The following is a 72,089-nucleotide window of genomic DNA, read 5'->3' on the forward strand; positions in this document are numbered from 1 at the left end:
CATGTCAGTATCACCATACATGGGTATTGATTTCCATGAGTTAAATATATGAAGGATGGGGTCCATGCGTTGAAGATCTAACGGATGGGTTCTGATTTCCATGCTAAAGGTATGCTAAAGTTATGCTAAAGGTATGCTAATACCCAGTGCCCATTTTTCTATATCTATAACAACCCTTACAAGAGCTAGTACGACGCGAAACATAAGTTGACGTTTTCTATATCTATAACAATACATGGATATCAGCAAAAATGTAGTAGGTTGCCTGTATGGCTAAATGGCTTCTTTGCTATTGCTGAGGAAGAGGGTTTAAGGAGAAGACGTATGGAAGATTTTTTTTCTCTTTTGTGGCTGCTTTGTTGAAAACGATAAGCTGTTAGATTAAAAAAGAGGCTTGAGCGGCAAACAAATAATTAATTTGGGCTTTCCCCCACTTTTTTTGGGTAAGCGGGAGTTAAATTGCTGATTTGTTTAATATATTTTGTTAAATAAATTAATTAATTTAAGAAAATAAAACAAAGGGCTTTGAAACTTGATCATATTTGAGGTTAGTATTTGTCAAATATACTGTTTCTTTAACAAATCTATATTATTTATACTTAAATAATTGAATTCCTTAAATTATTTGAGATTGATAAAGACATCTATATTTTTTAGTGTTGATCATATTATCTATACTCGGCTGTACGTTTCAACTCCATTATGTTACATATTCAATGATAAAACAAAAGGAAGGATCAAGCTAAAATTGATGGTCTTATAGTACGAAAGAGTCCATTTTAAACTTAATCAAGTTTAAATATGTTGATCAATCAGAAGAACATGTGATCAAGAGTATTTTAAAATCTAAAAAAACCATTGATGTGTTAAATATGATAATTCGAATCCCAATTCTATATGGTATTGCATTTTAGGCCAATGTAATCCAAATCCAATTTGTTTACGATCCAAATTCAAATTAGACCAATTGAATCCAAATTCATGAAATCAATAGTGTGAAACAGACAAATCTATATTATTTGTACTTAAATAATTGAATTCCTTTAATTGGCATGCCCATATTGTGCATTTGATACTTCGCATCGTCGGTTATCTCATGGGTCTAAAACATGTTATTTGGGTCATAGAAATTTTTTACCGTCTGACCACGTATGGCGTAATCAACGAAGCCAATTTGATAATACAAGGGAAATAAGACTTGCACCCAAGAGACCATCTGGTGATGATGTAATAAATGAACTTAGTGAATTAAGAGAAATAACACATGGCAATGATGGGAAAAAGCATACAATACTTGGGTTTGGAAAAGATTATAATTGGAAAAAACATTCGATATTTTTCCAATTGCCTTACTGGAGAAGAATTTTGGTGCGCCACAATTTAGATGTCATGCATATTGAGAAAAATGTATTTGAGAATGTGATTGGCACAATGATGAGCATTGATGGTAAAACAAAAGATTCTTTAAATGCTTGTCTTGATCTTCAAGAAATGGGTATAAGACACATGTATCATCCAGAAGAAGGGGATAATGGTAAGCTCTATTTTATCCCAGGCGATTATACATTATCAAATGATGATAACAAAGCTTTATGTCAATGGTTAATGGAGTTGAAAATTCCAGATGGTTACTCTGGAAATTTATCTCGATATGTGAATGCTTCAGAGCGTAATATTTATGGTATGAAAACTCATGATTGTCATGTGTTCTTAGAGAGATTACTTTCATTTGTGGCGCGAGATTTATTGCCCAAAGATGTAAGTGAGCATTTAATTGAATTATCGTACTTTTTCAAGGAATTGTGTGCTAAAGTTTTAAGAGAAGATGACTTGAATTTTCTTGATAATCAAATTGTCATAACTTTATGCAACTTGGAAAAAATATTCCCTCTTGCTTTTTTTGACATCATGATTCACCTAACTTGCCACTTGGCATGGGAGGCAAAGCTGGCCAGTCTAGTACAATTCAGGTGGATGTATCATGTGGAAAGGTAATGTCAATGTTTAGATATTAATTTTATTCACGATTTGTTTAACTACTGATGTATGATTCTCCAATTTCGGTATGTATGATTCTCTAAATTTGGTATACCGACCAAAGAGGGAGAGGGTTTATAGACCCAAACATGGTGGCACACACTCGCAATATTAAAAAGATAAATACTATTCATAAATAAATATTAAAAAAAAGTTGATAAAAGTATGTAAAACTCTATGAAAGTATATCACTTAATTGGTTCACAAAAAAAAAAAAAAAGTATATCACTTAACTTTATAAAGTATATAGAAGTCATTAAGAATCTGTCAACTCTATAAAAGTCACTTACTTACAAAAAGTCTTTAAAAGTTAGAATTAAATACACCCCTCTAAGTATATGTTTGACCAATATAAGTGCATAAATCTTGTTAGAGTTTAGTTACGAGAATAAGAGAGGAACATGATAGTTTGAGATTTATTGTTATGTTGGGTCTAATGATAATATTTATTTTTAGTTTAAATTTTTTTTGTCCTTAACGGTAATTACGTAAAATTGTAGAATATGTTATTAATGTTTGAATTAGTGTTGGTTAAAAAAATAGGATTGATGGGTCCAAAAAAAAATTAGAGGGATTGACTATTTATGCCAAATATAGGGACCTAAATGGACTTTAGAAACACACCCAAAATCCATTTACAACATTATAAAGAGACTTCAAACTTATTATAAATTATAAAACTGCCATCAATTTCTTAAAATAAGCCCAACTCCAAAATCGGGATTCGAACCCCTCCCTTTCTCAATCAACCACAGTGCCTTATCCAACTCGCTGCGGCTGAGTTTGTGTTTATATCTTCAGCTTGTAATATTTATAAGGTCTTTAAAAATGTCTACAAGCTAATATTATCTAAGATAAATTTCCATATTAAAAAAATTCCCTAAGAATAAATTTAAGCATATATTTAATGTTAGGGTTTTTCGCATCAATGGTCCATCAACTATACCCGTTTTTGCATTTGGGTCACTGAACTCAATTATTAGTTGTAAAGGTCACTCAACTATGTGTGTCGTTGCACCAGTAGTCCTTCCATCAAGTCTGCTAACGTGGTGTCAATTTCATAGGCAAATTCGTCTTTTGAAGTCTGGCATGTCAAACCTCCCATCTACAGCAACTTCTCTCCGAAAAATGTCAAATCTGGCGCCAAATAAATCCCCAATTCCCATTTATATTCGAAGAAAGCCACATAAAAACAGTAGATGTGCTGAAATTTTGGAAATTGGAAGGAAATCTGGGAAGCCACATAAAAACAGTAGATGCGTAAAAATGTCGCAGATTTCTTCTTCATCAACAAATCCGAGCCCTAGTGCGAGAAAGCTATGCAGGTGTGGTGGATATATCAAAACTTGGACTTCATGGACTGATTTAAATCCTGGGAGAAGATTTGAGGCTTGTGAGATGAATCGAGTAAGTTAATCTGTGAAATTTTATTTTGTTGCTTGATGGGTTTAGCTTTGATGTTATAAAATGTACTTTGCAGAGAAACAGAGGAAATGGGCATCATCGGGAGTGGCTGGACGCACCGACCTGTGCAAGAGGAAAAGAACTAATTCCTGGGTTGTTGAGAAGAATGAGAGCAATGAAAGAGGACCTAAAGTTAATAGAAGAACATAAGAAAGAAGTGGAAGATAAGCTAAAAATGGTGGAGAGAGAAAAGAAGGAATTGGAGTACGAAGTTGGAGAACTATGCAAGCAGAAAAGATTGGAAGAGAAAAGAACAGACCAACGACCAAGAGAGAATCAGATTTGGGAAGTTTTATTTCTGTCTTTGGTTCTTGGGTTTTTGGTGATTATGATGATGCTCTGTGTCTTGAGCAATTGGTTGACATTTCCGGGTGGAAACTATTAAAAGCTTATGATCAATTAGGTCAAAATGTAACCGATATGTAGTTCATTTTGCAATGAAATTTGAGTTCGAGTTTGGTGGACATATTGGTGGTAGTGTATTGAAATTTTGCAATGAAATTTGAGTTCATTTTGCAATGAAATGTGATGATGCTCTGTACCAGTTCCAAAATCTACCAAATCAAAAGTTATAACACTCAGTTCCAAAATGTACCAAATCAGCATATATAACATCTAGTTACAGCTTCCAAAATGTACCAAATCAGGTTCCAAGTGAAATTGAAGCATAATGTATCAAATATACCAAATGAGGTTCCAAGTTACAGTTTCCAAAATGTACCAAAATGTACCAGTTCAAGTTCCAAAATGTACCAAATACAAAACAATGACATCCATCCCAGAGACACATCTAACAAACCATTCATAAAACACATCTAACTACTTCAAAAAAGACATCCAACAGACATCCTCCTAGTTAGCCTTCAAAACATCCATGGTTTAAGCTTCATGGCAGGACACTTGAATCTCTTAGCAGGAGACTTCACTCTCTTGGCATGGAACTTGGGTGGTTGTGATGATGATGATGTAGCTCCAGTGTAAGAGAGTGGCTGTGATGATGATGGGAGTGGTTGTGATGATGAGAAATTGTTTGGCATTTCTGTTGTCCCATTTCCAACCTAAAATACAATGGAACCATATTAACTAACTAAAGTAAATTAACCAACCAAAGTAGCATGAAAGAGTTGTCACTTACATTTCCTCTTCCAGTTGGCATTTCTCCTCTCCCATTTCCTCCCCCTCTTCCTGTAGTAGTTCCTCTACCTCTCCCTCTGCCTCTAGTTGGGTTGGGCTGATTAGGGTGGCCTAAAAAATAAAAATAAACATGATATAAACTAAACAATAACAAAAAAAAGGGTCATATGAACTGGTTGGGCCTAAAAACCAAAAATGAATTAAACTAAAGAGATTTTAACCCAAATACCTGAGCTGCCCGTTGGACTATAGAAGAGGCAACTGATCCTTGGTTGGGCTGATTAGGAACGGCCTACAATAACAAAAACAAAAAACCAATTAAAGTTGTCAACAACAAAAGTAAATTAAACTACATAAAATATAACCAAAATACTTGTGATGTCCCTTGGTTGGCATGTCGTGTCTTATTATGTCCCTCCTGGCCACAAATTAAGCATCTTATCTTGACATAAATCCTTCTCAACCTAGTAGGTGGTGGATTGTAAAATGGAGGCAAAGGGTTTGGAGGAACTGGAGCAGGTACTTCAACATCAACTGGTCCTTTGTTTCTTGATTTCCTAGGTCTTCGAGGCTGCTTCTTATATGGAGGAGGTTTAATTGGAGGCCAATTAGTTCTCTGCCACTGGTCCATGGATGGTATTGGGTGTACCATAGGTTCATATGAACTCAGGTAGGCTTCTTTCTTATAGCAGTCATGTGCATAGTTAAACACATTTGCCTCCTTTTGAAAGATACAAGAAATAGCATGAGAACATGAGATCCCACATAAATCTCATCTTCTACAAGAGCAAGTCTTGGATTTTAGATCCACTACATACTCTCCCCCATACATATGGCTCACTTGGTATTTGCTCTCACCTGCTAATCTAGGAATGCATTGACTAGCTCCCAACTTGTTCTTCTCAATGATCTTGACAATCCTAGGCCCAACTGGATGTCTCCAAACCGTACCAACAATCCTTCTATTAGCCATCCTTAACATGATACAAACTTTAATCCTTTCTAGACATGTTAAGATAGACTTGTCTTTTGAATCTAAAATGCAAGAGTTAAAGGATTCACAGAGGTTGGTCAACAACAGATCACACTTAGAATGTGGCTCAAAATGAGATCTACTCCAATTTTTGGCTGGTTTTTTTTTAAGCCACTTCCATGCCTCTTCATCTTGCTTTTTCATCTTGTCCGTTTCTGCTTCATACTAGGGAATGGTAGTTGCTCTTACCGCAGCACATAGAATGTTTTTCAATGCAAGGCCAGCATGCTCTGTCCTGAAGTTGTTGTAGAGATGCCTAACACACATTTTGTGCTCAGTTGTTGGAAGCAATGTCTCAATTGCAGGTATTAGACCTTTTTGCTTATCACTCATAAACACCCAAGCTTTCCCATTCTCAATTTGTAAGTCTTCAATCAAAAGTTGAAGAAATCAAATCCAAGTACTTTTTGATTCCACCTCTACAACAACATAAGCAACTGGGTACAGTCCATTATTCCCATCAACACCAACGACTGTTAAAACTTGCCCTGTGTAAGGTCCCTTTAAATGGCAGCCATCTATACCAATCAGAGGTCTACATCCTGCCAAAAATCCTCGCTTACAAGCTTCCAAACACACATAAATTCTTTCAAACACAGGTTTATTACCCTTCATCTTATTCTTTATAATCACAGTGCTGCCCCTATTAGCCTTCTTTAATTCTTCTACATAGTCCCATAGCCTCGCATATTGCTTCACATAGCTGCCTTCAATGATCACCTTGGACAAGTTCTTTGCTCTATAAATCTAATGCTTTGAAACATTCATATGGTACTTTTCTAAAACCTCAGCCTTGAATGCCCTTACATCTCAGTCAGGATTTTTCCTAATCTTGTCAGCAAACCTTTTGGACAGCCACCTTGAATTAGTATATTTTAGTTTGTCCACTCTAGTACACTCATGCTCTAAGGACAAACTCTTTATGGCAAATGTCTGCTCATCTCTGTCTATCTTGGAAGCCCAGAGAATAAAATGGCATTTCGTGTGACCTGCACACTTTGCTTGAATCCTTTTATTATCATTCTTCACCAATTTAATATTCCTCCCTTGCACAATTGCATACTCCCTAATAGCTTCCTTGAGTTCATCCTTATTGGCAAATTGCATTCAAATTCTAAACTCTGGATTTCTCAAATCAGTTTCTTTCCTAAACTGTTTAAAATTTGTCTTCTTCCATTTCCTCTTGCTTGTCTTTTTTTGACCTTCTTCCTCATCACCAGAGCTATCATCATCCGAAGGAAGTCGATCATTATCTTGATCATCATCTAATATCTCCCCTATAGCTTCATTAAGAAGCATTTTATTCATCTCTTCAAAACATTGTGCATATTCATCATTTGGTGCATCGTTCCTTGGTTGTGCTCTTGATGCAGCCTCTTTATTACCATTTTCTTCTTCTTCACTTATTTCATAATCACTGTCAACAATAACATCCTCCTCTTCCTCCTCTTCCTCTTCATATTCATCTTCATTGCCAACATCTTCACTGTGCTGTTGTTGCCCTTTATCTTCACTTTCTAGCTCGTTGTTATGACTAGGATCATGGTAATACAACACCAATACTTGATATGATGAAATGATGAAATGCTCCCAACCAATCCTGGAATATAACTATCATTTACAGCCTCATTCACAACATGCTAACCACTTTTTGCAGGCCCCTTATAGTAAACTTTTAAGCTTGTAACCTTTTGTGTTATATCAACTTTGTATCCAAGATCTATCCCAATTTTCTTTAAATCCAATAATGACAGATAGTCATGAATACAGTTGTCAACATAGCATACTTTGTCTCCCTTATACACGCCATTCTCCAACGTACCAAAGTGGTGGAGTTCAAGAGTACACAACTCTTCTTTATCTACCGCATTACATAAAGGTATGCTTACAAACAATTTCAATGACAATGAGAAGAAAGTAAACAAGGAAGACAAAGTAAGTGTAGGCATATGCAAGTGTGAAATCACTTCCATGACAAACCGACAGAAATGAGACCACAGACAATAATAAAGACTCCAACTACATTTTTTCCCACCTTAAAGCCAAAACTTCATTGTCAACAACAGGACCACACATTTGCAAACATAATATATTGCAATATAAAATGCAGAAGGAATATTTAGGTTATAGTAACTTACCATACATGGGGGGGTTCTCCAGACAACCGAAAAATTATCTCCATTTGAAGAAGCCTCCACACACTATAGACCCGACACTTTTCTTTGTGATTTCCACGAAACTGAAATCCTATATATGTACTTTATCGCTTTTTTAACTCAAAATACTTTGCTACTTAGTCCATTAACGCATAATGCTGAGATAATGTTTCAAAATCCCCCAAAAATCCAAGTCCAATGCCTCTCGATTTGAAAATCCTAGACGCGATTTTCCCCTTTTGCATAGACTACCATTTCTGTGCAATTGTCGTTCTCTTCAAAGCCAAAAGATTAGTTTTAATTAACTGAAAAGTCAGATTTGCCCCTAACGAATCTATGAGATTCTCACATATGCTTGCCACGTCATCATTTGAAACAGAAAAAGCTAACGGACTTGACGGAAGGACTATTGGTGCAACGACACACATAGTTGAGTGACCTCTGCAACTAATAATTGAGTTCAGTGACCCAAATGCAAAAACGAGTATAGTTGAGGGACCATTGCTGTGAAAAACCCTTAATGTTATTTAGTATTTTATAATGGGGTAGTATTTTGTTGTTGTTATATATTATGGAGTTTTATTATTATTCACATCGAGTTTTAATATTGTTCATTATATGTGATACAAAGTTTGAATATTAATAGGAATTCTTTCTATGTGGTACTAACTCATACATTTTATCTTTGTTTTTTTGGTTAAGCTCATATATTTTATCATATGTATCAAGTGTAATATATTGAAGTAAATTATTAAAACTAAAAAATTATGGTGTGTTTAATTTTCTTTCACTAATTACTACATATTTTCTAAAGTCACAGTATTCGTCAGGTCGCTGCATAATCACTAATCACTCAAACCCACAATGCCATACATTTTCTTCCAATTCTTTGTGATAAAATAATAGACAATTGACTAAGTAAACATCCTCTAATGTTTCAATAAAATTTTTCAAGTTTTTCTCACAATTTCCGTGATTTTTATTCAATTTTTATCGATATCGATATTTTCTTGATATTTCCATTGATATATCCATATTTTTGGACCACCGATATTTCCGAAACTCCCGATATTTTAGACCTTAATATCAGTTGTGCTAAGAATAGGTATATAACGAAATATCTCAAAAAATTACCCTAAATATTAAACAAGATATTTATAACAGAAGGGCTTTCCCAACGAAAAAAATAAATAAAGCAGAAGCGTTTCTTTTTATTTATTTAATTTTAATTTTCGGGAGCCTTTTTCGGTCATTACCCGGCCACTTCCAAAGCACACAGATACAGAGGCGGGAAAATTAGCCGAGCCAGAAAAACCCCAATGAGCTTTTGAAAACCACCATAATTGCGGTAAGCAATCGCCACCGAATTCTGCAAAACAGAGAATGGAGAGAATACACGTGACCGTGCGAGCTCGGCCGCTCTCGGCTGAAGACGCCAAGACCAGCCCTTGGCGTATCTCAGGCAACTCCATCTTCATCCCCAACCACTCCTCCAAGTTCGAATTTGGTACCAGACCCTCTCTCTCTCGCTCTCGCCTCTACTGCTCTGCAGTTTTAACTCCCATGGGTTTAATGTTTTTATTTTCCAATTTTCTTATATTTTCTTCCTTCGTTGTTTATTTTTCGGGTTTGTAGATCGAATTTTTGGGGAAGATTGTAAGAACCTCGAGGTCTACCAATCTCAGACCAAAGATATAGTCGCGGCTGCAGTTCGCGGTTTCAATGGTACATTCAATTATACCCATTTTTGACTTCATTTGAATTTTCACTTTAATTTCTGATATATATACTATACATTGTTTTGCTTATTTGTAGGAACAGTTTTTGCTTATGGGCAAACTAACAGTGGGAAAACACACACAATCCGAGGGTCGGCTACTGAGCCGGGGGTGATTCCTCTTGCAGTGCGTGAGATGTTCAACATTATTCAAGAGGTACTCGTTTAGTAAGTGCGGGTTGGACTGTCAAATGTGTAAAATGGGTTAAATCAGTGGGCAACATTGTAAAATGGGTTTAGTAACTAATCTGAAAACTCTATTACCAAATTAGTGTTGCTAGTTCTAATGTTGAAAAGGTTTAGTGAAAAGTTGTACGATTACATTTACATGCTCTAGAAATCACGTTAGCCTTTCAGTTCTCAGCTACAGAAAATTGTTAGCCTGGACTCGTAAAAACAGTTGAAATGAGTAGGTGGCCTCTTATTTACGTAGCTTAGCTATTAGCATTTGTGAACTACTGAATTTTATACTGTAAACTCAGTGTATGCACATACTCAGGTTATTTCTTGCTTTTAGGATGTTGATCGGGAGTTTCTTTTACGAATGTCTTATATGGAGATCTATAATGAGGACATAAATGATTTATTGGCTCCTGAGCATCGAAAATTGCAGATTCATGAAAGTCTAGAGGTATTGAATTTACTATAAAGTTGAATTATTATGATAGTTTGTCAATAATTATATTGCTGCAAGTTCTGTTTCCCTTTATGCGCATGCAGCGAGGGATATATGTTGCTGGATTGCGTGAAGAAATTGTTGCCTCTCCAGAGCAAGTGCTTGATCTCATGGAGTTTGGGGAATGTAATTACCTTTTTACAGTATCATACACATTCTTCTTTTTCAAAATACTATTCAAGAGTTATTTAGCTCTCGCTCTCTCTCTCTCTCTCTCACACACACACACACACACACACACTTACTCACAACACACATACACACCAACTCCCGGCACGCAAATACACATGTAGAGACCATTTATAAAAACACCATCCACTCTCAATCCCTCCCTTCACCTAAAAGCAAGGTGCTATTATTGACCTAGGCATATTGACATTATTTTGACATTATCATCCTTTGAAATTTCAGCTCATCGGCATATTGGAGAGACAAATATGAATCTGTACAGTAGTAGGTCCCACACCATTTTCCGCATGGTACAATTTTACATCCTTACCGTTGTTGGTTGCCATTTAGGTTATACATCTCATATGGCTATTATTATGCTTTAAATAGATAATTGAAAGTCGAGATAGAACCGAAGATGAAGATATTGGTAGTTCTTGTGATGCGGTCCGTGTTTCAGTTTTGGTATGTTTTTATTAAAATTAATAGATATCTTTATTTTATTTTTCCTTCCCTCCTATTTTATTATTGATGAAACATGAGTTTTTGTTGTATTTGTAATTCTCACAAAAATTCTTTTGTTTTGCTCTGAATGTTTTCTTTTGGATCTAGAATTTAGTGGACCTAGCTGGTTCAGAACGTGCTGCAAAAACTGGTGCCGAAGGTGTCCGGCTCAAAGAGGGTTCCCATATAAATAAAAGCCTTATGACATTGGGAACTGTCATTAAAAAATTGAGTGAAGGTGCTGAAAGTCAAGGGTATGTTCTGCATTTGTTGAATGTCAAGTGTATTTCTATGCACATATCATGTATTGACCTTATTCAGTACTTGATGCAGGGGACATGTGCCATATCGAGATAGCAAACTTACGCGAATTTTGCAACCTGCTTTGGGTGGAAATGCAAATACAGCTATAATATGCAACATCACGCTAGCACAAGTAAGGTTTCCGATGGTCATTTTTTAATGATAAACAGAATTATTTATTTATTTTTTGAAAAGGAGAAATTTTATTTCATAAAAAAAAGGGTACAGAAAAGTGGACAAGTAATCCACCAATAACAGAAAGAAACAGGACAACTAGTACATAGATGTACAACTATGAGAAGAACCAATCCTTATCAAGACACTGCTGCCTTCCAATCAAGCAAAATATTTGAAAGGGATGTTTTCCTAAAAATTGGAGAAACAGAAGCACATACCGCTGCCCAGTACTTTGCCTAAATAATAACCTAAATACAAGGAGCAAAGTCTTGTTGGACAAGAGGTCCATCATCTTGATAATCTCAAAAAAAAAAAAACCAAACTATAACTCTGTCATCTGAAATAAACAAACCCTACTTATATCTACCCCAAAGCCAACTTGACTTTCCCCGACAGGTCTTGATGAGGAACACAAGTGGATAGGTTTGATGGTTGAATAAAATTGTTTACACCTTGACGATTTGATGATCGAATAAACTTGTCGGAACTTTTCAGCTCTCTAAGTTTGTGTGATGCAACCTAACCACTAAGGCCTCTAGGAGTGATTCCTAGAATCCTACTGGTGTGGTGCTAGTAGTTCCTATCCTTTTCCTATAATTGCTTATCGTTCCATAAATTTCCCTTTTGTTCTTTCTCACTACAATCTTACAGCCTTTGACCAAAAAACTACAATCTTACAGCCTTAAATGATTTAATTTTAAACAAGCTTCAATCTTGTCTATTAATTATCCCTCTTGTCCTGCATCAGGTCTTCACTTCATCCCAACTATAATTTCAAAAATTATTGTACGTCTCTCCAACCAAATTACCCAAAAAACCATTTCATAATATCCATGCTTCCCTTTCACCCCAAAAAGACTTCAACCGTTGAGACTTTCTGAGGGTGGCTGAGGAATAACCCAACTAACCCCAGCAGCCTGAACCCATCACCACCCCAGCCCTAAAGCATACGGGAAATGTAAGAATAAGTGAGTTCCAGACCCACTGTTTTTTGCACAAAAGAATGTTAAATGACAGGCATTACTTGGAGGGTTCTAGGTGTCAACTTTTCGAATAGTGTGCACATGTAACAGGATGCTTATGGGATAGGTTTATGTATGTAGGCGTAGGGGCGTCCTTTCTTTGGTCGTTTGGTTGTTAGCTTACATTGGATGGGGTCCTGAATATGGCAAAGAAGTTCTTTAATTATGTTCAGACCATATGATGCACATTTTATGGGAGGAAATGTTGGATTTCATATTTCAAATTTCACTGCTTCAAACAGTAGAAACATGATTAGAAAAAGAGGATATCATCTAGTACTTTCAGTTTAGGTTCAAATTTTCTTAGAAGGTTCCTAATCAACCACAAGAATACTCAACTCGAAAAATAGTAGTATATTGTGTATTGGTCAAAAGAGAGTGTTAATGATTGACACCCAACTTTTGTAAGGTACTGTTTGCTTCTGACTCTCTTGTTTTCTGTAACTTGTGCAGTTGAATATTCTTTAACTTTTGAATTATGATATTTTATTTTGTATGTTCTCTTATGGTTTCTCAGAACCTTTGGTTTGACAGATTCATGCAGACGAGACTAAAAGCAGTCTCCAATTTGCAAGTAGAGCATTACGTGTCACAAACTGTGCTCGTGTCAATGAGGTTTTTTTTTTAAATTTTTAAATTTTAATTGTTTTTTGGGTTAAATTTAAATCTTCCCTTTGAGATTCTGTCTAGTAGGCATTTTTGGCCATAAGGTTGGTTCTTTTATGCCTACCATATGTTTTTAACTACTGCATTTGAACCTATTTCTTTTCTTCATGGCAGATTTTAACAGATGCTGCTCTTCTAAAGCGTCAAAAGAAGGAAATTGAGGTGCTTCGAGCCAAATTGCAGGTTGGTTTTATTTTTATAGCCAGTGTTGTCATTCATTTATAATTATTATCAATTTTAGATTGTGTATGTGAAGTGTAAGCTTTTTATTATTCTGTGTTTCAGGAATCTCATTCAGAACATTGGGCAGAGGAAATCCTCAATCTGCGAAATACACTACTGCAGGTTTGACAATATACACTTTATGGTTTCCTGTAACTAGAAGAAGCAAGTGTATTATGGAATATGTATACTTGCTGTGCAGACTGAGTTAGAGAGGGAGCGCATAGCTTTGGAGTTGGAGGAGGAAAAGAAAGCCCAAGCTGAAAGAGAGAAGATGGTGCAACAGCAAGCTAAGAAAATTGAAAATTTGAGCTCGATGGTTTTGTATTCAAATAGGGATGAGACTCACGATCGCTTCAAGAAGGTTTGCAAGATGATAAATTAATTTTCATTACTTCTCTTCTTTGATTTTCAAATAAATCTTTTGTTTCTTATTTTTATTGTTTTGGAATTATGAGAATAACTACTACAAAGTTCAAGCTTCCATTATCTTTAGACAGAAAATATGTGCTTGGTCTTATTGTTTCCTTTCCAATCAGATAAGATTTAGTTTATATTGATACACAAAGAGGGGGATTAGGGATAGGTAATTTGGTATAAAAAACCTAAGCATTGTTGGGTAAGTTGGTGGGGATTTCTTTTGGAAAGGGAATCTTTTTGGTATGCTGTGACCAGAAGCCAGTACGGAATCCAGGGAAATGGATGAGATGCAAGACTGGCTGTGAGCGGGTCAAGTCTTAACCACGGAAAGAAAATTTTCGCCAGGTTATGGTAGTTTCGTAGAGTGCTGTAAATTGGTGCTGACCTGCTAAAGAAGAGAAGACCAGATGTGTGTATATCTCCAAATTGGTGTGGTATGTGCAGAGGGCAACGGAAAGTGAACCATTTATTGCTTCATTGCTCAGTTGCTTTAAATTGTGGTTTAACCTGTTTAGGGAAGCTGCTATGGTTTGGGTTATTCCAGGAGAGTGCTCATATATGTTGAGTGAGGCATAAAAATTTTGGTGGTGGGAAAAAGTGAAGGTTTTACGGAGCTGTAGAGTTCTGGTTGTCCTTTAGGTCATTTGGATGAAATAGAATAGAAGCATTGAGGACTACAGAGGGCCAAAGATGGTTGAGAGTTGTAAAGTTGATCTGAATTTTGTCCATCTCTATGGGATTCTTCTTGTAATGTTCCTAGGGTCTTTCTGCTGTTTTATGAGATTGGAAGACAGATACTAGTTACATTTTTGATGTATTGAGGCTTGATAGGACCTTGTTTTTGTTTGTTCTGGTTGTACAATTGTTGTGGACTCCTTGTCCACTGTGTGTATTGTTTGAGTTGTGTGTTAAAAAAAGTCTCATTAAAAAAAGTTGTAAGAGATTTGATATATATGTGGAGGGTTTAAAATGGCTGACCAATATGACCAGGTGCACACTTCATGCATAACTAAAAATGTACTGAATGGTTGACTTGGCACATTAGTCCTGAAAATATAAAAGAAGAAATAGAGCACAAAAAGGAGGTTGTGTATCCGTTATGTTATCTTCTATTATCTTACTTCTTTAGGCTGGGATATTAGTTGATTAGGTCCATGTTGAAGAAGAGAAAATGCTCTGCAAACGAAGTTATATTGGTTCTGTACCAGTGACAATTTCATACTACTTGTGATTTAGTGGAACTCGAGTCATGTTTGTGTCACGTAATACAGGTGATCTGCTATATAAATAGCTAACCTAGGAGATTTTCGATAGATTTCGTTGTGTTTTAGTGTAACTCAAGTTATGTAACTCCTCTTTGAAAAATTTGTTTTAGGCCCTTTTTCCCAACAAATGTTTATTTCCATATTGAGAGTGACAGTTTCCTGACCATCTACACCTATAACTTGTGTTTATGGTTTACTTGCTAATCCTCTCACCTGTATAATCCTACTAGCTTTTCCCTCCCTGTTTTTTTATGTCTGTCTGTCTTGTTCTCTCTCCCTCTGTTTTTATTACCTATATAATCCCTACTAGCTCTTCCCTCCTTGTTTTTTGTCTGTCTGTCTCTCATTCTCTCTCCCTCTGGTTCTCGTTAAGTTTTCCTGTTTGTTGCTGCAGGAGAAGAGGCGTGATACTTGGTGTCCAGGTAATCTTACAAGGGAGACTCAGGGAGAGGTAATACTTTATTCCTGCGAAGTGTATATGATTACTTCATTTCATCTTTCATTTAATTGTAAGTTCCAATTTTTAATCTATACAAAACAGATTTATTCTTGTACATATGTTTCTATATTGCATGCATACTGTGTTTCTATTTTATTTCAAATGCAAAATAAAAAAAATTGTATGGTGTTGTTGAGTACTTAATACAAATGTAATTTTTTTTGAGACAATTTCACTTCGATTGAAATGAGTACAAAGCTTAATGAACAAGAATTCACCAGAAGATACAATCATGGAAACCTCAATCTTCTCAAACTGTACAACTACACAATTCTTCTTTTGTTTATTATTAGGAAGCAAAGTTTCATTAAAGGAAAACGAAATTCTACAGAAATGTGGACAAGATGGCCACTGGACATAGGTGTGATACCTCATTGAAATAAAATTGTATCGCATTACTTGAGTACAAAGGTGTTTGAATAAAAATCCAAGACACAAAGTCAGAAATACAAATTAGCCTCATCTTTATTAACTGATCTAATCAATAAACAATTAAGCTAATCAAGGAAGTGAACTCTTCAATCAGAATCAATTTGATGCAGCAAACAGCTTATATTCCAATACCAAGCATTCTCATGCAGCCCATATTTGCTTTTAGTGATAGCATACCACAGGCTTTCTCTCTCCCCGTGAATCTCCACAACCATTTTCCCAGTAGTGCCTCTTTTCCCTTCACCAAATTGGCCCAACCGCCAACCCCCTTTTGATGCAGGACGCGTAGGACCTAAGTTTATTAGTTTTCTGAATGTATTTGTTAGTTTCCTAGATTCTCTAGTTTTCCAAATTCTAGTAGGATTTCTACTTTTCCAGATTTCCAGATTTCTAGTTTTAAGTTTCCTATTTTATTTGGGTTAGAATTTCTGTTTAAGCAAGGGATTTTTATCCTGTTATGTCTAGGTTTTAGTTTGCTATAAATACCCCCATGTAGTTCTTTAAAATTTAGATTTGAATGTTGAGTAAACCTTTTCCTAGAACTCTCTGATTTCGTCCCTTTGATCTATATTTTCTTCTCCTCGACCTCCGATATTCTTCTTTGTTCTACTGTTTCTGCCCTTTGTCTTGTCTTTTCGACCTATATTTCTTCTCCTCGATCTCTTATATTCTTCTCTGGTCGATTGTTAAGTGATTAATTTAATACCTACGGGCTGTACTACATCAACTTTCTCCTTCACTTGAGATACCACATCCCATTTGACCAAATAATCTCTTTTCCCCTCCAGCATCCCTTCCCATGGAAATTCTCTCATCAGTTTCTCTATCTTTTTATCCACACCGCATTGCATATGATGGATGTGGCCCTAAACTAAAGCTGGAAATAAGGAAAATGGCATCTGCAGCCAATCTTCAGCAATTGGAATGTTACATTTTGTTGAGCCTTTCATATGGCTTCATGCTTTTCTTTCATCTGGCTGGATTATAATGTGCAAACGTATTAAGTATATCTATGTGACTGTTATATTGCCTAGTTCTAGATAACAAGACAGGAGACAGGCTGCTGGAAATACTTATTAAGTACTTTTGTTATCTTTTTTGATATGGTCTCTAAACTTTTTCTGACCATGTCATATCAGATATGTTACAAGTTTCAGCTATTTTTACTTTGCTGCATTTTAGGTGGTATCCACCATCCAATCAAAGGCATCCGCGGGAAAAACTGTGAGGCCTATGCGTGATGTTGGACCACTTCTTCCTTTTCAAGAACTGGTGCATGAGACTGAAGTTGCCGAGAATGAGTCTTGCAAAGAAGATGAAGAATGTAAAAACATCACATTGGATGACTCTGTTCTTCCCGATCCATGTGCTTTATTACATGTTACTAACAGGAGAAAAGTGCCACCCAGGAAGAAAAGCTTACCCCTGGTTTGTACTTTTTTTCATTACATTTTCTGTTCTGAACTTTTGGCAATCCCATTTTTAATCTCCATAATCTTGCAGGACAATGATTTAGTAGATTTGCAAGCAGAATATGAAGATTTGCTTATAAAATTTGAAACTCAGGTTCGTATATTTTATTGTTTCTGTTCCTCAATATATCAGCAAACCTTTTTGCACTCTATACTAATCATTACCTCGTACAGAGAACTTTGAGTGTGATACAAATTGAATGCTTGACACGAAAGCTTGCTGAGGCTGATATGTTTTCTGGGGCAATGTATAATGACTACTTCACATCTTATCTCGATAAAGGTACCATTAATGGGGACAATAACATTAGTTTAAGAGAGTCGGAGGCTATTCTTGTGATTAAGCGACTTCAAGAACAGGTCGTCCTCTTACTCTTTTGTTTAATTTTTTCATATGAACCTGTTTTCTGATATTCTTTCTTGTTTTATTTATTTATTTATTATCTTTGCAAATTTTAAAATTCAGTATGTAGTTATTGCTATTTTTATTGCTTTGCTTATTCATTTTGACATTTTTGTCATTTATTGTTTGTCCTCGACTTGCAGATTAAGATGCTAGAAATGGAGAAGTCTTCAAGCCAGCAGAATCTGGATAGTGTAGTTGACCTGGCAACAGAGCAGAACATATGTGCCAGGGAGAAGTTTGGCAAGGTAATCGTGGTTTGTGTTAGTCGGTTGTGATATATAAGCATGTGAATAGATTTAATCTACCTGGAGCTTCATCACTTATTCAAGACTTTTTAGGGTGTTAGTAGGTTTAAACATTTATGCCAATAATTGCACTGAACAATCAAGTTGCAGTGTTTTTTTTTTTTTTTTGAATGCTAATCTGCTGCAATCTTTTAAGATTCTAGCTTATTATGGCCATCCACCTTAATAAGAAACGCAGGAAAAGAAAATGGCTAACAATACTTTTTTTTATTCCATACAAGCAGGCTTCATTTTTAACAGAAAATTTTGCGTTCTCTCTCTCTCTCTCTCTATATATATATATATGTGTGTGTGTGTGTGTTTAGATTTTTGCAGTTAACCGAATTAGACACACACAGAGGGTGTGTGTAGGTGTTTGTCCATTATATACATGTGTCACTCACATGTGTGCATGATCAGGACCCCCACTGTTCAACATGCTTCCATATATATATATATTTGACTATTCAACATACCTCTGTATATATGTATGTATGAATTTTGACTATGAATACCGTTTCAGGATACATTTTTAATGTCTCAACAGGAAAATGATTTGTTTTAGGTTTTTTATTTAAGGTGTAAGTCTCTCGTATGTTCTCCTCCTGTCACAGAACCCAAGTTTCTATATAGCCTTGAAATAAACCTTTCTATTAGCATATAAAGTCAAAGTGTTGTATTTGTTTAAAGTTTCCATCTATGTATGTACAAGCCTGCCCACTTGCTGCTCTCTGTTTTCTCTTTTAGAAAGATCCAGAGAACCGTCATTTCTTTCACTTCCATTGTTTTATCTTTTATGAAGATGGTACTACTGTCTCTTATTGTTTGATGTCCTTAGCTCTATGAAGAGCTTCTAATTGCACGTGAGGAGGCTAGGGTCACTCGTGAGCATCCTTGGAATGAATCTGTAGCAAAAGTGGATGTATGATCTCCTTCCTTTGTGTTAATTTCTGCGGCGAGTCATTATTTATCTATTGTTCACATATTTTATGGTGTTTGTAAATATAGGGTTTGGTTGAGTATACATGTTCTCTTTCGAAGTCTGTGCAGCTAACTTTTAATATCTTTGTATAGGACAAAAGTTCTGACTTGGTGATCAAGCTTGCAAAGGAAGTCCGAGAAATAATGTTGGAAGTTCAAAGCTCAGAAATAGCAATAGAAAGTGTATCTTCACTTCTGGAAGAGGGCTCTAAGAGTTTCTCTGTGCTATTTGATACGTTCCTAGTGAGTACTTTCGAAACATCAGCTCCTAATGGCTTTTCTTACTTACAGTTAGTATTCTAAAGATATTGCTTGCTGATGTCATAAGTTATCTCTGAGGTTCATTTAATTTATTTTCTGAAGCCTGTGCGGGTCTTTATTCTATAAATGCTTGTATTCTCTCTCACCATCTAGTGGCTTGACTTCTTTGTAATGTAGGATTTCAAGACTTCAATGTGCCAGTTCTCTTTACAACAAAAGAATATTATCAGTAACCACGAGAAGTTAAACTCGTACCTGATGGAAAAAGTTTCTGAACTTGAGAATGAAAAGGTTCGGTTGTAACTATACTTATTTGAAAGACCCTGAAATCTATTTACTTCTTGACCACATTGACATTTTTTGGTGCTGTATTATTATCTGGTATGCAGTGCCTTCTGCACAATCAAACAGTTGATCTTCAGAACCAGATAGAGGAACTGAAACTAGACGCTCAAAATTCCGAAAAGTCCTTGAGGGTAAGCTTGTATGTTAGTATTAATATGCTTATCACTGTTAGTAACCAGTAAAATCCTTTCATTGATAGTAGTTTCTTTCAGGAACTTCAGGAACAACAGGATTTGGAAAAGGGAGAATATCTTTCTTATATGCAAGTTCTTGAAAAGGAAATATCAGGTTTATCATCTTGTTCTTTGGCTAAGGAAAAGGAAAGTTTGAGAAAAGATGTTGAGAAAACAAGAATGAAGTTGAAAGAGACTGAGTTTAAGCTTAAGAATGCCATACAAGAGAAGACCAAACTGGAGGTTTGAGCTTTATGCTCTTTTTTTCTTCAGTCATTGATATCATCCAAACACAACCTTTCGCTTTCACAAACATATTCGCTCATTTGCAGGGTGAAAAAGCTTCTGCCGAACGAGAAATAAAACGATTGCATGGTCAGAACTCTCTTCTTGAACGTGACATGAACAAGCGTGACTCACTTGCTGGTAGAAGGCGTGATTCAGTTATGTCTGATTCTAAAAGAACAAAAAACCTTGCTTTTGAACAGACATTGCAGGTGGTGACAATGTTTTATAAGCTTTTTTCCATTACTATCCTGCATAAAATTTGTTATCCTGCATGCAAGTTATTTTAGCTGTAAATGTCCATATGCTGATGTGAAGAGATACTTATACTGAAAGAAACTAATTTTCTTGCTGAAGAGAGAATGACTTGATAGTTAATATTTTGTTAAGATATTAAAGTAAAATTAGAATTTTACTTGTTATGTTTATGGTCCTAGTTGTTATTCTACTTTGCTTAAGCTTTTTGAGCCTCATTTAGTATTCAATGATGGCAACTATTATTTTGTTTTTCTTGTTTTTCAGGAAGAATACAAAAAGATGGAAGTTTATGCTTTTGAAATGGAAACGAAGATGACTTCTCTAGAAGAAGAGTTAGCAGCTGTATACAGGGAAAAAGAAGATGCTGTGTCGATTAGCAAAGGTTTAGCATCTGAACTAGAAAACCTGTCTGAAAAATTGAGTACATCAAACTTGGAACTTGAAGCATTGCAGGAAGAGCTTTTGGCCCTGGTAAGCTAGTCCACATTTCTCTCTTTCACACTATCCTAAGTCTTTTTCTACTTTCATTTATAAAAATAAATTGCTAGTTTGCTTTTTTGTGCGAATGTTTTAATTTTTCATTGTCATTTATCTGTATATTCAGAAACAGAGGCTGGAAGAATCTGAATTTGAGCAGCAAAAGATGGAAGGCTCCATTAAAACGTTCACTGAAGAAAAGGAAGACTTGGCGATGGTAGACTAGTTTTGGGTCTTTTCCTGAATTATAAATTAAAAACATCAATCTTTAGTTGAATTTTTAACCTGTGTGTGTTTCTTGGTGCAAAGTTGCTCATTTGATTGTATCTTTGGCTGGCAGCAACTTACAGATTCCCTTTTGGAGATGGAGGAGGAAAGAGCAATATGGTCAGCTAAGGAGAAGGCTTCCATTGAAGCCATAGAAGAGAAATCAAAGATATATAACATGGAGATTACATCATTATCACGGGAAATGTCAGAGGTGAGGTTTGTGTACATCGTGAAGAGTTTGCTTGCCATTCTTCAAATTGTTATCTGCCAAAAATTTCAATTCGAAAGGAAATTGAGGGGATGCACATCCTTCTTTCTTTGAGTGAATTTGGCGATTAGGGATTGACCTTATTGTATCACCCTCAGTTTGATTATCTCCTGCTGAAACTTCGAAGGCTGAATCTTTGGTTGTGGTATCACAAAAGATATCTCTTCATCCACATTGCTTGTCTGAAAATATGAATTTCATTTCCCCTGTTTGACTAATAGGAAAGATCTGTTATCACCATTTTGTCTAGATAGTGTAGTTGGTCTTTACCTGTTTCGGATGCATTTACTTGTGATATAGAATGTTTAAAAACAACAATATTTGTTACTTGATTATTCATAGCGGTATCTGCTTAATCTGATTATGATTATGTCAAAATGTAAGGTGAGAAATGAATTGGAGTCTTGTAGAAAAGAATGCAAGGTCCTTAGGGAAAGATTAACTTCTTGTGAGGAAACGGCGGGACAGAAGACGTGCAGGTTTGCGTCAGTTTCCTTTCCCCTTTGTTTCTCTGTAAACTGATATCTTCTTTTACATTATTTGGTCTTATATACCATTAGCGGCAATGCATGTTTAATTTTTACTTTGGAATAATTCTGGCCATATTGTCATTTGCTGAATTAAGCAATTATATGGACCTCTAATTTAATTCCCAAAAATCTAGCTTTTGGTATTCAACGGTCGTCTGATAGGTATATTGTGATCTTTCATGTTTTCACCTTTCAAGGTTTGTTAGTCCTTTTAGGGGGTTAGGCTTGGGATAAATTTTCCATAATTCTTTACTGTCGGAAAATGTTAAAAGAATATCCAAAGATGGGATAGATTTGTAGTACGTTTTTGGGATAATGTCACAAATTGTTATCTAATTATAAAAATTACTTTCTGCTCCTTGCTGCTGGATTTATTAGGTTGTCATTTTATTGAATCTTCTTTGCTGCTAGATTTATTAGAATATCTTGAATATTAATATCAAAGTCATGAATTTCTGGAAGACCAAAACATTGTTATTTTATTATACTTCTTCTGTTGTAGCATGGAGAAGTCTTTTGAGATTGATCAAGTGAATAATGACAAAAATATAACTGGCGCTCTGAGCAAACGGTCTGAAGAAGTGAGTTATTTGCTTTAGCTCAGAATATTGTATGGTTATTACACAAAATGCAATGATTGGTATGCATGGCTTTTTAACTTTTACTTTATAAACCATTTAGATGTTGAGCTCAAATTCAGAGATGTGCGGAATTCATCAATGCGAGGAAGTGAATATGCTTCGGAAGGAGCTCAGCTTTCTAAGTAAAGAAAGAGAAGGTTTGTTGACTCGAATAAGAGAGTTGTCAGAACTTTCAAATGACTACCAGGTATGATCTCCATTCTGTTCTCTATGCACCAGGATATAATGGTCAGGGAGAGAAGTTAGCATTGAGGAAGGAACTAACATTATTTTTTCAGAACTTTTTCAGAATTTTTTTCCATTTGTTTGATTGATTCCATGTTGTCTACAGAGTCTGAACAAGCAGCTCTGTGTTATGTCAAAGGAAAAGGATAAATTAGTGACTCAGATCGAAGAGCAGCAGAAACATGCAATTGAAGAAGAAAGTCTCAATAAACGTTACAATGACTTGGTAGGTCACTGAAAAGTCCTTGTTTTCTCATTGGCACCTAAATTGTTTGAGTCGTTTCAAATATTGATGAATTTACTAACAGTTAATGGAGGCAAAGTTTCAAGTGGAGGAACTGACAAGGAGAATTTCAAGCATGGAGCTTAAGATTCACAAAGTAAGTGCTTGTATACTTTCATTTGTTATGCAACGTCGTTTTCATCTTTCTGGGCATGACCAATAGATGCGCAGCTGCAGCTTCAACAATTGGGTTTGATAGGTTTTTGTTAAATAGCAGTTTGGATAATAAGATCCACGCTCTCCAAACGGTGTCAAAATTTCTGCCACAAAAGATAAAAAAGGAAGTAAAAAACTTTTCATCTGGAGTTGTCAGAATTCACAAATTTAGAAGTGTCCCAAGTAGTTGTTTCCTTTCAGAAAAGAATGAAAAAAAAAAAAAAAGACTGTCCCAAGTAATATTATCTTTCTTTTGTTTAGTCTTTAATTTGGCCTGGTATACTTCAAAACAGGATCAAGTTGAAAACGGCATAGAGAAGGCAAAGCTTCGAATGAGGCTTCGAGGGGCACAAGCAAGGTTAGATGCCTTTCGAAGTAGATATAAAGAAACACGGGACGAGTCCGATCACATGAACAGGAAGTTTGAGGAGGCTTCAAAAAACCTAAAGGAGCAGTTAGCGACAAAAGGAGTCGAGGTCCTCAGCCTCAAGAAGGAGCTTGCTGCAAAGGGGTTATGAACAAAAATTCATCAAGAAGTTGTAAAGCATGATTATTTGTGTCTTGTGTACTATTTAATGAAAATATATAAGTTAGTAGGAATGAGTGTCTTGTGCACAGCTATGAACCCTTGACCTTAATTTCTTATTTTGTTATTCACTGCAGTGTTCAGCCAACGATTTTTTACTTTTGTTTGTGATTCTTTTTGAATAATGTAGGCCAGGTAGTATAGTTACTGATAATCTCTTAATAATCCAGATGGACAAAATGCCCAATTGCATTTTTAATTCTTGTGGTTGAGAACAAATCCCATAAATATGTCGACTGGACAAATGGAAAAATATGATGTGGCAACACGTGATGAACACTGCAAGGGTGAATATGCATTGATTTTCCTTTTAATGAAAGAACACGTATTGCTAGTTGGGGTGGGCTTCTCATCTAAATTATCCACGTATCGATCGTATCGTACCGACGAGTTGGTTTTGTTTGGTTAAATAATTAATAATTAATTTTAATTATTTCAATCCGATTTGTACATAAATGTTTGATTTGGTTAATGGGTAATAATATCCCTAATTCAATGAAACCCGATCCGATATTTATAATTATTTTATTTTTTAAATACTAATATACACATGTCAACTTACTAGTGGCCTATTCACTTGTAAAACTAGTGAAATGTGTTAATGCAACAGGAATTTGTGACAGGTTATTTGAATTTTGAAAACAATGAGGGCATGTTTACGTATCACTAATGGGTATGGGAGGAAAGGGAATGATTTCCATTCTTGACTTATCATGCGTTCACTTGCAATCAGGAATGAAAAAATAAGTGGGCCCTACCTCAAAATCCGTAATCACATCCCCTCAAAACTAGGTTTCAGATTAACTAGTTGGGGGGGCGGGGTAGTAGATATGATTCCCATTCTTGTTTTCCCTTATTAACTTCCAAAAATACCTTTACCACTTTACCACAATTTCAAAACACCCTGCACCCTTAAAAAGAAAAAGAAAAAACTCACGTCAAGAAGTTCAAAGATACCCCCCAACTTCTTTTTCAATGCATATATATATATATATATATATATATATATAGCCAAAGAGCACGATTTGCTGAGGGTCTTCTTTACCATGATTGATGAAGAAAAAAAAGATATTTAATCTTATGGAGCATGTCTTACTGTGATTGTGATTGATGAGTAATGGGTGAATGACTTTTGTGGAGATTATATCTCTTTTTTTTGGTACTATGAAGATTATGTAGGTTATTATTATTTGATTGTTTACTATTTACATAAGTGAAAAATACATATATTTATTGGAGTTTATTTTTTTGTTTGAAATTGACTCTGGACAAAGGTGTTATTAACATTATCATTGAATTGGGTTGTTGCTATTTATCTTGTTGAACATATTAATTCCTCATGTTTACACCGCCTTACTGGTTTAGTCTCCTTGGCCAATTTAAAAATTATATATGTGTCGTGGTGAAAATGTGCAGGGCATTTTAGTAATCAAATTAATTTGGATTCTGATTCATGAAAATGAATAAACAATAACAATGAGAATCAACCCCATTCCTTTGTTAATTTCATATGTTTAGTAAATAGCTTAATGAGAATGATTCTTCCCATACCGATTTAGTACTTCCCCGATTCCTAAATTCTCTGATTCCTTACTTTCTCCATTATTGATATGTAAACATGCCCTAAATAAATACAAAGCTGTGATTGACATGAAGTCAATTGCACATTTGCTTTGTCATCATTGCCAGGTTTTGAAGCACATGAATCTTCTATAATAGACAATGTATATTCTTCAAATTTTTCGAGGTAAACAAAGAAGAAAGCCAGATGCATGATTACATTATAGAAAATGCACGGTTACCTTATAAACACATAAATATGCATGATTTTGTGCCCACATTTGTGTTCTGTTGTATACGAAAGTTACTTTTGGATTCATATAAAGACATCACATATGATCCCAGGTAGCTCGCTCGCATTAATAAATTACAGCTTTGTATACTTTTATTTATTTTATTTTAATTTTATTTCATAAAGATATATGGTCAATTACACCAATCTCATCAACATCTCTCACAACAGAACATACCATGTCCTTGATATGGTAATAGATTTTTAGACAATATATAGTGTATGTATGTATTTTTCATAATATATAGTGTACATATATGGTAATCAGATATGGGTTGAGGATTACTAGGCCTCTTTTCTTAATATTATGTATTTTTCATGTTTGTTTGTAACTTTAAAACCAAGTTATTTGATTTGTACTTGAATGAATTAGACTATTGGATTTTTATATTTTACAAGGATAATTTGGTGTATTTGTTTAAGAACTTATGTTATGTGAAATTATTATAAATTGTATTTTCATTAGTATGTTTTTATTATTGTACTATCAGCCTACTGAATCAATCCGAACCGAATGTTAGGTTAACCAATTCGAAGTCTACTGAAGTCTTTGGTTTGATTAACGGAAGAGAAAATGATCAACCAGTTTGGTTAATGAAAGAGCCCTCTACCTTTCTGAATCGACCCTCGCTCAAGCACGGGCTTGTAGTCTGCTCACCTTCTTGCGCTTGAGTTCGATTCCCTTCCTCGTATATTAGAATAGTTTAAAATATCATTTTGTACAGAAAAAAAAAAACTAAAACATGAGTAATTACAGCGGTGTATTGGAGTCCGATCATATGATATAACTTGTTTACGTGTTATAATATAAGGGAAGTGATTTTCCCACTCCCATTTTCTCCGCTTACACTCCTTTTTGCTTTTTAATACTTTCTAATCAATCTTATTATTATTATTTTTTTCTTTTTCCTACTCTACCCTCCTATATTAAGATTTTGATAACTAAAATGAAGAAAAGTTAAATAAAACAAAAAACAAAAAAAACCCAAGCCCACCCATTAATCCCAACACTATTCCCATCCCAAGCAATCACCACCCCCGCCCCAAAACCCAGCTGCACTGGCCAACCTCCCCCATCCATCTAACCCCTCTCTCTCCTTCCAAAACTTATCAAGACACCCCACCCCCTCATCCTTCGGCAAACCCAGCAGCAATACCACCGTCACCTTCACATCACCTGATACGACGCCGCAATATCATATCCAGCTCAAAACCCAGCATGTCACTCTAAACCCCGACCTCATCAGATCTGGCCTTCAACACCGACGAGCTATTGGAGTCCGATCATATGGTATAACTTGTTTACGTGTTATAATATAAAAGATGAAAAATATAATACGGTCATATGAGTAGGTGAATATGTATTGAAATTAATACCATATGATATGAGTTGGAAAATGGTAAGAATATAAAAATAAACAAATGATAAAAGATGTTGGAAGAAACACATGGGGAGGAGCCGCACCAAAGCTTTTCAAGAAAGGAGTGAGAAAGCAAGTGGAGAGAACTGATGGGCAGGAGAGGTGTGACCTACTCCACACGCTTTTGTTCCTCACTCAACAATTAATGGCTAGCTTCTTGTGCAATTGCGTTGCTGTCTTCTTGGTCATCTGATTTCTAAATGTCCTTTTTGTCTGACTGAGCAGCGCATAAACTGTCCAAACCTTCAGACCCAAAAAAAAAAAAAAAAAAACATAGGGTCCAAATTAGCATACACGTGAGACCCTCCCCTTTGGAACCATGTTTTTGTCATGGATTTGGGCTCCAAGATTTTGGGTTCATTGATTTAAGAGCCGAAAAAGACGCTGTCGTTTTTTGGGACGCGACACGCCGTCGTCTCGGGACCATTTAATATTAGGGTTTCGTAGGAAATGGACGGGCCAGATTAGAAGTCCACGACCACTTCCACCACACTATAAATTTCTGTTTTCTTCACAAACCCTAGTTCTGCGTGGTGAAAGCCCTAGCCCCACTGCCGAAGCCTGAGCATTGTAGCTCATTGCTATACAATGGGTACCTCTCTCTCTCTCTCTCTCTCTCTCTCTCTCGTTTTCAGTGACACTTTATCCGAATCTGTTTTATATGCATTTGATTTTTTTGGAATGTTGTGCGCCTAGCGTTTATTTGGTTTGTAAATCCCAGTAATGGCTAATGAAAGCAGAAAAATAAAAGTTGAATTTCGATATAAATGGACACTTTATTGTAACTGGGTTGGTATTTGTCTGATGCTTCGGTGACTAAGGCTGTTGGTTTTTCATGGTTGTGAATGATAAAAATTCTGGAACAAAAAATCTTTTATTCTCTTTTGCTTTTGTCCTACACTTTTTAGGCAACATTTCAAGGCTGGTAGTATTTGATTTGGTGTAGTATATGACTAAAGTTATGTTTGTTTGATTTCCACGAAATTAATTACATTATTTTATAGTTGAGACGCACGGAAAAGATATTGTTTGAGACTGTGATGATGAGATGCAGTTAGTTTTAAATATCACAGACATTTCCTTCAACGATGATCTATTATATAACTTTGGTTTTGTTCTGTTTTGGTGATACTAGGATTTTACAAGTATCCAACGGAGTTATGGAGGAAGAAGCAATCTGATGTGATGAGGTTTGTCCAGAGGGTGCGCTGTTGGGAATATCGCCAGCATCCTTCAATTGTCCGAGTCACAAGACCCACACGCCCTGACAAGGCTCGTCTTTTGGGTTACAAGGCCAAGCAGGTAATGATATATAATTTCATGGATCGCATCCTATACGCAACTCATTGTTGAAATTATGTTTATCTAACTTCATGACCTAGGTTAATAGGTGTCCAGGCTTTTGACTTGTATTGTATATGCCTATCTGCTGCATATCTAGAGGGGTCTATAATTTTCATGCATCGCTTAATGATACATAATTAGATATTATTGTTTCAGTGAGCCTGCATATTTCCTTTTGTGTGAAGCAGCGTTTTGATGCTTTCTAAGAGTTGCTGTACTAAACCAAACAATTTTCATTTACCTAGGGAGATCTCTCGATGACTCTTGCTTTTATCCTGATCCGATAAAGTGAATTATTTCAGTCTGGATATGATATTTTGTTTATTTTACAGGTTATTTTTTCATGCACCTTTTGTTCCCCGGCCATGTTTAAGTTAAGTAGGTTACGATCTTCTAGCTGATTGTTCTAGTAAAATGTGTTTCAGGGTTACGTTGTTTATCGTGTCCGTGTAAAGCGTGGCGGTCGCAAGAGGCCTGTTTCCAAGGGTATTGTATATGGGAAGCCCACAAACCAAGGTGTGACACAGCTGAAGTTTCAACGCAGCTTAAGGTCTGTTGCCGAGGAGCGCGCTGGCCGCAAATTGGCAGGCCTTAGGGTTCTGAATTCATACTGGATCAATGAGGTGGTGACTCAGTTCTTACTTCTATATCTTCTTGTACTTGGGTTGCAGTACCTGTTTTGCTTTTTCTTTCTTTTTTGGGCCGGTTCGGTGGTAGTTTTATTTCATGGTGATGCACTTGCTTATTCTTCTTTGCTAATCTATCTATATGGGTGCAGGATTCGACCTACAAGTACTTTGAGGTAATCCTGGTTGATGTTGCTCATAATGCTATCCGAAATGACCCAAGAATCAACTGGCTCTGCAATCCTGTTCACAAGCACAGGGAGCTTCGTGGACTGACTTCGGCCGGAAAGAAGTGCAGGGGATTGCGTGGAAAGGGACACCTATACCACAAGGCACGACCATCTCGCAGAGCAACTTGGAAGAGAAACACCACCCTCTCCCTTCGTCGGTACCGTTGAGTTCAGTCATGTTACGTTACGCATTACGCTGGCTTAAGATGTCATGAGTTTGGTAGCGGATAGGTTCTTGATAGTCTCTTGTCTTGGTGTTATGTGTGGGTTTTTTGAGGAAGTTGTTTCTGGGTACTTTGAGGATGACAATGTTTGTCATGAATTTGGTAATTGAAATCTTGAATAGTTTACCTTCTAAGATGATAGTCCCTGATGCTGGTGCCTAATATAATAGTTTTTTTTATTTATTTCTTCAGACCCAAATAAAATATACGTAACGTATTATGTTGTAATTTTTTTTGACCTAATCTGTGGCCATGATCAGGTGCGTCCAGGCCCTTCTCATGACCTTGACCTAATCTGAGCAAGACAACTATTAGCATTCTGAAATTCTGATAATAAAGAAGTTTTAGAAGAAAAAAAACAAAAGATTTTAATATTCGGCTGATCATAAAATAATAGACTGGGACAAGCAAGGTTAGATACCTTTCGGATGCGAAGGAGATATAAAGAAACATTAAACGAGTCCGTCCGATCACATGAACAAGAAGTTTGAGGAGGCTTCACAAAAACCTAAAGCAGCAGTTAGCGACGGAAGGAGTCGAGGTGCTCAGCCTCAAGAAGCAGCTTAATTTCTTGTTCACAGGATCTGGAACTCCAGTTTGATTCTCTCTTATGTGAGGACCCAGTTACGAAACGTTCTCAGGGTTTCCACAAAATACGGTTAACGATCTAGAAACAAATGTGTTGAAGAACCCATTCAGTTAGAATTACATTGCAATACAAGTCCTTCTCTTTTTACAATATTTTTGTTCACATTAATAGGATACAGAATTCATGTCAAACCCCTAATGTGATCTCTTTTATCTTATATGATTCAATTGGGCATGATTAGAAACTTCCTTTCTCAATCAAACCTCCACTACTACATTTTACAGTTTGCGCGACGAAAACAATTCTGTCGCGTAAAGATGAATGTAGTCGCAAAACGTAAGCGTGACGGAAAAGTCGTCGCGCAGCATCCGTCGTGCGAAGTTCGTGAAGAAAGACATTACGCGACAAAAAACTTTCATTCGTCGATTAGCCTTCGTCGCACAAAATGTGCAGGGACGGCAGTATGTTGCGTCGCGCAAATATTTGTGCTACGAAAATATATTCGTTACGCAAAATTTGCGCGACGGGACATTTTTGTCGTGCAATTTTCGTCGCAAAAAGTTAGAGCGACGAAAAAGTTTTGTTACGCAAATCTTTGAGCGACGGAAAATGTTCGTCGCACAAAGATATGCGCGACAGAAATACTTAACGTCGCGCAAAAATAAAAAATATTTTAATTTTTATTTTTAATTTGCGCGACCAAAAGGTTTTCGTCGCGCAAAAATAAATATTTTATTATTTAAATTTAATTTTCCGTTTCTTTTATTTTGTTAATTAAAATATAAAATTTGGTTTATCTTTTTTTTTTCAATAAAAGAAAATTGCATTAAACAAACGTAATGAAGAGAAAAGAAATGTTATAAAATAATATAAATGTAATTACAAGAAAAATTGTTAAAATGTAATAACAAATAAAAAACTAATCGAATAAAGTTCCAAAATCAACGTGGTCGTCTGTGAGATGCGGCTCGGACGTCTGGGCATTGTCGGCAGGGTATGTATGGTAGCCAGGTTGGGGTGGGAGGTCGAGGAGGAACCAAACTGCAGGATTGGAATGCCTGACCAAGCAAGGGACTCTAGAATCATAGACATCTGACCCTTAAGCTCGGCCACCGTCGCTGTCAAAGCAATCACCTCATTTGATCGGGACGATGAATGGGGTATAGGTTCCCGCCACTGGGCATTCCCATCCCTCGACAATATGTCCCGGGCCTCCTCCCGAGAGTCTAATCCAACGTCTCCGTCAAGATTTGAAACCCCGCATCCTGTGGAGGATGCATGACTCGAGCGGAGTATCGGGAGGAAATTGGGAGGCAGACTCCTAAAGAACCAACTGGCTCCTCTCCACCATCGTCGTCTGTTTAATTAAAATTACAGAATTAAAACATAAAATATTAAAATTAATTAAAACATTCATATATTAACCATGACACTTGAATGCGTATATAATAATTAAAATTAAAGAATACTTACATAAATGGACTAGGCCAACTCATTCCCAGGTCGAACATAAACGTTGCCAAAGACGTCAATCTCCGAGAATTTGGACCCCCCTGAATTGAACAAGACAAGAAAAATGTTAGTACGAAAAATAGAAATTAATATTAATTACATATTCAAAATTGGATATAAAACTAATTTATTATTACCCGTCGTCGTGCGTCCATCCTATATGAGAAGGGCTTGGAACCTGAATGGTGGAGAAGAGTCTTCTTCTTCCTATTGCCCTTATTTACTGTGGCCTTATTCTGTTACCCAAAAAATAAACGCATCAGTTGAAATTGAAATGAAATAGAAAAAATTAAATAAACATTAGTAAGAAACATGTCATAAGTTTGAACAACTAATATAAAAATAAAAATACCACGCCCAACTATCCTCCCGGCCCTCAAGCTCCTTCGGGCAACCCTCTTCAAGAGCGATTTGCGGATCATCAAATGCCTGAAAATGGTGGTGCAAGTCGCTCTTCCACTGCTTGTACCTCTCACCAAAAAGTCTATTAACGTACGCCAATGACTCATCATCGAGGTCCTCTAACTTGTAGTTCCTCTGCAATAAATTCATTATAGACCAGGCATATAAATAAATAAAATTTGAAGGACAAACAAATAAAATGTAGGATACATATCGACAAATGTTCGCGCACCTCCATCTTGACCTCGTCAGGTATGACCTTCCAAGACTTCCATTGCATAGGGCAATGGGTCCGAACGACATGACCAATGTCGTGGGCCAAAGAGCTATGCAATTCCGCCGTCGAGGCTGCCCGATGCCGCTCGTCGTATTCAATGTTGATACGACTGTTGGTCACCCGAGTGACCTTCGCCGTCTTCAATTGCCGACACGGCCCCCGAGTGTTCTTCTTCGCTGCAAAGAAATATGAAATGAATGTTAAATAAATAAGATATGCAACTAGAAAATATTGGTCCAAAAGAACTGGAGGTGAAGGAAATCTTTACCGGGTTGTGACCCTGACCCAGCAGGCGTCGTCGATATGGTGTCGAGGTGCTTTGGGTGGGCGATGGCGACGCTGGCGCTAACAGTTGCGCCACGACGACGCCGATGACGTCGACGCATTGGACACCCTTGGACCAAGCGGCAAGTGGTCCATCTCTGCTGAGCTGTGGCGGTGATGGTGCGACGGGAGGCGAACTCTGTGCAGCCGACACTGCCTTACGACTTCTAATTAGGTTTGACATCTGCACAACGGAACAAGCAAGAACTAATTGAAGAACACAAAATATCCTAACCAACCTTCAGGACTAAGCATATATATATTACATGCTCTTGCAATAAGAAACCGCAATTGACAAACAAAATTAAAACCTAAACAAGAAATGAAACTAATAGGAAAACAAATTATCCTAATACATGCTCCTGCATCAGAAAATGCGTAAAACCGTAATAAGAGAGAAAACTGAAAAAGTTTGCTAAATTGTACAACTAATAGCAGCAACCAATACATGCAGTTTAACAAAACTATAACCAGCATAATACTATTCTACCATTTATGCACCAAAATGTAACCAGCAATGATAACCTTGAAGCAGCAGAAACATAACCAATTAATAATCATTCAAGAACTGAACAGCATAACACCGAAAAAGAACCTAAAAACAATCCATCTAATCAGCAACACAGAATGCATAATCGACACCAAGCAGACAAATGAATCACCTACAGAGAACCTAAAAACAACCACTTAAACAGCAAAAGTCCCAATTTCCAGCAAAGCCCCAATCCCCCAATTAATCAACATTCACAATCACATCCACCAAAACCTAAACAATACATGCGAACCAACAACAGACCTAAAAACAACCCAATTATTATAAAAGCCTTAATTAATTTCCATCAAATAACAGAACCTAAACAATACAGCGTAATTAAAAACGAATTCCTAAATAATTTCATGAAACCCAAATTTTAATTTGGACAAAAAAAAAACCCTAATTTTGTTCATTCAAAATTCAGATCCAGAGCAATTAGAGGAAGAGGAGATATACCTGATATTGAGACGCGAGAGTCAGCCTGAGAATCGAGCAATTTGACGAAAAGGATCGAATGAGAGAGGGTTTGAGAGGGCTTGAATGAGAGAGCTCAGAGGGTGTGAGAGGGTTCGAAGGTTGAAGGAGGGAACGAGAGGGTTGAAGTGAGAGGTGCGAGGTCGAGGGTTCAAGCAGAGGGTGAGAGGCGAGAGGGTTGATCGAGAGGGTGAGAGGGTTCAACGGGATTTAAACTGATAGGGTTGAAGGTTCAAATCGAGTTTAGGGTTCGAGGTTCAAGTCCGAGAGGGTTCGAGCTAGGGTTCGAATCTGGAGACGATAACAAAGATAAAAAACCGAGATTTTTTCACGAAGGTCCGCCTATATTTTGGACATCTTGCGCGACGAAAAACTAAACTACGTCGCGCAATGATATGTTGCGCGACAACAAAAATAATGGCGTCGTACAAGGTAATATTTTTATCATCAAATTAACGACACCTGCGCGACGACATGACATTTCGTCGCAAGATTCTCAGAACCTAAACCCTAAATCCTAAACCCTAAGCCGCCAAAAATTTCGACATCTTGCGCGACAAATGGTATTAATTGCGTAGCGCAAATACGCTACGCGCGACAATAATTTGTTTCGTCGCTCAAGATTATCAGAAATAAATCCGTAAACCCTAAACCCTAACGGGAAATGTGGACAACTTGCGCGACGTAGAAATTAATTCCGTCACGCAAATCTCTCGGAAAACCAAAATATTTTAGTTTAATTCAATTTTTGTAATTTGTATTTTGTTTTTAGTATTATTTATTTTGTGAAGAATTAGTTTTAAATTTTTTTAATTTATTTATGAAATGACTGAATAAATAGTATTTAATTCTTTTATGGTCTTGAAAAACTATTTTAAATTTTCAAAAGTATTTTTAAAATAGTTTCTATTATTTAAAAAACCTGGAAACTTGTTTGAAATAGGCAAAAATGGTGTAAAACTGTTTTAGTATTCCAACAATTTATTTTAGCCTCTAGAACCCAAAATTGAAGTCTCAAATTAAAAACTCTAACTTATAAACTTGTTCCAACACCGCTCTCAAGTCTCAAACCCTAACTTTAAGCCTACTCTAGGGCACTTGTGACGAGATTACGCTTGAAATTCTTATTTTAACACTACGTTGAGCAACTTGATTACTTTTTTAGACTTTGACTATGCAAAATTTACTAAACCTAAATAGTTAATTTATGCATGTTATAATATGTGTATTTATTTATATCGCAATGTAATATTTTTACACGTAAATTAACCCAATGACACACTTCTAGGGTCTTCATAATATAATGTCAACATATTTGTTCTTTAAATGAAAAAGATTTATATACTTGGTTTGCGCGACGAAGAAGGTTACATCCGTGGTGCATATACATTTTGCGCAACGAAGAAGGTTACATCCGTGTCACATGGCATTCATTTCATCGCGCAATAGTACATTTCCACGTCATAAGTAGCTATGCTTCATTTTGCGCGACGAAAAGGGTAATTCGTCGCGCAAGTTATATTTGCTCCTTTCTTGCGCAAGTTATATTTTGTAATATTTTGTTAATTATGGGGGGGAACATTGGTATTGCTTTTCTTTTTTCAAGCCTACTCCGATGTTAGTTACAAAAAATAAAAAAATAACTTATATCTCTCTAAAAATATAAACTCATAATCTGATTCAACAAAATAGAAATTAAATGGGTAGTCATCATTCATTGGAAGGGAATTTGTAGCGAAATTAAATTTTGAATTTTGATAAACATTTTTGCTTGTTTTTATAATTCTGAGGGTTACATATATATTTACACTACCATAATTAAAATACACAAAATTTAATTTACTATTTACATGGGTAGTCACTAATAAATTGCATTATTCATCATCTGAGCTAGAATAACCTTCGTTATCGTCGCTATCATCACTTTCGGTTTCCCAATCCTCCTCTTTATCACTTTCGTAGTTCGGGCCCACTGGAACATCATATCGCGGAAGATCACCGAGGTTAATTGTAATTGACTGAATCGGTATTTCGATTGAAGACACTCTTTGAACCTGAAATGGTTCTTGTATAACATTTGTATCTCGAAGTGTTTCTGCATCATTTTCCATGGAAGACTCCAAACGTTGGTCAGTGACGTCGTTGTCAGTTGGGTCTAGTTCTGGTATAGCATACACGTTCCTCTGATCCATATGTTGAACAACTTTCCAACCGCTCCCGGCTTTAGGGTCATCTAGATACACAATCTGTTTTAAATGTTTGCCAAAATGAAAGGGTCGTCATCATACCAAGTTTTGTTAATGTTCACTGATACTAAAACATGGTCGATTTTAACACTTCCCTGCCTATTTGGGTTTGTATCAAACCATCGACACTTAAACATGATCACTTGGTATCGGTCTTTGTAAAGCAATTGCACGACTGTTGTCAGTTTGCCATAGAAATCAATGTTCGTACTTTCGCCTCCACCTAGGACATGGACACCGTTGTTTTGCGTACACAACTTGTCATCTCGTGCAGCCCCTTAAAACTTGATGCCGTTAACATGGTAACCCGAGAACAATTCAGCCCGAATCGGGCCGAACGCCAAGTTATATAACTCTTCACTGTAAGTGGGGGAATTCGATGATTTCAACTTATTGACCTAATATTATACAAAAATATTCACATGTTAATTTGAGAACATTAAATAATACAATATATATCTCAATTACAAAACACTTTTAACTTACAGTTTCCAAAAACCATTGTGGAAACAATTCACGGTGTTTCGTGGCATACAAATGTGATGGATGTTCTCACTTCATCATCTCTTCATGCTCATCTAAGTATGCCATTATCTCATCACAATTGTTCAGTACGAACCAATGTGCTACCTGCATGTCATTTATGGAAAACGACTCTCCTCGTACAGGATCTCCAAATGGTCATGCTCTTTGGGCAAAAACAGAAAGTTTCTCATTTCTCACACCTCCGTCATTATTGCATTGAGGACGATTGAAAGTTGTGTCCACATCTTGTAAATACATTCCACATAAAGTAAGCGACTCATATTGAACCCAAGCCTCTATAATTGACCCTTTGGGCTTCGCCCTGTTGCATACAATTTTTTTCAGCTCTCCAAGCAGCCTGCGAAAATAAAACGATATGATACAAATTATGAGGATAATATACCTTTCAAGTGGATAATGATGCATAAACAAATGATGAGGATTATATACCTTTCTATTGGATACATCCAACGATAGTTGACAGGACCAGCAAGCAATGCCTTTTCTGGCAAATGAACCATCACGTGGATCATACTTGTGAAGAAAGCTGGAGGGAATATCATCTCAAACTTGCATAGGACTTGGACAATGCCATGGCGCAATTGATGCATGTCCGTCTTTCGCAATGTTTTTACCGTAAGTTGGGAAAAAAATCTGGACAACAACATGATCGGCTTCACTACATCTTCCGGCAATAGGTGTCGAATACCCACAGGAAGTAACCGTTGCATAAACACATGGCAATCATGGCTCTTAAGTCCAGTAAATTTACCCCCGTCAACATTCACGCAACGCGCGATATTAGAAGCATACCCATCGGGAAACTTTACCAACGATACAAACTTTAGAAATTCTTTTTTGTCATTCGGTTTCATGGAAAAAAATGTCAGATCCCTTCTAGCTTTATCACCGTCCCTGTTCATCCATAAACCTCTTTGTATGCCCATTCTTTCCAAATCAAGACGAGCTTTGATCGTGTCCTTTGTCTTGCCCTCGATGTCTAGAATCGTACCTATCAAAGTGTCAAACACATTTTTCTCAACATGCATAACGTCGAGATTGTGCCTCAATTTTAGTTTCGACCAATATGGGAGCTCAAAAATATAGACTTGTGCGTCCAGTTCATATGTGTAGAAGGTCTGGTCCGACTAACTGTTTTGCCGAACGGAGCAAAATTCCAAGATGTCATCACCAGACCATTCTCTAGGTCTAAGGCGAGGCTCTGTGTTCCCGTCGAACTCTTTATCCTTTTCCCGCCATTCGTGGTCCCATGGCAACCATCTCCGATGACCAAGATAACAAACTTTTTCAGCATGCCAACTAGAAGTTACATCTTCCTTGCATATAGGGCATGCCATATAACCCTTTGTGCTCCACCCAGAAACCATTGCATATGCGGGAAAATCATTAACAGTCCACATCACTGCTGCCCGCAAAGTGAACATCTTCCCAGTGGATTTATCGTGCGTGCGCCCACTGTTTGCCCATAAATCCTTGAGCTCATCAACCAACGGCCTTAAGTAAACATCGATTGACCTGCCAGGATCCTCAGTTATCAAAACAGTCAACATCATGTACTCTTTTTTCATGCATTTCCAAGGCGGCAAATTATATGGAAATACGAAAATCGGCCAAGTGTTGTGGTGTTGGTTTAGAACCCCGTACGGATTGAATCCGTCAGTGGCAAGTCCCAATCTAACATTTCGAGGATCAGCAGCAAAGTCAGGAAACGTTCGATCTAACTCTTTCCATGCTTCCCCATCTGCAGGATGCCGCATCACATCGTCGTCTACTCGTTTTTCCTTATGCCATCTCATGTCTGTGGCGGTATGCGTCGACATATACAATCGCTGAAGCCTAGGTTTCAGAGGCGATAACGCATGACTTTTTGTGGGATCTTAGTCGTTCTATTCTGAGATGTCATTTTGAACCTCGACTGATTGCATATAGGGCATGTATCCAATGTTTCATACTCTTTGTAGAATAACATGCAATTATTTTTGCAAGCGTGAATTTTTTCATAACCCAATCCAAGACCATTCAACACCTTCTGCGCGTGTTTATGGTCTTTCGGCAAACAATTGTCCGTCGGAAGCATTCTCTTGAAAACCCCAAAAAAGTAATCGAAACACAAGTTCGACATACAATATTTTATTCTTCCGTGCATTAGCTCCACAATGGCCGTGAGAACGGAAAAGCTCTTGCACCCCGGGTATAACTCTTGGTTGTCATTTTTTAACAGTTTTTCATATTGTTCGAACTTTGCACTGTCCATTGGTGTAGGCACGTCATCTTCCCCTTCTTGATTGATGTTCGTCGATGCAAATAGGAAAACATCGTTTATAATATCCATCACTTGTTCATTAGGATCCACAATAGGTTCAACATTGTCCACTCTTATGGCATTTGAAGACGAAGCATTGTCTAATTGTTCCCTGTGAAGGTTCCAAATGCTATATGTCTCAATCATTCCATTCCTTACTAAATGAAATCCAACATTTTCAATTGTCTCCCACAATGTGTTGTTACACCTCCTACAAGGACAACGGATTCTAGTTGCACCAGGTTGTGTCTACGTGAAAACTCAATGAAATCCTTGATTCCATCCAAGTATTCGTCTGCGCATCTATTCGGGTTCTGTATCCACAGCCTGCTCATAATTCCTCGAACCACAATCACGACACAACAATCACAAAAACTTCATACGAAGTTATAATGTCACCTTATGCCTCCGGTAAGGGTCCTATCCCATTCGGGAATGCATAGTCCTGTCACGTAACCTACGGCTACATGAGATTAGATTTCGAAGTGGAAGGATTTCGGCAGCATCTCGATACAGTTCTTGAGGTGGGCATAGATATAAATACCTACGTACCACCCGAAGAACGTCGAGATGACACCGAAATTTCCACAATCGAAACCTAGTCCTGTAGCCGTAGATTACGTGACAACACTATGCATTATCAAACTGTCCAAATATGGGACAATTCAAGAATTAATTGGACCGCAGTCATGCATTACGCATCCATGCACGAAATCCAACTAATCTCGAACGGGAAACTAAGTTTTAATACAGTAAAAAACAAAGTACGAAGTTAATTTCAATTAACTTCGTACATCACAACACATTGTGCTACGTAACGGACAATTTAACAACATAATATAAATAAAATTTCACAACAAAAAATATTAAAATAAACAAATACCTTCTCAATCGTTTTCCACCAATCGCAAATTACAATTATCCCTAAAGGCAACGAAATTAATCGCGTTAGTGTGAATTTAAATTATACAAATTTATAAAAAAACCTAATCCTAGACATGTATTTATAAAAACCCAAGCACTATTTAAACATAGAAACACACCCAAAATTAACCCCAAAGTCAACTTTTTGGGTGTGTTTATAAATGGGTTTTGAGTGTGTATAATGATGGGTTTTGGGTGTGTTTATATGTTTAAATAGTGCTTGGGTTTTTTTATAATTTCAACCCTCATTTTGGGTGTTTTAGTGAAACTCCCTTTAAATTAATACTTTCAAACTAACGATTACAAATACATACCTAATGACCGTAGTCAACTCCCAAAGATAAGCGAAGTGGCAGATCCAGAGGCAGAGCAGAGTTTTTTTTTTTTTGGAAGTCTGCGTAATGGCAGAAACCAGCATATGAAGAAGAAGAGTTTTGCGCGACGAAGACATTATTCGTTGCTCAAAAACGAAAACTTCCGTTGCGCAAACCGACACTTCGTTGCGCAAAAATTTCTTCCGTCCCTCAACTTCGTGCCGACATCCAAGTTTTGCGCGACGCAAAGTTTTTCGTCGCGCAAAGTGTCCTCGCCGTTATTGTCGCACAAAATTAAGAAGCCGTCGCGCAAGGTATGAGCTCAACTTCTTGTGCGACGACCATCCTTATCGTCGCGCAAAAGTTCTCTTTTGCGACGATTCTGGTCGTCGCGCAAGTGTTTGTTGCCAGAGATAAATTTGGATGGTTGTTATATAACTTTGCGCGACCAAACTTTTTTTCGTCGCGCTAAATTGTTTTACGCGACGACTTTTATTGTCACGCAAGGTTTTGGCGCTATAAAAACTTTCCCGCGTTTTTTTTTCTCCCTTTGCGCGACGAGAAGATTTTGCGTCGCTCAAAGTTATCTTGCATGACAGATTCAATTTGTCGCGCATCTTTTTCACAGTTTGCGCGACAAATGTGTTTTTCCGTCGCATATTTATCTCTTGCGCGACGAATATTACTTCATCGCGCAAAATGCGATCGCGCTAATAGGAAAACATAGTAGTGCTCATACCCTAGCTAGAGATTCCCGAATCATATCTTAGAGTATTCTATCCCTTTACAGGAAATCAAGATCACTTGTTATACACTCACATTCCTCAATGAATTAATCGAGAGCCCCGACCATACATTGGAGTCATGCCTTCAAAATAACTTGACTATTCAATATGATCATAAGTCCAAGACGCTTCCATAAGACAACCATGTTGCCTAAGGTCTAAGGACTAACTTTGCATTATTTCAATTATAGAAATCTTGTTTGATATGTGGATAAAACTTCCATACAAGATTTCTCAATTGAGTGCGTTCAGTGTACTAATTCTATAATGAGCATCGATATACCTATCATATTGTCCATACACAAATGATTTGATACTAGTCATCCTCCCAATTGAGCAGATATAGTGTGTGCCGGTCTTTACGGATTATCAATGCCCAGTTGTACGATAATATGGCTAGGAACACTTTAGGGTATGAGCTTGAGGGGAAGGGTCTCATGGATTTAACTTATTTAGATCACTTTCCTCGTCTCATAGCCCATGGACTTGTCGTTCAGATAACTTAACTATTAATGAAACTTTTATCTGAAATGATACTATCGCCCTTATGATTTAACTTCGATAGCTAGTGAACTGAAATATCCTTAAAAGATTTCTTCTCATGATTTGGCTTTTAAGGCATATTTCCAACAATCCCCCACTTGCACTTAAAGCCAATCAACCATACATCAAAATATATATGTGCTAGACATCGATTTAATTGTATGTCATTCATCAAAGCAAGACATTTCTTCGCATATAAAATAATAAGTTGTTTAAAGATGAAAAGTTGAAGTGGACTTTGTGGCGTTGGACACTTTTTGCCCTTCGCCCTTTCATAATGTTTGGATGTTTGATTGATTAAAATTTTCAAATAGTTCATCATTTCTTGCCTCTAATTATATTTTTAATATTTATAATTTGAATTATCTAGTGGAAAAAAAAAATCAAGCGAAAAAAATTCAAATTAAATGGGTTGGTTATTGGGCCCGAGTACAGCACGAGCACGGGCACGACATGAGCCCAGCCTAGCCCATTTCAATGTGGACATGGGCTTTGGGCCAGATTGGAATCAATGATTTTACTAAATATGCCAGCATGGCATGTCCTGATAAATTAAATGGGACGGCCTAGCCCGGCACGAAAACGTAAAAAGTATGAGTTTAAATGGGATGGGTCGGCCCGGCCTGAATCGTTTGACACCTTTACTACCATCTATGAATGATGATAATGAAAGGTAAGAGAAGTTGCTTGCTGTGTTTGATGAAGAAGAAGAAAGAGTTTGAGTAGTTGCTGCAGGTTGGTTTTGTTGTATGTGATGAAGAGGAAGAGGAGTGGGGTTATTTATTCATAAATGTAATTAAATAAATTAACTTACTGATGAGTGGGCGGTTGTTGTTATCAATCAACTTCTCATAATGAGTATGAAATTTTGAGGAGCATCAAGAGAAAGAAGAAGACGTGTAACACGAAGAGTCGCTGTAGTGAGCTAACATAATTATTATCACACAAAACACTCATGCATTTATACATATTCTCACTTCTGCCTCCACTCCATGAGCTCTCACCCTTAAAATTGGCGGCCTCACTTTTTTTCTTTGTCTTCTTTTTCTTTCTTCTTTTCTTATGCCTTTTTCTCCATTCTTGCTATTCTATCAAGACGCCTCCATTCTGCATCACTTATCCTACTATCCAAGAATGATGATAATGAAGAGTAAGAGTAGTTGCTCGATGTGTGTGATGAAGAGGAAGAAGGGTGTGGTTATTTATTCATAAACATAATTAAAAAAATTAACTTATTGATGAGTGGGTGGCCGTTGTTATCAATCAACTTCTCAGATTGAGTATGAAATTTTGTGCAACATAGAGAGGAAGAAGAAGACTTGTGACAAGAGGAGATACTGCAATGAGTTGACATAATTAAACATACAATACAAGTGAATAAATTATTATCACACATCACACAAAACACTCATGTATTTTTACTTCCTCTCACTTCTGTCTCCACTCATAGAGCTCTCACCCTTAGACTTGGATGCCTCATGTTTTTCGTCGTCTTATATTTCTTTCTTCTTTTCTTATGCCTTTTTCTCCATTCTCGCTATTCCATCAAGGCGCCTCCATTTCACATCATATATCCTACCATCCATGAATGATAGTAATGAAGGGTAAGAGAAGTTGCTTGCTACGTTTGATGAAGAGCAAGAGAGAGTTTGAGTAGTTGTTGTAGGTTGGTTTTGTTGTGTGTGATGAAGAGGAAGATGAAAGAGGATGAGAGTCGTGACCCTATAAGTCTCTTTTTTTCACGACATGCTATATACCTAGACGACTATGGCTCCATACCCTTAGATAAGGGACTTAAACAAATTTTAGCATGTCGAGAAAAAAAAGGCTTATATGGTCACCACTCCCGTCCTCATAAAATTTAAATTATATATTTGTTGTTAACATGAAAGCTAAATTAGGAGAGCATGGATATGCACAATGTTCCAAGGGAGACCGTTGAAGCACCACCGAGAGGGCAGGAGAGCACCAGTAATAGTTTTAATGTTTTTAAGTTTCTTTTTCTTACTTTAAAAAAAAAAGTTTATTATGAAGTTTATTTGAGGGCAGGGTAGCACTCAAAACTTATGATGCACCAATTTCATCATTGCATTTAAGTGATCATCATTGCATTTAAATGATCTACATGCATAAAAATCAATCGATGGTATGATTAGGAAACAAACAAAAATCTCCTCGTTTAATTTGTGTTATAGTTTCTTCTGTCTTAAATTGAAATGGCTTTCATTGCCAATGCTTTGTACAAGATGATGGTTTCAAAATCTTCCTCTGTCAACAAATCTACCATTGAAAACTTGAACAAGTTGCCCCACTTTTTTATAACAAGTGTGGAAGACATGCACAAAGTCGTCGCGGTCAAAACAAGGAATATGTGGACCGAAAGAAACAAGGTAACTATTGACGGTGACCTGGACCCGAAAGCACATGAACATATAGTGGCCATAGTTGAACAAAATCAACTACAAATAATTCCATTTTCACTGGGGTTATTTATTCATAAACGTAATGAAATAAATTAGCTTACTGATGAGTTAGTGGTTGTTATCAATCAAATTTTCATAATGAGTATGAAATTTTGAGGAGCATAAGGAGGAATAAGAAGATGTGTGACAAAAAGAGTTGCTGCAGTGAGCTAACATAATTATTATCACACGAAACACTCATGCATTTATACATATTCTCACTTCTGCCTCCACTCCCTGAGTTCTCACCCTTAAAATTGGATGCCTTAAGTTTTTTCTTTGTCTTCTTTTTCTTTCTTCTTTTCTTATGCATTTTCCTCTATTCTCGTTATTCTATCAAGGCGCCTCCATTCTGTATCACTTATCCTACCATCCAAGAATAATGATAATGAAGGGTAAGAGTAGTTGCTCGCTGTGTGTGATGAAGTAGAAGAGAGGGTTTGAGTAGCAGCTGCAGGTTTGATTTGTAGTGAGTGATGAAAAGGAATAGGAGTGTGGTTATTTATTCATAAACATAATTAAAAAAATAAACTTATTGATGAGTGGGTGGCTATTGTTACCAATCAACTTCTCAGATGGTGTATGAAACACTCATGCATTTTTACTTATTCTCATTTCGCCTCCACTTGCTAAGCTATCACCCTTAGAATTGGCTCCCTCACGTTTTTTTCTTTGTCTTCTTTTCTTATGCATTTTTCTCCATTCTCGCTTTTGTATCAAGGCGCCTCCATTTCGCATCACGTATCTTACCATCCATGAATGATGATAATGAATGGTAAGAGTAGTTGCTCGTTGTGTGTGATGAAGTGAAAGATGGGATTTGAGTAGCTGCTGCAGGTTGGTTTTGTTGTGTGTGATGAAGAGGAAGAGGGGTGCTGTTATTTATTCATAAATGTAATGAAATTAATTAACTTACTAATGAGTGGGTGACCGTTGTTATTAATCAACTTCTCAGATCGAGGATGAAATTTTGAGCAGTATAGAGAGGAAAAAGAAGATGTGTGACAAGAGGAGTCATTGCAGTGAGCTAACATAATTAATCGTACAGTACAATAATACAACACATTACTTCTCCAAATTCATCCAACTTGATCGAAATAAAACACACACGACTCGAAACATGAGTACTCGATCAAGTGAAGAAATTGTTATAACACATCACACAAAACACTCATGAATTTTTAATTTTTCTCACTTCTCCCTCCACTCTGTGAGCTCTCACCCTTAGACTTGGCTGCCTCACGTTTTTCTTTTTCTTTTTTCTTTTCTTATGCCTTTTTTTGCATTCTAGCTATTCTATCAAGGCACCTTCATTCCACATCACTTATTCAACCCTGAATGATGATAATGAAGTTAAAAGTAGTTGTTTGTTGTGTGTGATGAGGAGGAAAAGAGGATTTGAGTAGTTGTTGTAGATTGGTTTTGTTGACTGTGATGAAGAGGAAGAGGAGTGGGGTAATTTATTCATAAATGTGACGAAATGAATTAACTGATGAGTGGGTGGTCGTTGTTATCAATCAAATTCTCAAATTGAGTTTGAAATTTTGAGTATAGAAAGGAAGAAGACGACGTGTGACAAGAGGAGTTGATGTAGTGAGCTAACATAATTAAACGTACAATACAATGATACAGCACATTACTTCTCTAAATTCATCTAACTTGATCGAAATAAAACACACATGAGAAGCAGGACTACTCGATCAAGTGAAGAAATTATTATCACACATCACTCAAAACACTCATGCCTTTTTATTTCTTGTCACTTCCCCCTCCACTTCCTAAGCTCTCACCCTTAGACTTGATTGTCTCACATCTTTCTTTTTCTTCTTTTCTTATGTCTTTTTCTCCATTTTCGCTATTCTATCAAGGCACCTCCATTCTGCATCACTTATCCTACCATCCATGAATGATGATAATGAAGGGTAAGAGTAGTTGCTGGCTGTGTGTGTGTTGAAAAGGAAAAAAGGGTTTGAGTAGCTGCTGTAGGTTGGTTTTGTTGTGTGTAAGGAAGAGGAAGATGGGTGGGGTTATTTATATACAAGGTGAGAGAGAGAGAGAGAGAGAGAGAGAGAGAGAGAGAGATAGGCTGACTCACATCACATGCATGCATTTATAAACTAGATACATGAGACTTCTTCTTTTGCTATTTTACTTGAAAAAAGCCCGAGCAAGGTCAAGACATCAAGTTTTGTAGGGTTGGTCATTTATACCGAAAACCCGACTGAACCGGTTGAATCGGATTGGTTTTGGCTGGTTGATCTGGTTTTTTAATTAAAATTGTGGAAATCGTGAAAAACTGGCCGACCCGATGGTGAATCGATTTTGAACCGGTTTGAATTTTTTTACACCGGCGAAACCCGAATCGGACCACTTCCATGTAAATTGCCTAAAAATTCAGAGTAAGTGCGTTGAAGGGGAATTGAACTCTATTTAGATTATAGATACAGGGCCCAAATACCACTGGACTGATGCATCTTCTTATGCAATGTATGTATAATTGTAGTATTTATTACGATCTAAAAGAATTAAAAAAAATATTTAAAAAAAAGTTAGGGTTTCCCCGGTCCCACAAACTCTCATTTTCTTTTTCTTTTCGTTTCTCCCAGCTGTCATTCCTTCTTTCTTCTCTTCTCTCTCCATCTTTTTCTTCTTTATTCTTCCTCCTGCTAGCTGCATCTTCTTCTTCCTTGGCTTCTTCTTCTTTTCTTCTTCTTCCTCCCCATACCCCCAACCACGAAGTGGTCCTCAAGCCCTCAATCTCAGTTCAATCCTCTCCCATCGATGCTCACCGAACCAAACCTCACCACACCAAATTCTCGACGTGCCGATTGTAGTCGGTTTAGGACCTCCGGTTTTGTGGTCGGCAACTCTTCCAAGCCACGGTTATAGAATCGTGAACACCCCTAAAATTTTGCAACGTATTCTAAAATCAGCAAACTGACGAAAACATCATCAATGAGTGCCAAGCAATAATACTCATATGCTGCCAGGAAAAATTACATATTCGAACATCTGTTAAAATTTCAATTATTTGTTAACCAAATTACTTCCTTATCCACAAGCAATGGCATGGCTGGTCCAAATGCCCTCAGTCAACCTCTCTTCCTTTATTGGCAAATCTAGAAAGCAAGGAATAACTTGGTCAATAAGGCAACCCAACCCCACCCTGCTCGTGTTCTTAACATGGCGGTCATTTGGAATTTGAGTTTTGGTTGCATAATTTCAACAGGAAGTGCATGCACGATTGCCAATCCTAGTAACCCCATTAAGTGGCAGCCTCCTTCTAATGGCTAACTTTGATGGCTTTGTCCTCATTCCCACTTAAATATCAAAAAATCACAAAAAAAACAAAAAACAAAAAACGAAAAAAAAAAAAAAACACAAAACAAAACATTCATTCAAAGTCTACACATCCTTGAATCTGAGGAAGTGAAAGAACCTAGGCCAAGAGGAGGTTCATTGTTTGGCATATCAATCATTTGCTCAGAAGTTAGAAGCGCAACACATCCATTCAACCTTTTCCATCCATTTAGTATCTTGGTGATGGCACACCTACGCATCTTGAAGAAGAATGACCAAAAGTTCATTCCATCGGCCACCTTGGTTGAAAAGAGGGAAACACCATCCTTACTAACGGTAGACTTGGTTAGCAAACTACACATGATGTGATGCTATCATAAACATGAATTAGTTTTAATAACTAATGTGATCACATAATAAGAAAATCTATATGTACCTCAATTTAGTTATAAGAACTTCAAATATTTGATTCATCCAAGTATATATCCAATAAACAAAACAAAAAAAAAAGAAAAGAAAAAAAAAAGCATTTGGTGCTTTAGTTTAGATGACAAATACAAATATATGACCGCAATTCACAAGTAAGGCAGTGACACCAACTTTTTTCAGACAAAAAAATAACCTAAACCTCCAAATCTGGCAAGGGGTCAAGTGATTTTTTTAATAAATTGGTGCTTGCAATTGTCATAGAGCAATGCAAGGAGAGAGAGAAAAATCCAAAAATAGTAGAGAATTAATCTCCAACAAATTTAACTATAATATGGCAAGGACAGAGAGAACATAGCTGAGTTTTTAATCTTTGAATTTGAAGTATCTGCTAGCACATAAATTGAAATAATTGAAGAATTTAAAACTTTGTAGAGAGCAACTTGAGGGTGCAACCGTGAGCAAATTGAAAGAATGTTTGGATAAAAGCTAAAAAATAAAAGACTTTTCGGGGTCAAAACATAAGTTTTGAAACCCTTGTGGACAGATTTGAAATGTTTTTAACAATTGGTGTTAAATTTGTAAACAAAAACTCTTGTAAACCTACCTTCAGCCGCAGCAGCATCGCATTTGTAAACCCACAGCCTCTGGGTCGTGCTTTTCTTCTTCTCTCCCTCCACATTCTATTCTTATTTTGGCTCTTGTTAAGTTGTGATTGAGAACGATTCTTGCAAACTGTTATCCAGGTGAGGCTTTGCACCTTTTGATTTTTTTTCTCTGTTTTCTTATCATATTTATTTGTTCAACTCAATCATGTAATACGAGATTATATCTCTGCTTTCTTCATAGTCTCCTGCGAGCTACAAAAATGGTGAGGCCATATGCAGTGAAGGGAAAGAAGCGAAGGAAGAGGGAAGATAAATATGACAGAGTAGAAGAAGCAGAAGAAGCAAAAGAAGCAGAAGAAGCTGAAGAAGCGTCAGAACCAGAAGAAACAGAGGCTTCACAGCCAGAGGACGTTAACAAGGGAGCTATGGTTGAGAAACAGAGAAATGGAAACGAAGGAGAAGAAAAAGTGGGTAACCCAATTGAACTTGAGGGTATTCCAATAATCCCAGTAGAACTTAGCACCAAGAACGGACCTGGGGCCATCTTCATCCTTGAGAGAGCTTCTTTGGAAGTTGCCAAAGTTGGAAAGGTACAATTTCATTGTTCTTCTGTTATTTATGCTTATTTTTGTGTTTTCATTTGTATGTTTGGATAGAGGAGCTGGTGGGGTAGATCCACAGAGGGACAGAAGGGGTCGGTTGACCCCGTGAACCCACCCATATCCTTAATGGAAGCTCCAATCTCGACCCATTGGACGGTTGGTGGGCGACCCCAGAGTGCACACCAAGTGTTCGCTGAAATGATCCCCAGAGAGAGGGGTCTTCTGTTATGTTCACGGATTTCAATTAACCTTTCTTTTTCTCAAATAATTTCACACTAAGGGGTTCGCATTGCTTTTGGGTTTCTATGCCATTAGTGAAACGGTCTGTTTGGATTGTAAACAAAACGTAGTGCTGTTTCAGTTGTCTCCTTAATGATTTGTGTTTAAAAAGGAAAACCCACCGTTTGTTTTGTATCAAAATAAGTCAGCACACCCCTTGTCTATTCTTCCACTCGAACCATGTAGAAACGAAGCTAAAAAATTAAGCCAGCACACTGTTTGTTTCATAATGATAATATATTTAATGGGAATGAAATTTATGATTTATTCACATTGGTTTGATTTATTAGAGTAGTTTTGTTTATTGGTTGATTATTGTTTAGGGGCTTTTTGTTTGGTTAATTGATATAGGGTTTTGTGTTTTGATTAATACGTTGGCCCACAATATATTTTTCCATGAATTATGAATGATAGTAGTATTGATTATGAGAACTCATCTTGTGATGTTGTTTTTTCATGAATTATGAATGATAGTAGTATTGATTAATTTTACGGGGTACTTTTCATTAAAATAAAAATTGGGAACTTGTACACTTTGGCCCCTCGGGGTATAAATCCTGGATTCGCCAAGTGCTTAGGCTTTTCTGGCTTGGGTTTAGTTTGTTTCTTCAGTGTTGGTGTTGCTTTCCTTTGTCTTTATTCTAAAAAAATTTGAACTTTTTTTCTTCTTACAGACTTATCAGCTACTGAATTCTGATGATCACTCAAATTTCTTGCGGAAGAACAACAGAGATCCTGCTCTTTACAGGCCCGATATCGTTCATCAGGTTAGCAACTCCGGCTAATTGTCCCATGTATATTGTATTCCATGAAATTTTTCTTTCTGAACTTCATACACTTTTCTCTTGTTGTTTTTTCGTTTTTTTTTTGGGGGTTTTTTGGGTTTAAATTATTGTGAATAAGCTTAAAGTGAACTCATTCCTATAGTAGCAAAATAAAAGAAAGCAGCTTGGTAGAAAACAAATTGGGATAAACTCGGAAGTTGTAGACATCACGGGTTGTAAATCCTACTCACGACATCTGATGGAAATTCCTTGTCTTTCTTCTTTTATGCCCTTGTTTTGTACTGTGGAAGGTTAAAAGTACCTCCTACTGGTTTTTGCTTGAACTTTTGCTCATAGTACGGTTAATACACGTGTCATTATTCAAAAAGGGGTGCTGAGTGCAGATCACCTCTTTCTTCATTGCCTGGTTGCTTCATTTTTATGGTTTAGGCTGTCTAGAGAGTTTGATTTGAACTGGGTTGTTCTGGAATATTGTGTGGCTTTATCATGTGTGCACCACAATTTTTTGGAGGTAGGAAGAGGGGTGTGTTCCCGTGTAGATGTGCTATAATAGCTATTTTCTGAGTAATTTGGATGGAAGGGAATACAGGGGTGTTTCATGGTGCTAGGGGCAGGAGAGGGAATACTTGTGGGAGAGGGTTCAATTTTGGGCTTCATTATGGCTTGGCTGCCGAAAGAGTTTAGGGGCAATTATTTCATTGCTATCTTTTCTGATTGGTGGGCTGCTGCTTCCTAATGCTTTGTTCTGTTACTCTGGATGTATTTTTCTGTATTCTTGTTTTCTGTTTCTGTTTTTGATTCATTTAATCAATGAATTTTCTTTCCTATTAAAAAAAGAGGATTTATTGTTTTGCTTCTAGTATACTGAAGTGTTATGTGATCCTAACTAAATATTTGATATCTCCAGGCTCTCCTTATGGTTTTGGATAGCCCAATTAATAAAGCTGGGAAGTTGCGAAATGTGTACGTGAGAACTGCAGCAGGTGTTCTTATTGAAATTAAGCCACATGTTCGTATCCCAAGGACATTTAAGCGGTTCTGTGGTGTCATGTGTAAGTTCATCTGTATTTCTGATCTTATACAAAATAATTTTCTCTGTTTACATTTTGTGGATGGCATTTTGTCATTATTTTAATCCTGCCAACCCTTGCAGTGCAACTGCTACAAAAACTGAGTATTTCTGCTGTTGGTAAGCGTGAGAAACTTATGCGTGTGATAAAGAACCCTGTGACACAGTATTTACCTGTCAACTCTCGCAAAATAGGTGAGTATATCATGGTTTATAATCAATTTTGTCATATCTATAATGAAAACTGAAGATGTGTTCTTGTGTTTCAGGCTTCTCGTACAGTTCGGAAAAATTAGTTAACATACAGAATTATGTTGCTGCTGCTGAAAACAATAGAGACTTTGTTTTTGTGGTATGTCAGAACTAACATTTTGGCCATAAGTTCGAATATTATCTGTTTATACTTGCAGCTATGTTATAATACCTGTATTTTTCAGGTTGGTGCGATGGCTCATGGAAAAGTGGAGACAGACTATACTGATGATTTTATATCAAGTATGTCCTTGCTTTTCATCAGTATAATATTTAATATTTTTTAGGCATATTTTTCTTCTGCTGTTTTGAAGTTTGCGGAACCTTTTGATCAGTGTGACTTCCAAAGGTTAAAATAGTTCCAGTTTTGAGCTGATTGAAGGATTAGAATTTTGACAAGACTACATTGATCAGAAGAACATAACAATACTAGAAACAATATTTGTGAAATGTTTAGGCACAAATGCATACATTTATCCATTGTTAACATTCCATTCAAGAATTGAAGTCAATAACATATTAACTAATATTCTTAGGTTTGAAATCTCATATGTGGTAAGTGAGATGATAAAATGAAAAACCTGATGATCAAAATGTGCTTGAATTCAAGCACATAACTGTACGTTTATGCAATCTTTATCCTCAAACGGCAAGTCAATTTCTGCTTCATGCTTTGGTCTTTATTTCTTAATTCTTAATCTTGTTTTGAACTTCAAATTTTTAATGCTTGTGGCTATGTTATTGAATTCAGTGATATGCAATTTAACACATCTTATTTTATCAATTTTTGCAGTCTCTGGTTATCCCTTGAGTGCTGCATTTTGTATTTCGATGATTTGCCAAGCATTAGCGGGAAAGTGGGATATTTTGTGAACCATTCTTCTGGTTTTAGTCTGAATCTTAGCACTTAATGTTATTCTTATCTATGTGATGCATAATCTTTCAGGCGCATTGCTTTTAGGGTTTTTGGAAGTGTTTGTATCAGATTATGTTCTAGCTCTGTGTATTATTTGATAAAACTTTTGAGGTTATGGTGGAAATTTATACACATTTTCGTCTGTAAATTAACTAACGGGTTAACTACATATAACCTCCAAATTATCGGGAAATTTGATACATGATGTGTAGATATTTTACAAGCTAAGACAAACTCGAACGAAATCTACGAATGGACGATTCTGATATCCTACATGTTCTCTTCTGTTTTATTGTAATACACTTTCCTTCTATTGTTTTTGACAACATCTGTATATTTTTCGAGATCAAATCCAAGTTCATTATGAAAACTTGACCACGACTATGTTGTTTTCAGCATTTTCAAAGAACATGAGAATTCAATTTCCCTCACGTTATCTTAGGATTAGAGGACCACTACCGTGGAAATTCATCTCCTGATACACATCGTAGTCGATTACCACTGCCGACACCTGAGCTCAGGCCGTTTTATAGAGTAATATATCGTTTTTTCCCTAAACTATACTGAACCATTCAAAACTAGCCAATCCACTCATATTGTCAAATTACTAGCAGTGGCATCCAAAATGCTGTCAAATAAAGTCACGTACTTAATGCATGACTCACTTTTGACGGCTCCTTAATCGTTTATTGCCGTATTCATTTTGGAAAGTCACATCATCAACACTTGATTTACTTTTGAGCACTTTTTGTAAAAAATATGACTTGAAATGATCAAGAGGTCCTCAAAAGTTAGTACATGACTTTACGACATCTTGAGTGGAATTGTTAGGAATAACGGTGAAGGGGGTAGATTGACCAATTTAGTATAATTCACGGGACAAAGTGGCTGAAGAAAGAAGTCTGGAGTTGACAAAGTTGACATAGTTCTAGGAGTAAAATGACAAAGTTTTTTTTTTGGTTGGACGAAAAAATGCCAAGTTACTCGAAATCATAACATGTACATTAGTCTACAGTTCACCGCTCAAAATTATACACATGGCGTGCCGTTATGTGTTTTCAAGTAAGGTCAGCTCCATCTACATCAAGAGCTCGTCACTAGGAAGAAGAGAGGTACCTTCTTTGCAATTATACAGAGGGAATCCGACCCAGCAGTACATTGAAGGTCTCTAATTTGTCAAGCAACAAGATTCTTCAGATAAAAGAAAGCCCCCATGGTCCCCTACATTCTGGAATCATCCTGTTTGGAACAACCTCATTTTCGCAGTCATGGCAGCCCACAATTTTCAAGTACTAGCCGCCAATCAAATGCTTACCAGTTAGAGAGAAGAAAGAGTATAAAATACATCAATTGGGGTTTATACAAATATGTCTACCACAACCACGAGTGATGTTCACAACTTTAGTTTCAAGAATATATTAAGTGAATGTAGTGGTTGCCTTCACCATATATGTATTGTTAATAAGCTTTATAAATGGCTTATTTTAGTGAGAAAGAAGAAAGGGCATGTGGTTACCATGTGCCCTTTCATCAAATCCACAAGCATAGGAGAAGGAATACATATCAGAGCTTGTGCCTTCCACACATGCCACACGCATTTTGTGCTTCAAAGTCTTCTTCACCATTTAAAAAAAAATACAAATCAAAAGTGGGCCTCCTTAATTTTTTTGGTTCACACATCAGTTTGGTCCCTCTGGTATCATTTTGTCGAACTCTTCCCTTAAATTGGTCAAGTGACTAACTTTAAAGCAATATTTTCGTCTAAATACAACTTATCCACCCATGATAAAAGTAAATAGGCTGTTTATTTATTTATTTATTTATAAATTTAATTTTTTTAATCACAAATGGTCTTTAAGGTTTAAGAAATTATTACGTTTCGTCCCAAATTTTTTTTTTGTGACACTAAATGGTCATTAAGGTTACCTTGCACACATCAAAATGGTCCTTACTGTTAGCTTCCGTCAAATTTTCTGTTAAATTGTTGACGTGGAACATATGTGGAGCCCCAACATCCAATGATATAGAGCCACGTGGTTTTAAATATAATATAATATATTTTTAAAACTTAAAATTCATAAATAAAAAAAAAAAATTAAAAGCAACCTAAATTGTTTTATATATTTTTAAAACAAAAGTACAAAGCAACTATGTGCCAAATATGGGTAAATCTTCTCCAATGACCAAACACAACAACATGTTGAATTGATCTAGAGAGAATTACACACAACCCACAATGACTAAATCCCCGATCTAGCAACCAGAAACACATGTACTCAGACCAACAATACAAATTTGTTGTGCAACAACATAAATGACAAATCTGTATGGAAAGGCAAAAGCTAAAAAGAAATAAAAATTATAAATAGAAAACAAATCACAACACTCTTAAAGAGTTTCTGAAAATTATTAGTCTAAAACAAAACTAAGAAATAGGATCACTGCTCCACATCTTAACCTTTGAAGAAAATTATAGCGCCAAACTGGCTAAACTCATAGTCCCACATTGGCTAAACTCTAACCCAGGGTTGGTCATGAGATTTTGAAGGCCCTGTGCGAAACTTAAACGAGAGCTCTCAATTTAATATGAAAATATTTATAAAAAAATTTGACCAGACTTAACATCATAAAATAATATTTTTAATAACTAAAATTCATCATCTATTAGCATGCAATAGCAATCATAAATAACATCTATAAAAGTTTTAATGTTTCAATTTGAGAAAATGGAAGAGGAATGAGACATGAATTTTTTTTGTTTCGTTTTGAGTGGGTGAAAACATACACTCCAAATTTTTTTGCTTGATTGAAGAAAGCTTGTGTATGCAAAAAAGAAAAAGAAAAAGAAAGCTTGTATATATTGCTTTCCTCTTTTTTTTTGTGTTGTTAACAATAAAAAAAGAGTAGAAATGTAAAAATATAACTACTAAATGGTACAATATGGACTCGAATCCAACTTGCCTACTAAAATCAAGGGGATGAAGTCCAACTCAACTAAATACACACTTGAGTTATGTTCCTACACGCTCAAGTGTATATATAATACTTATAATATTAATATACATAATATACAAGTAAAAAAATTTCGGGGCCCTTAAAAATTGGGGGCCCTGTGCGGTGGCACTAGTTGCACACCCTTAGGGTTGCCTCTGTCCTAACCCAATGCAGCCAGACATCTTTCCCTTTTTAGAGCTCCAAATTATGTCAAAGGAAGCCAACTCCTTGTGTACTTGGGCCAAAATACATTGACTCTATCATGGCAACGACATTGTTTCACAGCGACTGCTTCCACATCACAAAATAAACTAACAATCTTGAGGGAAAATGGAGGGAAGGAGAAAAGAAGGGATGAAAGGAGAGGGGAGGCAGCGACTAAGACTTTTTTCCTTAGAGTTTTCTCAGAGAGTGTTTAGGGTTTTCATTCGCCCATAGAAATAGAAAATGTACATATATTGAGAATGAGAATGGCATGGAAGAGAGTAATTTGATCAATATTATGCATAATGACGATAGGTAATTTTTTTTGGGGGTCTGAATATAGTACTTATAATTCACCTAAATGAACAAACCCATTCGTCATGTTACAAGTAAACCTGTGATGAGTATTTATATTGGAGGAATTAGTTTATTCCTCTCCCAGTTTTTATTTAATAAACAAATCTTTATGTGGGAACCTGTGTATTTATGCCTATCTATAAATATTCATGTCAAGATGATCTTATTTCCATGTAAAATTATCAAGCCCAACCACATCACCATCGCATTGTCTCCTTTCACCATTGGACTGGCCTTAGAGGAAAATTCCATAAACCACAACCACACGATGATGATCAATGAAGGCAACGAATCTGCGGAGTCATTTCTTCATTGCCTTTCTCCTCATCAACAAGTCGATCAGTTTGAGCTCACACCGTCTTCACCTATGAGCGGCGGCGGCGACCTCACAGTGGTTAAGAAGCTTAACCACAATGTTAGTGAGCGCGATCGTCGCAAAAAGATCAACACTTTATATTCCACTCTTCGTTCCTTGCTTCCAGCATCAGATCAAACGGTATGTAGTGTACACACTGATTAATTCATTAATTTTTTTTATTCAACCGTCCATGATCAATTAATTTCTTGCAAATTGTTGTAGTGTTTTAATCTTAGTTCTTATAGAGTTGCCAACTTTGCGTACATAATGTATTATGTGAGTATCCAATCCAAATTCCAGGCCCAAGATAGGCCAGGCTTTTAATTCCCGGACGTGGAATTCACACTCTCAACAACATGTGCAGAAAAAACTAAGCAATCCAGCCGCAATTTCACGGGCCGTGAAATACATACCGGAGCTGCAACAACAAGTGAAAGGACTGATTCAGAGAAAGGAAGAACTGTTATCAAGACTTCGTAGGTTGCAGCAGCAGGGAGATCCAATTTACAATGAGTTGGCTCAATGACAGAGAAGTTGTGCCTCAGATTTCTTCATATGTGGTCCAGAAGAGTCCATTCTCACAAATCTTGGTTGATTTGAAAGAGGATGGGCTTCTGCTACTTAATGCTTCCTCCTTTGAGTCCTTTGAAGGAAGGCTCTTCTACAGTCTTCATCTTCGGGTGCAGGAGCTTACAAATATTATCTTTCCATGATTCAGTACTTTAATTGATTAATTAATTAAAGAAGATAAAGGAACAAAATGGATGATTAGAAGTTTTACTTGTGTTTTTCAGTTGTTAGGAAAGTTTAAATAAATTTTCTATGGTAGATGGAGATATAAGTAGGATGGTTTGCAATAAAATAACGTATTATTTTAGTGGACAAATTGTGGACCACCTGCTGTAACTTTTCAATTGGAGAAGTGTAGGCAATCATTGCAACTTTCATTGCGGAAAATTATTTTTTATACAAGTGATATCGAGGGAAGGGAGAATCAAACATAACCTGGGATGTTGGAGTAAAATACATTGAACCAGTTGAGTTATAAGTAGGTGTTGGTCCTTTTTTCCGTCCTTTCGTTCCTTTTCACTGCCCGAGGGGGTCGGCTCTGCTTTGAGGAACAAAGCAGATCGTTGGATCAACACCAATGCCCCGATCGGATGGTGTCTCTTGGCTCGTAGAGAGGACTCCTTCAATTTCTGAACAAAATTGAAAGTTGAATCAGTTTGCCAAAGCCAGCGGGCCTGGTCGAGGCCCTATCATCAACTTTCTCAACTCTGATTCATGGTGCTGTGTAGGCGTGCCACTATTGGGTATATAACCAGCCCAATAGATCTGGTTTGAATGCTTGTGAATGGTTAACTGTGCGTCTTTTCTGGACTTCTTCTCAAGCCATTATACTCTTTTCTCCGTCTTGGTGCCGACATGACTTACTAAAACCCAAGACATTCTACCAAAATTTTGGCTCTCCCCTGCAAAGTGCTCAAACCCAACAATAAACAACCTGCATAATTTACAACATAATATAACCCAACTGCTGCTTTTAACATACAACAATCCAACATAAAATGGCCTCCGGCCTCAAGTAGTAGCCTAACATGGGCGATAGAGCGTCTACAGAATTTGTTTACAACAAGCAGGAGTAGAAAGAATTTATCAGACCTAACAACTGACGACAAGCTTGGAGCTCGTGACTTGCTCGAACGCCTTCAAAAGCAACTCAAAACAGAAATATGTGAGTGGACAGAAATAAAGTTTCACTTTAAATCAACATAGTAACCCCACCATGTAAAAATAATGCTCTAGCATGCAGTTTCACAATTCAGAAACCAAAATTCAAACACAAAATCCCAAAGTCCAAAACATCTCCACATCTCAAGTCCACAACTCATTTCCCAATGATATATAACTCTCATTAACCCGTAAATACCCATATATAAATATATATATATATATAGCTAGGACTTTAATATAATATATACTCCTCTCATACTAATGTACCGGGGAGACAATCCAACCACTAACCCAGATGAGTAGTCCAACCGGGGGACGGAACTCCATAGCTCACACGCCGGCACTGCCAACTCACAAATCTCATATCAAGTCCTACGATCATCACCCCAATGTGATGATACTCAAGCAATATACATACTCTTCCCATCGCCGCTCACACACCGCAGTGTGAGACCTCTCATGGCCTTCCCATTGTGTGGGAAGCCTAGTAACTAGGGAATGGTACTCACCTACCATACTCATACATCTCACAACCATCCCTCAATTTCACATCTTTCCACAATCTCACCACAACAACCTCTCATACTCTATACATAGACAATATAGATAGCCATCCCAAAATCCATATCAACATATTCATCATACTCAAATATATATGTCTATACTCAAAATATATAGCCAAGATGTATAAGCATATTCAAATCCATCAATCAAATGCTTATTAAATCAAAATCACCATTTAAAATATATGCACAAAGCTTCCATAAATAAAAACCATGCATATGCTTAAAACAAAGTCCACTCACAAGTAATCCCAAGCTTCTACCTATTCCAAGATACAATTCCTTGATTAACATCACGTACTTCCAAGGAAATTCACGAAAGGAAATATTTAAATCCCCAAGTTCGGTGCGCTCACGTCCAAAGGAATATCCTAAGGTCATTTGGAAATCGCTTCCGATCGCACGGTAATTGCGATTCCCAAACTTCAAATTATTGAATCGGAACATCCGGGGCTCCGATTCACGATCCGCGAATTCCTATAGGTTTCTAAGAGTACCTAAATCAACATACTTCAGTTTGGAAACGATCCAACGGTTAGAACTTATCGAACTCGGACAACGCACAATATGCGAAATCCGTTCGATAGTCAAGCGATATCCAAATTGAGATCCGCGAAATCCTCGCGCTCGTGACATCCTAAGGATCTCATCAGGACGAAAAACAACTTCACCCACCTTGCCCATCGGCAGCGTGTGTGTAGAGAAGTTTCCGGCGACGGAAAATCTCACACCAATTCACCCTTCCAATCCTAGGTACTACTCAAAGAATGGAGCAACTTTTTCAACTACGGCAACGTCCAATTCGGACGGCAAGTGGCGAATTTCAAATTGAAAACCGGCCAAAACCTAGGTTTCAATTCATGAATTTAACAAATCTATCAAAACCTATCTGGATGATTTATGGTGGCTGGAGGAGAGATGATGGTGGTTCGATTCTACGGGGTGGTCAAGGAGGTTTCGATCGGTGAACACTGATTTTACCCCAAACTTACTTCGAAATAATTACGGTTCTGCCAGATCGCCAAAGCTTCGTTAAATCTCCGATTCAAGCCTAACGGTTTCGTCTCAGTACCACCTAAACCACACCACTCATGGTCCCAAAATCTTCCCGAATAAGAAATTGACCAAAATTACCCTTAACCCAAGAGTAAATTAATATTTTCTCTTAATTAGATTAAAATAGGAAAATAAACAGTCGGGGTGTTACTGGATTGATTCTTTTCTATGCCTCAATCAAGAGCACTTCAACATTCTTTCCTTAACGAATGTCAACCTGACAAGTATGAGTGGTGCCTGAACAAGCAAGAGAGAGAGAAAGGCCAAGTTCGTGGTTAGACCATATCTGGGTTTTATCAACCGATCTCAATATTTTATCATCCTCGGGCTAGATTATTAATTCGAGCCCAACTCAACTTCCTATCCCTTTTGTCCTTTACTGTTTCATTCATAGTTCTTATAGACTTTTCGAAGGGAAGAAGGCGGGAATCCAATTTTATGTACTAAAATAGTCCATGATTCATTTTTAGATAATTAAGTGAACTTTATTTATGAAGATTTTTATGCAACTTATACTTAATTTGAGTGTAAACTAAATAACAAAAACTTCTTCAATTAATCCATCAACTATCTTTGAATCCGAATTACAAAGCAAAGAAAGAGAGACCAGAGATTTCTCAATCCAGAAATGATTACATGAATTGAAACAGTTTACTTTTTTAAAGAAAATCATACTATGGATATGGTAGAGCTACGAGAGATAAGCGCAGGAGTTGTCAACTGGTTATTTAGAGAGAGAGAGTAGGCAAATTGTTATCTTGAGAGTTTCCAAGTGTTTTTTAAGACGTTGCATTTGGTTTTGGAGAGAGAGTCCTCTTCTTCTGAAGTAGACCTTCTTCATTTATAGAGGTGGGGGAGCCTATAATGATGGAAACTAGAACAAGACGTTTGGCTTGTGGTTCAAGGTCAGCTACTGGTTTGTTGATCTTAACCAGTTTATAGAGGGAATAATGGAAGGCTACTGGCAATAACCGTCAGTTTTCCTTGTGAAGCTCTCTTGATTTGACTCTTTCGTACTTGAAGACATGGCTGGCAATTTGATCCTTCTCTGGTTTTGGAGGCTTCAGTATGGCTTGTTTTCTTGCTGGGAGAGAAGGAGGTCAAGTCTTCATTAAATGTGATAATCTCTTTCAGCCTCCCACATGGGCTTAGAAAACACGTTTATCAATTTTTTAACCTGTAGTGCGGAATAAGGGTATGATTTTTGCAATTTGGACCTTCTTATTGATTTACTCAAAAAGGCCCGTTAGGAAAAAGATGACCTTTTAAGAAAAGATGAATGTTAATGGGCCTGATTTTATCTTAAAAATATTCTTTTAATCCTTTAGACCATTTTTGGTCCATTTACCAAAACTGGGTACAAACAGTAGGCAAATATGAGCTCCATGCAGTTATTAGTCACTTCGTTTCACTCCAACATATATACTCATTTATTTAGTGCACTTCATTCTGGTTTTTATCTATTTTTTATTTGTATAGTGAAATAAAAACCTATACTTGAATTCATGGAGGAAAATGTAACTCGGGCTATAGTTGAAGTACCGCTCTTAAAGTAAAGCGTAAAACAAACAAGCAACAAGAAAAATAATGTCTGCCATTGTAACCCAAAAAAAATCTTACGGGCGTGTTAATTGTTGTTACTATTGGAGACTGCCATTTGTTTAATGTTTGTCTTAATTTGTTGGGTTTGCAGGTAGAAAGAGTACTTGTAGAATGGAGTGCAACATTCTGAATGAGAAGAATAGCATTCCATTAATGTATTACTAGAGAGAGCGGTGTTTTCCTTGCTAAGGGGAGACCTGGTTCACCAAGTCATTTAGCATTTTAATTAATTAATTTATTCGTCAGATGGCCTTTTAGTTTTGTATGCTGTTTTTTTTCTTTCAAAATTGTATAATAGAAATAAGAATAAAAGGTCGGCTATTGATTAGTTAATCAAAGAGCCATTTAGCAAGGGGCTCGTAAAGTGGTTAAGAGCATTTACTCTTACATTCAAGTTTTTTAGATTCAATTTCTCCCTCTCCTAATATCGCTTGTATATAAAAAAAAAAAAGGGAGCCATTTAGATTTGAGGAGTTAAATAAGATCTCTTTTATATTGTAATATGAATGGCTTTCTAATCTAGGTCCATATTGTAAACACCTCACAATAAACTACGTTCGCAACTCCATTCAAATTTGTAATTCTTGAATTTTGAAGGGCTTTTCACATGTAAGCCCATAAGTAGTGTCCAAAATATATAAAAAAAACCTTCAATATTCAAACATCAGGAACAAAAATCAATTTTGACTTTTTAAAGGGACCAAATATACCATACAAGTCTTGAAAAATCTAAAAATTACAACACTACCAACAGAGTTTTTTTTCTTTTAAAAATCATAAGGCTAAGATAATAATGATATTTCACACAATGTTCTTTTTTAGGTTTCTCTCTTCAATTTATAGTTTTAAGTATTTATATATAAAATCAATTCAAGAAATGAGTTCTTATTATAAATTTCTCAATTTTGAAAGCATATATAGCAGAAAACCAAATGAAATCTATATTAATCATCATAAATACAAAATTTGTAACATCCCGACTCAATTTAATTATTATTTAATTAATTTGTGAAATTTACAATTTTGCCCTTGGGAGGTGGGGTCATTTTGGTCACCTTTTGATTTAGAAGGATTTTAGGGAATTAATTCAGAAGGATTTTAGGGAATTGAGTGGCACCATTGCATAGAGCTTGACGATACGAGTTCGTAGACATGCAGCACGCCCAATTTCGAGTTGTAACAAAGGAGGAAAGGTCTAGAACCGAAAAGGACGTAGTGGAAATTTTCAAATTTATTATTGCTTCAGTACTGCTACAGTACCAAGCCACCTATTTCTTCCTCACTTGCTCTCTCTTCCTCTCGTGAAGCATAATAGGCCAGCCACTTTTGTTGGCGATTTCTCTCAACTCCGGCCATCGTTTTAGGCAAGACCGGTCCCAAAATCTTCGTATCTTCATCCTCTACCTAACCTAGCCCATTTCCCAACTCAAAAACCCAAGTGTTGGTGATTTTCAAAGTTTCGGATGCCGTTTCTGGGGACTCTAGCCATCGTTTTCGTTGATTGAGGTATGAAACTTCATCTACTCTTCATGTTCTATCCATTATGTAGGTATTGTAGATCGATTTTGAGGTTTTAGGGATCGTTCAAAACACCCACGTAGGGCTCACAGTTTCGGCTAGTTCTGGTTAGTTTTTAGCCTTGGTCTAAGAACAAAAAGTGTTTCCTTGTTAGTCTGAATGTATTGGTATAGGTATTGTAGGGTGTTTTGAGAATTTTCCGTCGCCGGTATTTTCTCAGGCCACCCACGTGGTGCTGGTGCGTCTGGTGGCTCATTGTGTTCTAAAATGTTCCCCATGTTGTCCTGAGCATGACGGTGTGCTCGGATTTGAATTTGGTTATCGTTTGGCAGTTGAACGGATTTACGCATATTAGGTGATATACAGGTTCGATATGTTTAGACAGTTGGATTGGCTCCATTTCCGAATATGTTGTTCTCTGTACCTCTAGGATCATGTGAGAACTCACGGATCGAGAATCAGAGTCCCGGATACTTTGAATCAATGATTCAAAGGTTACGTAAACCGATGATCATTTGATCGTGCTATCAATAGTAATCCGACCGCTCGATCGAGACCAAACTCTCGGGACGTGTTTAGGAAACTCTGTTGGACCTTTAGGAACTTTTGGATTGTAAATTGGAGGTCGTGGGCCCCGTGGGCCTAGTTGACCATTAGTGGACCAATATGACTAGTTTGACCGGACAGTTGACCAGGAGTCTTTTGAGATTGTCTCGTCTCTTGTTAAATACTAAAATGGGCTCATGGTTTTTCTTAAAGGTTGTGCACCCACTATGAGTCCGAGAGCTAGGGTTTTGATTTAAAGTTCAGTGTTGGGTTTGATTATAAAGTTAATCTTGGTATTTTCTCAAATAGGTTCTTTGGCGCTATTAATAGCTCCGGACGAAACCACAGAGGCTTGAGTGTGCTTTGGACCGTGTGTGAGTGGACATTTGTTTTCTAAATAGTTTTATGAAACTCTTGGATTTTGATTTGTTTTTATGGAATTGAGGATTTATGGTTAGTAGTTTTCTAAATAGTATGTTATGCATATTCGAATTTGGGTTGAGAACGGTTTTGAAGGATTATACATGGCTTGAGCTAAGTTAATAAATTATTTATGGTATTTATTTTCCGAGAATTTGGTTTTGGTTGAAATGTTTTTATTTAGTTTATTCCTGGTTTAGTACTTGAGGTTGATGTTAAAATGATTTTACATGATTTAATTTTACAATATGTTTCAGGAGGATTTATAAGTGGTAATTGAGCGAGTTTGTCGAATAATTAATTAGTAAGGATTTTATTTGTGGGTTTTTACTTGGTTTTTACTTCGAGAATGTTTTGATAAGTTTTTAATGGTTTAAAAAGGGGGTTTTGTTTATTTAATTATCTATTGATGCACACTTGAAATTTGGGTTTATTTAACGGTTTAAAAAGGATTTGGGTGAGAGCTTTGGAAAAGGAATTTGTGACAAAGGGAGTTTTTATGTTTAAGTGTCGAGAAGAGGATTTCAAACCCACCCTAGGTACCCAGACCCGATTGCCTTCAAAAGTTGTTGGTTGCCTTTGGAAACGTATAATTGTGGCATGGGAAAAGATTATAACGGTTGCCTTCAGAAAAGTGAATCTGTTGCCTTCCGTAGAGTCAGTGCACATGACTAGGATTGCATGTACCTACATAGAGACTACTCTATAGGTGTTCGGCCAGTGAATTGATTGTACTTGCTTTTGTAGGTGTCCGACTAGTGTATTACCTGTACATGCTTATGTGGGTGTCCGGCCAGTGATTTTCCCCACGATGTTCCCCTACCACCTTGCTGATATACTACACAGGTTGGTTAGTTTCCCATAGGTATACTTGGGTGGAGAGTTTTTGTATGAATTGGATCAAGACTGGATTTCGGTTGAATTGTACTTTGAGCTTGCTTGATTTATTGAATTCAAAGAATAGTTTGAAACTTGATTTTTGTTAATTTATATTCTTGAGTTACTCGACATTTTGGATTTAATTGTTATTTGAAATACAAGGTTGGTTAATCGAACTTTACTTTACAGTTAATTCCGAGTTTCTTTTACCTATATAAGTATTTATCATATTTTGCTTATGTACGTAAATTTGCTTGTGTTTTAGTAAGTTTTCAAAGGTTTGCGAAAATAGAGGGGTTAGTATGTTCTGTATAACTATTTTTGAGAAAAACTATCTTTTTGTCCATTCACGCTTTTACTGTTTTGCGCCTCAGGAAGTAGATAGCTCAGAGTTTGGACGACCATGTAAGCTACTCCGGCGTTAGTGAAGTCTTCGAGTTCTACCTTGTAGGAAACTTCATTTTCCATTTTCGTTGTTTGTTTAGAAACTAACTTTGTAAATTTAACTCTAGTAGTTGCTCTGATATTTCCCACTTACGACTGAATTTGAGGTTGGAAGCCGTGTGAAAATTGTGTGTGCCTTATCTTGTGTGTGCTGCCTGTTGGGATTATAGATTTTCGTTATTTGCAGGTGTTAATTTGGGGAAAGTCTATTTTACAAGGGAGACTACCGAAATTTTGGTGGAAGTCTCGATCCATTTTTCTTAAAAGTACGGGTGAGAGATGTAAAGTTAGTTGTGGGTCCGGCATCGTTCGGGTGTCAGAATATGTAACAGGATTCAACACGAGTTCCAAGGCAAAATTCGGATCAGGTCCTATCAAAATTCCATAATAGGTAAACAAGAAAATCACGTAAGTGGAGATGACCTTGTAGCTGAAGTGGTGGATTTTGACAAGTCTATTCCCAATTTTTTCCTTGCTGTTTCTACTGTTCGGTTGGATTTGATAATGATATAGATGAAGCTAAAAGCAGCTTATTTAGCATTGGAGGCCTCAAAGCTCCTGGTGTTGATGGTATTCATTCTTGCTTTGATAAGAAACAATAGACTCTGTGTGTCGGGGATTTGTTTGTTATAGTGCAAAAAGCTTTTAAAGAGTGTAAAATTCATGACAAGCTTAATGATACCTTAATTACTTAGGTGCCTATGGTGTCTGTCGAGGATTTGTTTGTTATGGTTGTTGGCGGACTCAGGAATTTTTTAGCGAATGTGCAATTTTGAAACGCTAAAAGCTTTATTAAAAAAAAATTGACAACCAAATATCTTTATATAAAAAATTGAACTACCTGGATTATTCAAAGGAGGAGCTAGACATTTTCTCTTGAAGTACCGTTTCATAGCTGTATAATTAAAACAAATAAGGGTTTTAGGTCTATGACTAATTGACTATAGTTTATATAGTATAGCAATTAATATGGAAATTAATATCAAATCATCAATTAATCTAACAAAAATCAAAATCAATTAATATAATGAAAATAATTATCAAATTATCAATTAAACAAAAAAGCATAATTGATCATACCTCGTTGTAGCCTTTTCCTCTTTGAGTTTGCTACTAAATACTGATCATAAGAGCCAAATCCAAAGAAAAAAAAAAGATTAAACAAAAGGGGGAAAAAAATAAGATTAAACAAAAGGGGGAAAAAAATAAAAGAAGAAACGAATTGGCTTTTGGTCAAGAAGAAAAGGAAAAAGGTTTTTCATTTTTTTATTTTTATTTTTTGGTGGTATGGCTGGCTATGCTCAAGAAGAATTAACTTAAAAAAAAAAAACAATTTGTTGTAATCCTTGTTTGAAATAAAAAAGAAAACCTGAAACCAAAAAAATAATAAAAGAAAGAAACCCAAGCCCACGAAATGCAAGTAGGCCTTGTTGAAGGCCCAGGAATAGATGTCATCCATTTCCTTGATTTTTGCCTGGCCCAAAGCAGCGTCGTTTTGCCATGCCTTGTAATAAAAAAGTCGTGCGATGTAGCTTGCGTGCGAACAATGCAGCGTAACAAACCTTCTTTCGCTGAGGCAAATGGTCGAACACCACTATGAACAACTTGAGCAGAGGTGCAATATGAAGCATGACGACTGGTAGGTCCGCCACTTATTATAGTGCAAAAAACTTTTAAAGAGTGTAAAATTCATGATAAGCTGAATGATACCTTCATTACTTAGGTCCCTAAGGTGGATAGCCCTCAGACTATGGTGCAATTCATGTTATATTCCTATTTAGATCGGTGCACTAGATACTTAGTTATATTTGGTTTGATAAGAGTTTAAATTAGGTTGCACATTGAGGCCCAAAATCTTGTGAAAAAGGAAAGTTTTAAGCCAATTAAAGGGGTCCTATTTATTTCCTTTTGCATGAACTGTTGCTTGATGGGCCTAGAGTATTAGTCAAGTTGGCCCTTGGTGATGAGTAGAGATGACTTGACCTAGCCGTATATAAGCTTAAGACTGTAAGGTTTTTATTTGAACATTTATTGTATTTTGGCTCTTCTCTTAAACCAACAAAATCCTTGTAATATTAATTAGATTCTAAGTTAGAATCAGTGTGGGTTAAAGGGCTTCCAAGTCTTCTTGTTGCAGTTTAAAAGGTAAAATCATTTGCATTGTTCACATGGATTAATCCGTACTTCACTTGGATTGATCCAACGTTCATTCTTGTATGTTGCAACATATCTCTCTAAGTCTATTTTTAATTGTATTAATACTGTTGATGCAAAAAAGTGGTTTGGCACTTTTGGGCTCAACTTAGTGATGTATGGGCCTTCGGAATGCTCTGCGCCTTGGTGGAGCGTGATCCTCTAAAATAAGAGTCTGCTCGGTAAGACCTAAGACACTGGTGTGGTACCTGCCGAAGGCTCTCCGATGCTTAAGTAAGTACGGATTTAGTAAGAGAATTGAACATATCTAAATGCAGTATGCCGAAAGTTTTGATTACCTCCATTTTGGGACTTGTGCCCCTTTTTATAAACCTTGGGAGGTGTGTAAGTTGTGTAGAATTTCGATGTGGGACTGTTGACATTCACTGTGGATTTGTGTTTTAACCATGTGGTCGTGAGCACAGGTGTCGAGGACTTCCTTGCGATGCAGTATAAGCAGAGTCCCCAAGTCTCTAAGGGAAGAGCCTATCGGTTGGGACTTGCTAATCCTTGGCGCATATGGGTTGCTGTCAGGAAGATGGGACCGTTCAGGTATATTCGTGAAGTCGTGGAGCTAAGTGTGCTTTTGGAGAGGCACAATCCTTGTGGTCGGTGAGATGTGGGCAGTCCAAAGGTCGCCTGATCTCACCAAGGCTGAGCCCACTCAGTCTTTTCGGCAATCTCTCGTGTGGTCACCATTCGGGAGTTTATATGCAGCATGCTTCATGGGGAAGCGGGATCGTTTGGCCTAGATGGTGCCTAGTCTTCTATGCCACGCGTGCAAACAGCCGCCCCCTGGTTGATGCCACGTGTTGCAAAGTGCACTCGAACAGGGTAATAATGGCCGTTTGGTTTTTTGAGGTGTACCGTTGGGTTCCTTCTCCTATTAATAGGCGACTCGGAGAGAAGGGTCACTTGCGTTGTGAGAGCAATTTAAGAGCTCTGAGAAAGGAGATTTTCGGTGATCATGTTCCGCAATTTAGGCGATTTCGGGCGTTCATGTTTGGCAATTTAGGCGATTTTTGGTGAGGTCATTCGGTACAGACACAAGGTATTCCAGTCCTTCCACTTCCCTTTTTCCTATTTAATGTACTCCTTTGGCATGGACTAGACTATTTGCATGTCATGAAGTACGTTCGATAGTCTAGTTGCTATAGGTAGTGTCATCTGTACGCATCGGTAGTTGAATTCCATGCATGGCATTTAGTTTCTTTTTCCTTTTTGCTTGTAGATGTCCAATAGCGAGTCCAGATACGATAGTGAACCCAACGCGTTCGATAGGGAGTCATTGGACAATCGGCAAGGTAACAGTAGTGAGGCACTAAGCTTTGACAGTGCTAATAGTGAAGACACCGAAGTTGAAATTGTAGGTGATAAAGTGGGTTTTGTTCCTACCCATGGTAGAGGGAAATGGCTCATAGCAGCCTTGCTGTGCTATTGGTCACGGTCTTTGTATAGCACCTAGAGGCCTAGCGCCGCTAGTACTATGAGTTCTGATGAGGATATTCGGGCACTGAATACCACGCTAGCTTCTAAATCGGAAACCTCCACGTGCTGTGGGGATGTTGTTGCGAATCCTCCCCGGTCGATTGTCACCATAGTCCACCGGTAACCCTCGGATACCTTTAGTGAAATGACTGACCCAATTTCCACTTTGGAATCGGGTGAAACACATTTAAAACTAACACCTAGTAACCGTGGGTCGTAAATGACCAAAATGCCAAAACAATAACATAAACCTTGAGCCCCTAACTCGTGGTTGCGCTGATAGCGTAGGCTGCCTCGTACCCTTCTTGAGGAATCAAGCCACACGTAGTTCTTTCCTCTATTCATGTCCTATAAGCTGGTTTGTTTCTACTGTAAACCTCACTATAAGACTGACATTTCTGGAGTATCCGAGACTCCGTTTTACGATCCGTCAAATGATATACGATCTTGAAATTACTTAGATCTACATACTGGAACATGATTACGATCCAATGGTTCAAACCTGCTGAACCCGGGAATCACCTACAAGGCGAGATCCGTTCGGGGTTCAAACCTTATCCGAATTGATATCTGTAAATTCCTACAAGCTCATGACAGCAAGAGGATCACATTGGGACACAATACCTCACTGCTACAGTGCCCACGCGCCGCCACATGCGCTGGCGGGCGTGGTTGCCTGAAGCGATAACGCTTAGCCGGAAAATCTCAACATCGCGGCTCAAGACTCCTATTCTAGGTAAAACACCCTATTTGGAACTACTTTTGTTCTTGGACCTACCCCCGAAACAGCCCGAAAGTGGTCGAAACAGTGACCTGATAGTCTGCTGAAACCTAACTTAAAAATCGAACGATCTACGCTTGAAATCTCTGAAATCCTACCCTACCAGCAGCTAGAGCATGGAAAATAGCTAGAAAACCATACCTCACTCGTCCGATTTGGTGGCCGGAGGTGTCCGAACGAGCTCCGTGAAATTCCATAAAAACAGTCCAAACCGCCTGTTTCGTGGTGGTTTCCGGTGACCACGACGGCGGATCGAGGTTGGGATGGGCTGAGACTGAAAGAGGGGAGTGAGGTGGTTCGTTTGGCACCGGTCTTCCTCGAATTGGTACTCAGAGCTGAGAGAAATCCTCTCTTAAAGTCGGCTGGTTGAGTTGCCGACATAGGAGAAATCTGGGTTTTTAAGAACTCAACTTCAAAATATTTACGGTTATGCCACTGAGCTTCTTTTGATCGTAACTCCTTCGTTACAACTCCGATTTGAGCCCACTATGTGTTTACGGACTCATCTCCCTGCGCTCTACGCAACGGTATAACTAAATCCCCAAATTCCTTCCTGGTCAAAAAGTCAACTTTTAAATCATTAAAAATATTATGAGGGTATAGTGGTCTTTTATTGGAATAAATTAATAATTAAATATTAATGAGGGACCGGGTTGTTACATTTAGGGTAGTCGAAGAAGTATTTGTTTGGTGTGGACTATTTGGAGCCAAACAAGGTGACCGAACAGGAGCTGGCCAAATATCGTGCGAATATCTGAGACCAGATTCGGTGAAATGGAGAATAGCTAGGCCTACCGAATCGCTGAGCAATCCCAAGGACGGTGAAGTCGTCTTCTTTACGGACATGCTTCAGCCCATTTGGATTACGCCCCGGGTTAATACAACCCCAACTTCCGGGTGGCCTCTCCTAAAGTCGTCCTCTCTCCTCTGTGCTTGTTCAGGCATGGACAGACTCAAATTTTTCGGATAACCTTGAAGCTACAAAGGCATCCCGGTCTGCTTTCTCTATGAATTTATATAATTCAGGGGGTTGTCTTAACTTCTCCTTCTCATTGATGAATGGAAGGATATGATGCCTTGTTAATGTAGACTTGAAATCCTTCCATTTCTTGCCAATAGATGATAACACCATTTTTTTACCCCCTTGCCCTACCACATAAGCCATGTCAATGGCTTCCCAAAACTGCTCTTTTACATCCTTGGGGATTTCAGTCCATTTCTTGTCCACAATTGGGACTCTAGACCATGCCAGCACATCAATGTAGGACTGCATCTCAGTATCTGCAGGGCCATATGGTTTCCCCCTTTTGTTGTACTAATAACTGGCTTGATTTTCTGCAATTTTCTCTTCACAACATGGGGCATTGTGTTTATACCACGACTAGACTTGGGCTCCCCAGAAAATGTTCTCTTCAGCAGATGAAACAAATTTCATCTTCTTCGAGGGCTTGGTTTGAGGTTTTGAAACTTTAAGCTCCTCACATTCATTTTTGTTCAAGCTAGAATCCTTACTTGGCGCTTGAGAAACCATGGTTATAGAGAAATCAGACATATAAGCAAAGGAAAAGATAAAATAAAAGTCACCAAAAAAACGACGCTTATTTAAAAAAATGACGAAGTATAAAATTTCATACGACGGAATATTAAAACAACTGACGCAATAATACTTGTATAACGATGATAGTTAACTACCGACGTGGTTTGAAAGTAAACGACGTAAATTTGTAATATTCACGACGGGGCAAGAAAACGTCGTGGTTTTAAATTACAAACAACGTAAAATATAAAATACCGTCGTCTATAGCAGTGTTTCCAGACCTTTTGCTTCTTGTCTTTATATTTGGAAAACCTTAAAAACTTAAATTGATTTTCAAGAGGGAAAAAAGTAAATGTATTTTTCAACAAATGTCGTGGTTTTCAATTACAACGGCGTTAGTTATAAAATACCGTCGTCTTATTAATATGAAATTCATAAACTGTTCGAAGACCGTTTGGTTTACTACTTCAAATACACAAAAACAGAGTAGATTTTATCATCGTGGTCAACGACACTTTGTTCTTTGTCAGTAGATTTTATCCAAAAAGTAAAATGATTTTCGCATGAACAGGAACAAAGATGAGAAATGCAAAACAGATTATATGCATATGCAAAATAGGATAAAAAATTATTTTTCAGGGACGAAGACCAAGAGGAGAGGAAGCCGATGAGATTCGGACATGGCGTTTTGGGAAGTAAAAATGAGGACATCGTGAAATTTTTTCTTGAGTTTGGAAACAGTATAAGTGTAGGTCAAGAAAGGCGAAAAGTTTAAAATATTAACGAAATGTTTCATAACACGATGCTATTAATTACAACCGCCCTAGTAAACTGTTTTAAACGGCGGTAAATATATAATATTCGTCCTGGTAAATAATATTACACGACACACACTTTTCGACATGGTTAGTTTACCTTATGCGTCGGCATCATTACAGATGTCGTCGTAGTATATTTTAAGTAATAAGTCGGTAAGTTTATCATTACCAACGTCTTTACTTTCTACGTCAGTTACTTAATAGATTCTATCGTTGGTTTTTCGCTCTGAGATTAAGATGACGCAAAATAACAAAACTGATGTGGTAATTATTTTATATGTCTAAAGGGTTGGTAAGGACCGACGTAGATTCGTTTTTTTAAACAGTGTTAGGTGCAATATAACCAATGTGGATTTGAATTTTTTTTTTATAAATGGAGTTTTTTTTTCACAACTTCTTTCAGTTTTAGTTTTCAATTAGGGTTCCAACTTCTTCTTGCCCTTGGCTCTGTTATCAACTTCCAAAAAAATTCTCTGAATGCAAATCTGAGGGTGCCATCGTCAAATTTTAGAGGCAACAGAGTTCCATCTGGTAAGATTTCATAACCCTTGGGATCTCAGAAAAATATGATT

The 72,089-nt window shown here is 37.0% G+C and overlaps 3 protein-coding genes and 3 pseudogenes across 5 annotated transcripts; 3 read left to right on the top strand and 3 right to left on the bottom strand.

The window, feature by feature from the left end:
- Positions 1-4,364: 4,364 nt before the first annotated feature.
- Positions 4,365-6,775, bottom strand: LOC148914874 (uncharacterized; annotated as a pseudogene).
- A 2,299-nt stretch (positions 6,776-9,074) lies between these two features.
- Positions 9,075-23,927, top strand: LOC103342959 (P-loop containing nucleoside triphosphate hydrolases superfamily protein). Of its 3 annotated transcripts, none has more exons than XM_089042545.1 (33): positions 9,075-9,331; positions 9,460-9,549; positions 9,640-9,758; positions 10,119-10,232; positions 10,322-10,403; positions 10,689-10,756; positions 10,836-10,910; positions 11,058-11,203; positions 11,283-11,385; positions 12,986-13,066; positions 13,232-13,300; positions 13,403-13,462; positions 13,542-13,703; positions 15,419-15,475; positions 17,138-17,383; positions 17,459-17,521; positions 17,602-17,787; positions 17,974-18,078; positions 18,956-19,039; positions 19,192-19,341; positions 19,537-19,650; positions 19,749-19,835; positions 19,917-20,120; positions 20,210-20,374; positions 20,685-20,891; positions 21,025-21,114; positions 21,238-21,330; positions 21,817-21,914; positions 22,468-22,546; positions 22,647-22,793; positions 22,938-23,057; positions 23,140-23,211; positions 23,564-23,927. In XM_089042545.1, the coding sequence occupies exons 1-33, from the start codon at positions 9,208-9,210 to the stop codon at positions 23,786-23,788; spliced, it is 3,885 nt and encodes a 1,294-aa protein (XP_088898671.1). In that variant the 5' UTR covers positions 9,075-9,207; the 3' UTR covers positions 23,789-23,927. The 3 variants fall into 3 exon arrangements, with proteins under 3 accessions (XP_088898671.1, XP_088898670.1, XP_088898672.1); XM_089042544.1 differs by having other exon boundaries at positions 9,076-9,331; positions 21,238-21,378; positions 21,820-21,914; XM_089042546.1 differs by lacking the exons at positions 9,075-9,331; positions 9,460-9,549; positions 9,640-9,758; ... (1 more) ...; positions 10,322-10,403; positions 10,689-10,756 and having other exon boundaries at positions 10,858-10,910; positions 11,065-11,203; positions 21,238-21,378; positions 21,820-21,914.
- Positions 23,928-27,702: 3,775 nt separating this feature from the next.
- Positions 27,703-29,689, top strand: LOC103342960 (large ribosomal subunit protein eL15z-like). The gene is made up of 4 exons (XM_008246624.3): positions 27,703-27,721; positions 28,265-28,431; positions 28,899-29,096; positions 29,252-29,689. Exons 1-4 carry the CDS (start codon positions 27,718-27,720, stop codon positions 29,495-29,497), a joined length of 615 nt encoding a protein of 204 aa, XP_008244846.1. The 5' UTR covers positions 27,703-27,717; the 3' UTR covers positions 29,498-29,689.
- Positions 29,690-31,061: 1,372 nt separating this feature from the next.
- LOC148914875 (uncharacterized) lies at positions 31,062-32,719 on the bottom strand (annotated as a pseudogene).
- A 2,821-nt stretch (positions 32,720-35,540) lies between these two features.
- LOC148914876 (uncharacterized) lies at positions 35,541-38,712 on the bottom strand (annotated as a pseudogene).
- A 9,405-nt stretch (positions 38,713-48,117) lies between these two features.
- On the top strand, positions 48,118-52,293 carry LOC103342954 (nucleolar essential protein-like protein). The gene is made up of 8 exons (XM_008246619.3): positions 48,118-48,260; positions 48,364-48,712; positions 49,678-49,770; positions 50,696-50,840; positions 50,942-51,052; positions 51,127-51,209; positions 51,295-51,352; positions 51,903-52,293. The coding sequence occupies exons 2-8, from the start codon at positions 48,383-48,385 to the stop codon at positions 51,980-51,982; spliced, it is 900 nt and encodes a 299-aa protein (XP_008244841.2). The 5' UTR covers positions 48,118-48,260; positions 48,364-48,382; the 3' UTR covers positions 51,983-52,293.
- The last annotated feature ends 19,796 nt before the right edge of the window (positions 52,294-72,089 follow it).

The sequence above is a fragment of the Prunus mume genome, linkage group LG8 (genome assembly GCF_029339155.1).
Source record: "Prunus mume cultivar Tortuosa linkage group LG8, ASM2933915v1, whole genome shotgun sequence".
NCBI lineage: Eukaryota > Viridiplantae > Streptophyta > Magnoliopsida > Rosales > Rosaceae > Prunus > Prunus mume.

What these genes read in the sequence shown, in the direction of transcription:
- LOC103342954 (XM_008246619.3), top strand. Translation starts at nt 48,383, where the DNA reads ATGGTGAGGCCATATGCAGTGAAGGGAAAGAAGCGAAGGAAGAGGGAA. An exon ending in TGTCAACTCTCGCAAAATAG is followed by an intron (nt 51,053 to 51,126) that starts GTGAGTATATCA and finishes CTTGTGTTTCAG; the next exon opens with GCTTCTCGTACAGTTCGGAA. An exon ending in ATAGAGACTTTGTTTTTGTG is followed by an intron (nt 51,210 to 51,294) that starts GTATGTCAGAAC and finishes TGTATTTTTCAG; the next exon opens with GTTGGTGCGATGGCTCATGG.
- LOC103342959 (XM_089042544.1), top strand. Translation starts at nt 9,208, where the DNA reads ATGGAGAGAATACACGTGACCGTGCGAGCTCGGCCGCTCTCGGCTGAA. An exon ending in CTCCTCCAAGTTCGAATTTG is followed by an intron (nt 9,332 to 9,459) that starts GTACCAGACCCT and finishes TCGGGTTTGTAG; the next exon opens with ATCGAATTTTTGGGGAAGAT. An exon ending in AATCTGTAGCAAAAGTGGAT is followed by an intron (nt 19,040 to 19,191) that starts GTATGATCTCCT and finishes ATCTTTGTATAG; the next exon opens with GACAAAAGTTCTGACTTGGT.
- LOC103342960 (XM_008246624.3), top strand. An exon ending in TGGGTTACAAGGCCAAGCAG is followed by an intron (nt 28,432 to 28,898) that starts GTAATGATATAT and finishes AATGTGTTTCAG; the next exon opens with GGTTACGTTGTTTATCGTGT. An exon ending in ATTCATACTGGATCAATGAG is followed by an intron (nt 29,097 to 29,251) that starts GTGGTGACTCAG and finishes ATATGGGTGCAG; the next exon opens with GATTCGACCTACAAGTACTT.